Source organism: Echiichthys vipera, assembly GCF_963691815.1.
Source record: "Echiichthys vipera genome assembly, chromosome: 5".
In the NCBI taxonomy this organism is placed as follows: domain Eukaryota; kingdom Metazoa; phylum Chordata; class Actinopteri; order Perciformes; family Trachinidae; genus Echiichthys; species Echiichthys vipera.
In genome coordinates this window covers 19,333,658-19,405,746 of record NC_139830.1, presented here as the reverse complement: position 1 = coordinate 19,405,746, position 72,089 = coordinate 19,333,658, and the positions used below count along the sequence as shown (strand labels likewise).

The window sequence follows — 72,089 nt, the reverse complement described above, 5'->3', positions numbered from 1 at the left end:
TTAGGCTCAGCTATAGGGTTCTGGGCTGTGCTCGGGTACATAGGTCTACTGGCTGTCTTTTGCTTTGTGTTAGCCATCCTCGCCCGCAAACTACCAGATAATTTTAATGAAGCCAAGCTTATCACCTTCAGCATGCTGATATTCTGTGCAGTCTGGATCACCTTTATCCCGGCATATGTCAGCTCTCCTGGGAAATTTACTGTGGCTGTAGAGATATTTGCCATTCTGGCCTCCAGTTTTGGACTAATATTGTGTATATTTGCTCCAAAGTGTTTCATCATATTGTTTAAGCCAGAGAAGAACACCAAGAAACATTTAATGAACAAAAATAAATCCTAAGAAATCTGAGGTTAGTAAATAGTTAAAATAAATGGTAACATACTCGTAATGCTGTTCATAGATCACAGTCCTCAGCTTGTTGATTTAGATATTTACATTCTTTACATTCAATCATTTTATAATTGTACTGTCATCTTGTGAATGTCTTATTAGTATGTTCTTTATATCTAATAAATATGTTTTTATCATGTGCTGAATATAAATATATTACATAAAATAAAGTGAATACATTAAGTCAAAAATGATAGATTTTATTTGGGGACTCAAAACACAAAACACACTGCACTGCATTGATTTAATACATTTAAAGTCACTGATGATACATAAAAAAAAAAGCCAGAGTCATATTTCTTTTGTGGACCTTTTCCTTGTATATTTTTTAAATTACAAAGCTTTTTTCTTTGGGGTGGCACTGTGGTGGGGTGGCACTGTGGTGTGGTGGTTAGTACTGTCACCTCACAGCAAGAGGGGTTCCTCTTTTGAATCTGGACTGGGGCCCTTCTGTGTGTATGTTCTCCCTGTGTCTGCGTGGGTTTTCTCCGGCTTCCTCCCAAAGACATGCACGTGTTAGGTTACTTGATGACTCTAAATTGCCCGTAGGTGTGAATTGTTGTGTGTCTCTGTTTGTCATGTGCCATGTGATAGACTGGCGTCCTGTCCAGGGTGTACCCAGCCTAACACCTGATGTCAGCTGGGTTTCGGCTTCAGCCCCCCCGGGACCCCGACAGGGACAAGCGGTTGAAGATTGATGGCTTTTTTCTTTGTCAACGTCAGAAAGGGATTTAAAAAATAAATAAATTTGTTTTTCATTTTCTAGTTATGATAACAAAAATTAAAATCTCTAGAGGACAGAAACATATGGTCCTGAGGGGTATGACTGTTGGTAATTGTATTTGCAAATTCAATTGTTTTGCTTAAAAGTGCCAAATTTTATTTTTAATCGTGCTGTTGTTGAAAGCGGAGTTAATGTCAGCTTGTTGTTGTTGCCATAGCTACGGAAAAACATTCAGGTAACATCAGTGACAGGGTGTCATCATTATATGAATAAAATACAGGACGACAACCCATAATACTTTATTGATATACCAAGAGATACTGTATAATTAACGTTATAAAGTATAAGGTATGTCTATATTACATACAAGGCCAAAGAACATTTATTTTTGCCCAGCCTTTATAAGCTATAATCTTCCAAACAACAATAAGCCATGAAATCCGGCATTTCTGAACAAAACCTATTACTAATAGCAACAGTCAGAGTCCTTATAACCCTAATGGATGTGTTATGATAAGTTGTTTTTTCAAAGTTGGACGGTTATTTCCATTAATCTACAGTACGTTACTGTATCACCAGTCGGGCGTCATTCACTGGTACGGTCCCTATCCAGACACAGCCCATCTGGTGCAGTTTCCGGTCTTTTCGTAGTGCTTTTACTGGTTGATCTGCACCAAAGGGCAAGTAGAATTAATTTACACACTTATAAGAATCTACAAGTGAAATTTTATATTTTTACATGGACATTTATATGTCTAATTAGTGAAGAAAAGTGACCTTGATGAGAGAAAGCTGTCAGAACGTTTGGGCGACGCTCGGCCTGAGCGGCTCAGGTGGTGGTTTACATTAAAAATGGAAATTAAGAAGACTTAGAAGGTTCTTAGTATATCACTAAAGTATTATGGGTTGTCATTCTGTATTTTATCCATATAATGATCACACCCTGTCACTAAAAGTTACCTGAATATTTACCGTAGCTATGGCAACAACAACAGGCTAGCATTTCAACAACAATAAGTTAGAATTCGGCTCTTTTGGAAAAAAAACAATGACAACTACTAACAGTAGGACCTTACTGTTACTTACCTTACTGTTTACTTACTAAGTAAAAGTATCAAATAAGAATTTTAAATAAGCAGCATAAGTCCCTCTCCAACACAGCACTGTCCTCATAGGTGCTCTTACTGTGTAAATGGCAACTTCCAGTCGGAGAATGACTTTCTTGAATCCCAAGACATGCACTGTTTCACATAAATGTAAATCAGAACATTTAACAAAATAATAATACAACCATACATTCACTAGACAATACAAATAAATAAAAATGCAGTGTAATTGATTTAACCATTCCCTTTAACATTCAGTGCTTTGTGGACACACGTACACTGAGGCCTTCTGAACCCAATTTTGATTTAACAGTTTGACAGACTAAGGAAGTGCTTCAAATTAAACTAGTTGATGCTTCAGTGCTGATCAGTTAGTGAGGTTGAGAAAAAAAAGAAATCATTTTCCATATCAGCCATACGCAACTTTAGAACATGCACACTAGCTTTACAATACAGTATGATGTCCAGTAGGTGGTAGCAGTAGCTATTTTCTAGAGGTCTCTAATTAAATAAATATATGTATATATATATATATATATATATATATATATATATATATATATATATATATATAAAGGAGGATTTTGTCACTTCTTGGTATTGTTTGAACTAAAAGATATTTCCAAAACTTAGGATGCACAGTCTTAAATGCAACAGTTAAAACTAAAATGTAATTTTTCAAATTCTTAAAATTCCCAGGAACTGATTTATCTTTTGGCAAGTCGGTGGAATTACAGAAGGTTGTTCCTTGCTACATTTTTTAATCATCCTCTAATTTATAGTCTGATGCTATTTCTGTTTTGGCTTTGCATTTTAACCAAAGTCTCATTAATTGTAATTGACAGTCAAACCCCCAAAATGAAACCCTACGTATTAACTTCTTTTAAATGTTTAGAACATGCTTGGGCTACAATTGTGATCATTGTTATAATAAAATATAATAAAAATGTAATATCAAATATCCATAATATAACCATGTCTACTTCATGTGCCACGTATTTTCTTCTCTCGTGTGCCAATGGTTTTCACTATGATTGGTTGAGGCAGCGATGACTCACATGACCAATGAAATGAAGCAAGCATCATAGTTTTTATATGGTTTACTTCATTATCCTTTCAGAGATTATGTCTCAGGATCATCGTCTCCAGTACACACAGTCTTTATGGGGTCATTATGGGCGCTGCATTATACCCTTGTTGGGGCTTCACCCTGGCTGCTTCATTTGGCCTTATTTGGCCTTCTTTTTCCAGTTTTCTCCGATGTGAAAGGAAGGGAACAACTAAGTTCAGAGAGAGGTGTGGTGAAAGAAGAAGAGACTATAACAGAGAGACTGAGCAATTTGGGGATAGAGGGATTGAGTGGTGTTGGTTCTAGCTTACCTGGGTGTATGAAACTGGCAGACAGTGAGCCTTTGGCCCTGCAGTCGGGAGGGGATGTTGTGATCGGGGGGCTTTTCCCATTGCATTACGTGGCTCCTAAGCCACAGCCCAGCTACCACAGCAAACCTCAGCTCATACCTTGCAGTGGGTAAGTGTGAGGATAATGTTGATATCCTACATTAAAATGTTTTTTTTTTTTTAATTCTTACACAAACTAGTGACTGAAAAACAATTCTCTATATTGCTCCTTTTCACATTTGATACATACATGCTGATCTTTATTGTGCTGTGATACTGTGTTTTCTGCGTCATGATAAATTCCATAGACTGCATTGAACTTTATTTAATTCTCTGCAGCTTTGATCATAGAGCCTTCCGCTGGATGATGACCATGGTGTTTGCAGTTGAGGAAATTAACCGTAACTCGAGCCTGTTACCAGGTGTTAAATTAGGCTACCGGATTATGGACAGCTGCGACCATGTCCACACCAGCCTGCAAGCTCTTTTGTCATTAGTCAGTCACCCCAACGCTATGACGAGTGAACAAATGGAAGAAACATACAGAAAAAAAAAACATATACCAAATGAGAGGGGTGCTAGATCGGAGGAGGTAAAGACGGAAGAAAAACAAAAAAAGAAAAGGATGTTAAGCACAGTGAAAAGGAGAGGTACTAAAATTGGTGAAGCAATGCCTCACAGTCTTGAAAATAATGTTAATTGTTTAAAGGAAAATTTAACAGGAGAGAGAATAGAAAGGAGTACACAATCTCAAATGTTGCCATTATGTCTGTCTGATTCTCCTGTGCCCGCTGTGATTGGCCTTGCATCCTCTTCCCCTACAAGAGCTGTAGCTCACACTCTTGGCCCTTTCCACCTCCCACTGGTAAGAAATGAATGAAAAGGCACAATCATGCACTTACTGTACTATATGTTCAGATAGGCTATTATTCTTGTACAACACTTGTTTTTTTGTTTTTTACATTTTTGATACATTTTTGCGTTCGTCTTCTGTCTAATCTCAATGGTTAACTTTATCTCCCTTTAGGTGAGCTATTTTGCCACTTGTACCTGTCTTACTGACAAGAATATCTACCCATCATTTTTGCGGACTGTGCCGAGTGATCTCTTTCAAGTGAGAGGTCTTGTTCAACTGGTCACCTTTTTAGGCTGGCTCTGGGTGGGCACAATAGGGACAATGGTGAATTAATGTATTTTTTTTACCTCACCATTAGTCAGTTAAACACAATAACAACAACAAAATGATTTGGAAAACCTTTCTTTGTATATTTCAGGATGACTACAGTCACTATGGAATCCAAGCATTTTCTGATCAGTTTAGACAACAAGGTGGGTGTCTGGCATTTCATCTGACTATCCCAAAATCACCCACAGCAGCTGAGATACAAGAAATGGCAGACAGGCTGCAGGGTTCAACCGCAAAGGTAGTGGTGGTCTTTGCCACGGAGGGACAGCTGCTGGATCTGCTCTTAGAAGTAAGCACTCAATCTCAGCTAATTCAATTGTTAAAATATGATTTATTATGCAGTATTAGGAATGTCCAAAAGAATGTTGGTGCAAATGCTTATCTGATTGCTTTCTTATCAAATTTTATCAAGTATGCCTTATTTTCCAGCTAGCTCACAGAAATGTGACAGGAATCCAGTGGATAGCGAGTGAAGCCTGGGTGACAGCTAGTGTGCTGACCTCACCCCGCTTCCACCCTCTCCTTGAGGGAACGCTGGGCTTCTCCTTCCCTGGAGTTAGGATCCCTGGCTTGAAAGATTTCCTGTTGAACATTTACCCATCTTCCAAACCTGGGATGACATTTGTCAATATGTTCTGGGAAGAGCTGTTTGGCTGCAGGCTAGATTTTAGAGGAGACCGATCCAAAGAAAATGAAGCAGATACTGTGGATAACTTTGTGCGATTTAATGCTTTTGGTTATAAACCAGACTCTCAAAATAAAAGTGGGTCCTTGGTCAGGCCTATTCCAGGAAAAACAAGCACATTCAAAGGGTCAGCTGATAAAAACTATGAAAGTGCTGCACAGAAACCAGTATGCACTGGTTCAGAGGATCTGAGGTACACTGACAGCAGTTTTGCTGATGTATCTCAGGTCAGGATATCCTATAATGTGTATAAAGCTGTATACGCCATTGCTCATGCTCTGCACACTTTATTGAACTGTGATTCTGCAGGACATAAGGGAATGTGTGAGAATCATAAATCCTTTACTTCTAGGGAGGTAGGTTAAACCAATTAAATCAATTATTTACTTTAATGGCTATGTCATTATTTTAATTGTTGAGCAGTGTCATTCTTCTGGGCTGTTTTCTTCCGTTTATTTGTTTATTAAAACAGTTGCTGCATCATCTAAAGACTGTGAATTTCACCGACCAGTTCGAGGAGAAGGTATATTTTGACTCCAACGGAGAGCCAGTTCCTCTGTATGATGTCATTAACTGGCAGAAAGACAGTACTGGTGTAATTAGGTGAAATATTATACTTCTACTACCATGTGTAATGAATCATTATTGATAAGCCTTTTTATGTTTATTATGGCTTTTTTAAGCATTCAAATGAGTTATGATACAAAAGTGTTACACGTATTGTTTGGCCAGATTGTATTTTAAATCATTTTATGCTGTGTTTAGGTTTTTCAAAGTGGGAAGCTACGATGGTTCAGCTCCAATGGGACAACAGTTGCAGATAGAGCAGAGCACCATTGTGTGGACAAAAGGGCAGTCACAGGTGGCCCGCATGTCCCCCGAAATGATTTTAAATGTGTCTTGATGTAAATTACTTCAAATAATATTACATGTAAATAGTATCTGATGATTAACATTTCTGTCATTATTCCAAAAAACCCCCCCCAAACATCTAGTTTGTAATTTTACACCTTTATTTTCTCAGGTGCCTGCATCTTTGTGTAGTGATCCATGCTTCCCTGGCAGAAGGCAGGCCAGACGTCCAGGAGAGCCCCGCTGCTGCTTTGATTGTTTGCCCTGTGCCGATGGAGAGATCAGCAACCAGACTGGTAGCCTGTTTTGTGTATTCATATATGCATTCATATCTTTTCTAACCTCCTTTTGAAAAGTTAATTGGTGCACAACTGGAGAGTTGTCATGGCATGTTATATGGATGCAAACTGTTTGAGTTTGGTTTGTGTGTGTTTCCAAAGGTTCCACCGAGTGCACAAAATGTCCTGAAAACTACTGGTCAGACAAAGATAACGTGAATTGCGTGGCCGGAGTTGAAGAATATTTGTCTTTCCACGACACCATGGGCATCATCCTGGTCGCACTCACGCTGCTGGGTGTCGTCCTGACAGCTGTTGTCACTGCTGTCTTTAACCATTTCCGCTCTACACCAATCGTCAAGGCCAACAACTCAGAAATAAGTTTCTTGCTTCTCCTGTCACTGAAGCTGTGCTTCTTGTGTTCCCTGCTGTTTATTGGCTATCCATCTGTGTGGACATGTAGGCTCCGCCAGGCAGCATTCGGGATCAGCTTTGCCCTTTGTCTTTCCTGCCTCCTGGTTAAGACCATTGTGGTTCTCTTGGCTTTCCGGGCTAATGCACCTGGTTCCAGGGCTCTGAAGCTGTTTGGTTCCTCTCAACAGTGGGCTCTGATCCTCTGCACTACAGCTCCTCAGGTGGGAGGGCTATAGAACACCACTAATTTTGACCTCAAGTTATGACCTTTTCATTTTTTTGTCTGTTTTAAAAAAAATGCTAATTTTTCCATCTTGCCCTCAGGTTTTTCTCTGTGCTGCTTGGCTTTTGGCTGCACCTCCCTTCCCTTTCAAGAACCCAAACTACCAAGCCTCAACTGGAAAAGTAAGAACCACAGTTTACCATATTTTCTTTTTTCAATACCACCATTAAGTTCAATTCAATTCAATTCTATTTATTTATAGAGCCAAATCATAACAAAAGTTATCTCAGGACACTTTACAGAGTAGTCAGTAAGTCAGTAATGTTCAAATCCTACACATAGGGGCTTTAATGCTCGTCATTTAGATGAGAAGAAAAAAAAAACAAGGAGAAATATATAAAATTAGTTTTACAGTATGTATTTTGAGATCTGTATTAATGTATTTGGACATATTTAGATTGTTGTGGAGTGTAAGGAGCCATGGCCCCCTGGATTTTATCTGGTCCTGGGTTACATTGGTCTACTGGCCTTTGTCTGCCTCCTCCTGGCGTTCCTTGGACGCAAACTACCTGATACCTTCAACGAGGCAAAGCTCATCACCTTCAGCATGCTGATTTTCTGGGCAGTGTGGATCTCTTTTATCCCAGCATATGTCAGCTCTCCTGGGAAGTTCACTGTGGCTGTGGAGGTATTTGCTATATTAGCCTCCAGTTTTGGACTGTTACTTTGTATTTTTGTGCCCAAATGTTACATTATATTATTACGGCCTCAGAGAAACATAAAGAAAGGCATGACTGGAAAGAAATCTTAAATAAACTTAACATTTATGTTGTAGGTGCTCTTTTTAAGTGGCCATCAAGCAAACTGAAGCACATACTTTTAAATTTGAAATGATAAAATGTAATGTTCATGGTAAAAAAATAAATAAATATTGACAGGCCTGTGATAGTCTGGCATCATGTCCAGGGTGTACCCCACCTCACTTCTGATGTCCGCCGGGATCAGACCCAGCCCCCCGCGACTGGGATAAGCATTTGCAGATGGTTGCAGATGATGAATGTATGGATAAAAATATTGAATTTGAAACTAAATAAAACGCCACATGATACTTGTCTCTCTGTTTTGATTTTAATAATATGCTTCACTGCCAATTAATAGGACCAATTAAGATTTGAAACCCTGAGCAGGAGCATAAAGGCTCCCCTTAGTGACCTCAATCAAATCTCTGTATCTTACCTGCCTCAGAGTCACCTGTTGAGCATGTAAGCCTATTTTTTTTCTTATTGGTGCAGATACTGCACTTCAACCCTGGAAGCTTAGTGATTTGAAACAGTACCATAAGTAAGTGAAGAAGCACACAGTTTAGTTAAGTAATGTAATTCCTTGATTGGTGCCACCAAAACACTTAATATCAAATTTTTTCCCAAAAGCCTTCAGCCTTGAGCATGATTTTGTCTCTTTATTATCATCATTTAAGTGTAGCAGTGCAAAAACATGATGTATGCAAATGACATTAAGCCTTTGCATTACAGACAATGGTTCTTCACTACAATTAGTAGTTTTTTTTGCCAATGTAAAAGAGATTAATAGACATCTCTTATTTCTTTGTGTGTAAAAAAGACACCATTTCTTTGCTAACGTAAGAGTGTATAGAAAAGAGACATGCAGTCCAAGTCTACAGTTTGGACTGTTAATGTGGGTTCTGATCAAAGATGATACAAAATAATGGTGTGTGTGAAATTATGTAATAAATGAGGTATCAAAGTGTTAAATGCAAAAGCTCCATGACAGTCTGTATGTGTGGTTCAGAAACAATAAAGCACAAAAGTACAGACTAATTAGGAGCATGGCAGGAGCAGGGGGTTAGTTAGCCTTTGTTAACAGTTTCATGTGTTTGGAATCCCCCCCTAGGGAATTATTCAATCACTCAAAAACTCACACAAGTTCAAAATCTTCAAAAAGTACTCCATGGATCCTGATGCTACACACCACTAGTGAGCACCGCACACCATTCAAATGGCACCCTGATTGCTCTTCAGTAAGAGATCAGTGACAGGACACCACCACCAGAGGATCAGCCTGCCACTCGCTGTCCAGTGAGAGAGAAAAAAAAAGATAACAAGGTCAAACACTTTGGGGGGCACACAACAAATGGACCGGTGTCTAATTAATGCAGAGGCCGAGAAGCACACCACTGTTTTGCTACCAGGCCAGGTAAATGTCACCAAAATGATAGAATTACACACACACACACACACACACACACACACACACACACACACACACACACACACACACACACACACACACACACACACACACACACACACTTTGTGTTACAGTGTTTACAAAGTAAAGATATATTTTGCTGATTCAAATCCCGGACTCCTCGACACACTGCCAACTGTCTGGCATAGATCACTGAGGCGGTGGCCAAATTCAGAGACATATTTGATCATCAAATCTGCTATAGTGGCTTGTGGTGTTTATTGTGTTATTTTTTTTTTTCTACGGGCCAATGCTTGTGTACCTGTGTCATGCTACATGATCCTCCCTCTCTATGCATTCCATCCCCATGTTCTATAAGCGTTAGTTAGTTAGTTTATTTACTTATCTATGGAAATATGTTTCTCTGAAATATTTGTCTGACCATGTTACAATACATTATCACGTAGTATTTTGCAAACAAGTGTAATCTACATACACTTATTATTTATTTTCTTGTCTAGTGTGTGCAATTCTAAACCAATTTACCTCGGATCAGTCAAAATCTAAAGCTTTATCAAGAATGTATTTTCGCAAAACTCAGCCTCACAAACAAGAATAAACACCACTTAATATCTTTATTTCTTGAAAATATACATTAAAGTGATATGCTCCTTGTAGTTACACTTATTTAGTTCATTGTACACTGTACTATAGTTGAAATACAGCAATATCAGTTCCATACAGCAATCCAGTTAATGCTAAAGTGAAATAAATCATACTATTTTTGAATGATATTGAACATTGAATACAAATCTAAAATATTTTCAAAAGGTCAACTTAGTGGAGGTTACCTCTTTTCCTTTCCCATTAGGTGCTGTTTTGTATTCTTTTCTGGCTTCAGTAAAATAATGTAACACTTTGGAGCAAACAGGCATAACAACAAACCAGAGCTGGAAGCCAGAATGGCAAATGATTCCACTGCATCTGCATAATTTCCAGGAGAGCTGATATAAGCAGGGATGAATGCTAGCCACACAGCACAGAAGATCAGCATGCTAAAAGTGATGAACTTTGCCTCATTAAAGTTGCCTGGCAACTTACGGGCCAGAAAAGCCAGTACAAAGCACATACAGGCCTGTAGACCAATATATCCCAGAACGCACCAGAATGCGAGGCTAGAGCCCACGCTGCACTCCAGTATGATCTTTGAACGTTCATATTGTGTGTTCCGGGATGGAAAAGGGGGAGCATCAATGAGCCAGGCAGCACAGATAACCACCTGAATGAGAGTGCAACTGAAGATAATGGCCCTCTGCTGCTTGGGACCCAGCCACTTCATGATGTTGCCCCCTGGCCTGGTGGCAGTGAAGGCAGCCAACACCACCAGGGTTTTACCCAGGATGCAGGAGATGCAAAGTGAAAATGTAATGCTAAAGGCAGTGTGACGCAGCATGCAGGACCAAGCTGTTGGCTCTCCAATAAACACCAGGGAACACAAGAAACACAGGGTCAGAGCAAAAAGAATGAAGAAGCTTAGTTCAGAGTTATTCACACGAACAATGGCTGTGTTTCTATGGTAGAAAAAGACTGTAAAGACAACTATAGTGAGGCAGGCACCCACCACAGAAATCACTGTCAGGGCTATACCCAAGTTATCATAGGCCAAGAACTTCACCTGCTTGGGGATGCAGGCTGTTCTGTCTTTGTTTGACCAGAAGTCCTCCGGACAGAACATGCACTCTATTGAATCTAAAGGGAAAAGAGTAAAAAAAAAAAAAAAAAAAAAATCTTAATATTTACTAAGATTTGAATTATGTTGTTTTATGGCTTGGTTTTAAACTCACTTGTCTGATTGTTAATTTTGCCACTGTCACATGGTACACAGTCAAAGCAGCAGACAGGCTCCCCACGACGGACAGCCTTCCGGTATCCTGGAAGACAGCTGGCACTGCATACAGACACTGGCACCTAGGGAGCAGATAATGATTTTCAGCTCTGTAGTGAAAAAAAAACCAGATTAGTCCATTTTTTTGAAAATATAATGAGAAGTGGTTATGCCCTTTATTAAGCAAAAACACTATTGGCTGGTTTCAGCTCTTGAGGTGTGAGGATGTGCTGCTTTATGCTGTTGAGCATCACTGTTAATTGAATATCTTTCCTTTTGTACTGATGGGTGGACAAAACATGCAATTTGCAGAAATCACATAAGACAACTGTGGTGAAATGTTTCTGTTTTCTGGCATTTTATAAACAAAAACAACACTGAGTGTGAATCTTCACTGTAATTTGCACAATGAGGACTGGGTTATTGTCCGGAAGCTATTATAGAATATGTAGTTATATTCAATATATTTTACAATAGCTCCATGGTAAAAATGTATTTAATATCATAAAGTGGAAACAATATCCTTTGACTGCAGAATCTTTTCCTGTGGTTAAAAAAAAATAGTCTAAGATTCAGTTTCAGGATTTAATTTGGTTTAAGAGACAAATGTTGTTTAATTTTCATGCAAACAAATGGAACATTATTAATTTATTTTTTATTTTAGAAGAATTCCTCTATGAGGAATATAACGGGAAGCATGACACCAAACACGTCATGCTGCATGTATTTGAATGGCTGCTGTGTACTTCATAAGTGTAAAATCAACTCACATCTGCTCCAGCACATCCTACCCCCCTGACTTACCTCCACCTCAACCTACAGAACTTCAACAGTTGGCATCTGATGAAGGTAAAAACACAGTGTGAGCAGCTTGCCTCACTCTGATGCCCTGCCCACATTATCCCGTCCTCCTTGATCACTAGCTCCTCTCCGGCAGGCTTGGTTCCGTCAAACAACCCTATGTTGACAAATTCAATATTCCCATCTGTGCCTCTCTGCCAGTTGAGGATATCATAATAAGGTATGGAGTCGCCCTTCATGTCAAAGTTCACCTCCTCCCCGGCAATGTGAAATGTCACTTCCTGGAGGTAGTCCTGGAGCTTGAAAACCAATAGATCATGTTAAATACTTTCATGTAAAAACATTTTATAATTACAGTGAAACTAAGACAACTGAAAAATACCTGCCAGGGGTGTATGTTGTTGCTTTGAGCACATGAGTTGTTTTGGAAAGGACCACTGTCTGGTTGACAGAGAAGAAGGTTGTGCAGGGAATGAGCAATTGCATATACAGCCTTGTAGACATTATAGGCGACTCTAGGGCTGGATGTATTCATGTAAGCTGAATGCTGCTCCAACAGGGACTCCTGTCCAGAGCAGGGAGGAAACTGTGACCCAGGCGATGGAGAAGGATTACAACCATACAGGGCCTCCCACAGCTCCTTAACCAGAATATTATTGGGATACGTTTGAGGGTTGACTGTCTGCAGGTAGTCACTGAGTCTGGGGATATGTCCTTTTCTGATGCCAAAACCAATGGCGCCCCCTAGGTAGGGGTAATACTCACTCCCTGTAAAGACAGATGCTGTGACCCAGGCCTCACTTGCCACCCACTGGATTCCAGTGATGTTTTGTGTCATATAGTCCCTCAAGAAAGGTGTCATCTCCCCCTCGGCTGAAAACACTACCACCACTTTTGCCAAAGAGCTACGCATCACCTTTACAAGAGATAAAGGAGGAAATATTTTTACAAGGAAGAGAGAAGGCAAAAAAAGAAGTGACATTGAGTAAGACTCACAAACTACATAATGTGAAATAATTGCATTTTTAAGGTCACTATATGTAGGATTTAAAGATTATGAAATGTGGTGACATCTAGTGGAAATATCAAATAAGGCTCTTTAGCAAACAGCAGTGCATGTCAACTCCCCCTTCCCCTGCCCTCCAAGAATGCAACCTGCAGGACACTGGGATTAATAACCTGAAGGCAACACATTGACTGCAACAAATTTTACTAGGCTTGTCTAATTTTCATGACAAAATGCAGAAAAAGATTCCTTACAGGGGCTGGCACTGATGTGTAATCAGTATCTACTATAAAGGGGTCGTTAGGTGATTAAAAACTCTCTAATGCTGAATAGATTTTGTGTCTACCTTCATGATCTCCAGAGCCCTCTGGCGATTGTAGAGCAGAGGGATCATTTCTCTGTACGCTACACACACTTTGGTACCCTGCAATTCTCTCAGTAAACCTTGCACAGCAAAGCGCCCATATGCATGGTCCCCTCGCACCAGCCCAACATAAGTCCAGTTGTAGCGAACCAGCAACTGAGCAATGGCCTTCACCTGAGTTCAACAGAGAACAGTGCCAACTCACTTTATCACAAAACACAGACATTAAAAGAGTTAACCGACAAAATTATTAATGATGTATAATTGAATTATTATGTGCTTTAAAATTATTTGATTTTGTATTGCACTGCCACACAGCACATACATACTGTATATATGACATTTCAAAAAATGTATTTCTACACTGAAACATTATTAATCCCTTTGTAATATGAGGCCAAACTCTCACCTGATAATCATCATTAGGGATAACTCTGAAGAAAGTGGGATATTTTTTTCTGTCACTGAGACATGCGCATGATGAAAAGTAGCTGATCTTTGTAAAGAAAAGGGAAAAGTACAATAAAATAGATTAAAGGATAAAACGTTGATGTTTTTGGGGGTATTACAGAGAGAAAGTGTTATCATTACCATTGGGATTCTGAACGGCTGCAGGATTCTTGACACTACAATAGACTGAGCAGAACCAGATTCCCCAATCACAGCGAGGAGTGGAGAGGCACCGCTGCACATGGGAGAGTCATCCTCGCTCAGCCCGTTCAACACAGCTAGAGCAGCCCTCTGGCCCGTCAGTGGATATGCACATGAATCAAATATTTTGTACCCGAGGGTGTTATTGGGCAATAGCTCTGCACTGTGGTTTATCTCCTCCACTGCCAACCTCATAGTCTGAGCCCAGCGGAAGGCCCTGGGATCAAAGCTATAGTCCAGCAGACACAGATGCACAAGCCACACACATTGAACACAGCAAGTGTGGAGAAAGGGTAACATTAAAGACGGAGAAGATGATTAATCTAAAGTTTTTTCTTTCTTTTTTTCTATTATGTTAAGATATGTCTTTGGTGATGCTTTATGTTAAAGGTCTGTACTTACTTTGAATAGTTTCTTCATAATTTCTATGATGTTATCTTGAAAGACCCATATCATTTGGAAACTAGAGACATTGTTTAATTGGTATACTTTTAAGTTGTTCATTAAAAAATTTGCTTGTATAAAAGAGAGAAATTTCCCATTTTACACATATAATTACTAGCAAATTACATCTTTCTTAGGAAACGTCTTTATTATTAAGGAATTACACACCCATGAAATGAAGCATATGACTTTGTTTATCTATCGCTGTATCTCTCTGAAACCTAAATCCTAAAATCAAACTCCAAGTGCAATTTAATTCAAGAAACCACTGTATATATTTGTTTTCTTACATGTCAGGCTAAATTAGCACTGTATACTCAAATCTGGTAAATTCAAGTATATGCTGCATACTCTGTTCATTAAAACAAGACTTGTTGTACAAACAAACATACAAAATCAGACATCATCTAACTGGAAACAGTTAAGTTAAATATGCCACACTATAATTTCCATATCTGTCAAGCTCACCCATTGCACTTCACTTGTGGTGGTCTGTAAGTGCAGTTGAGGTCAGGCATCTCCTGGTTATAGTGAAGGGGGAAGATTCCCCCGATAACATAGTCACCCTTGGCCACAAAGTCTGGCTGGAAGCTGTTTTGAAGTGTGCACACTTTGGCTGCAGATCGGGGTGGAGGGGTGAGGCTGGAAATTGGGTTATAAGTAATAGTGAGGACACAGAGAGAGTAAAGCAAGGGAAATAATATAAGTAGAGTCATGTTGTCACGTATCCCCAAAGAAAGAGAGCAAGGAATTGGGCCCGTTTTAAACAGCATGACCTTCTCATTCTTGCATATCATTAATGACACAGTTACACTGGATTGGATATCATCAGCCCTGCCCAATTTTACAAAGTGAGCTAATTCTGATTGAATGATGAAAAATAAATGATAACATGGTAACAGGGACAATAGATATTATTGATACGTAGATTGTCCTATTAAAGAAAAACTTTCCAGTTATTTACCAATTACGGTAGCCCTAAGGGGTCATACATACATTTTATGTATGTGTTGCATGTGGCGAAAAAGAAAAGAAAAGAAAAGCCAAATAAACTCAGCCATTTACACAAAATGTATTGGATGTGCTTTATTCAACATATGTGCAATGTGGATAAAGGTAAATAAAGTGTGTGAAGTATGTTTATATTCACGCCAACCCAGGAACATAAGTTGTAATCATATCACAGCAGCTTAATGGTCCCCTCAGATTTACTTGATGTGTGCTCTCGTATGTGTGTGGAAGGGCAGTTACTCTCAAATATTCGGCAGTTTAAATATTTAAGATTTCTAAGCTGGCTTTTTCTTCTAACCTGGACCAGGCTGCAAAGCTTCTGATGTCCCTCACTCTTTTTAGGAGCAAACCTGGCTCAGCTGCTGCCCGACAACTGTATTTTCTTGGGGGAAGAGGAGAAAAACAGTCTGTGTCTTCTCTTCTTCATCACACATTTAAGTATATCAGGGCTTTATTTGTATATAGTTTTGTGCTTAGTAACAATAATTGTATTTTTGATTTATAAAACATGTCCATATATGAAATGTTAACCCATCTTTTGTTTTTAAAGTTGAGTGGTTTAGTGCAGAGAAAACTCTGCACCACTGAGTGCTTGTAATTATGGTGGTATTTGTGAAATTTGATGCTTGTTTAAAAGCCCTTTCAGTGAGAAAGTGTGCAGATGGTTGATTGTTGTTTTCTATAATACCAGGTGAGCTATTTCACTTCCTGCAGCTGTCTGCGTAACAAAAGAGAGTTCCCCAGTCCTGCACACTATGCCCAGCGAGCGAGGCTGGTTAGTTATTTTAGCTGAATTTGGTTGGAGGCATTGCCATGTAATCTGATAATGCTCACTTTTCTTTCTGCAGGGTTTTGTTCCCGTACATTGGGTTCAATACAATTTTTTCAAACATATAAACCAAATAGAAAAAAACACCAGATAGACAAAATTTGTCTATCTAAGTTTGTGTTGGTGTATTATGATACTGTCTAGTCAAGGACATATGGTGTAGCTGATCTGTGTTTCTTTAGCCAGATAAAAAAAGAAAAAAAAACATATTCATGCTCATTTATATATTCCTTTCCATTACAATATTGTAGTTAAATTTGTCTTAGTGCCCAACGAAATAATTAGTAATGTGAGCACCGCCAGGAAGCAATGTCATGAAGTGGTTAGGACCCAACCAGTAGACAGTCTTTGTGTTTTTCGGAACAGCTGTTAGGGTAGAAACACTTTCCATGAATCAACTACATTTTGTGTTGAACAAAATGAAAATCCTTTTTGTCCCGCCGCTCAGGTGATAATCTGTGTTATCTGGCTGCTCACCAGTCCACCCTAATGCCAGCAACATAGAGTACAGTAACATAATCATTGGTGGAAATGAGGTGGTCAAAGACAGAAAACTAAAGGATTTGAGCTGGCTTCTGGTTCGCTCTCACAGAGCTGGCCTCTGATTGGTTCTGACAGAGCTGGCCTCTGATTGGCTCTAACAGAGCTGGCCTCTGATTGGCTCTCACAGAGCTGGCCTTTCGCACAATTTCTTCTTTTTTAATATTATTTACTGTATCTTTATTTATTATACATTTTCAACTTTTTCATACTTATGCACATATTCAGCTTCTTTTCCTGCATTTTCCGCTTCTGGTGTGTTCTTAGATACATCGGCATCCTGGCCTATGTACATGTGCTTTGGCTTGGAAGCTACCTGATCATTTTAATGGGGAAAAAGTTCATCACCTTCAGCATGCTGACAGTGTGGATTACTTTTTTCCCCCAGTTTATATGGGCAGAGCTACAAAATATACAGTGTCTGCTCATATTTTTGCTATTTTCTCTTCTTGCTATTCATCTCTGAAGAGGTTTTCTGTATTATTAGTATTGAATATAATGGATGTCATTTCTGTCTCCAGACAAAATACAGTTTATTTTTTGTTTGATTGTAAAAATATGAATTCATAATATTAATAGAGAATGCTTCAAAACATATTAAAGTAAACAGAGTAATGGGGTCATAATGTTGGGAAAATGTTTAAATATGAAGGCCATTTTTAGGAAAAAAATAGTTTTGAAAATAAACCACAAAAAATATTCTTCAGACAAAACAATGCATTGTTCTACTGTAGAGTACTACATTGTGAATTATTAATCAGTTGTGAACAATAACAATGTATATAGTACATAATTGAATGATGTGTCAACTAAAATTACATTGATTCAATAAATATACAATACAAAATGATCATTCATCAACTACTGGTAAATGATCATAGTAATAATTAATACAAATATATAATAATAATATTTCTACTCATGGTTTTCACCTTCACCACAAAATGCCTTGTCGATCTTCAATCATACATTATGTACATTTATTAATTTGATCTTGATTTACATTTATGCTACTTCTACAGTGCATTATATACAAGGTAGAAGTGATTGTAGTAATATCTCTTTAAAAAAAAATCATATTTAAGGGTTCAAAGTTTTTCCCATGACATGTTTCTTGGTATTTCTTTCTGGCTTGATCAATATAATGTAACATTTAGGTGCAAAAATGCTAATTAATAAGCCAAATGCAGAAGATAAAATTGCAAATATTTCCACAGCTACAGTGAACTTTCCGGGAGAGCTGACGTACGCTGGGATAAAGGTGATCCAGACAGCACAGAATATCAACATGCTGAACGTGATAAATTTGGCTTCATTGAAGTTATCAGGCAACTTTCTTGCTAGAAATGCCAGGACCAAACATATTATTGCAAGGATCCCTATGTACCCCAGGACTGCATAGAAAGCAGCCTCAGATCCTGTGTTACATTCTAACACGATATTATTATTAGTGTATCTGAAAACCATGTCTGGATAAGGTGGGCTTAACTTAAGCCATAACACACATATCACAACCTGAATCAAAGTGCATGAGCTAACTATGATCCTTTGCTGTGCAGGACCAAACTTTCCTGCAAATTTGTTGCCAGGAAATGAGGCTTTAAAAGCTGTGACAACAACAATAGTTTTTCCCAAGACACAGGAAATACAAAGTGCAAATGTCACACCAAAAGCTGTGTGGCGCAGCATGCATGTCCAGACTGTGGGTCTGCCGATAAAAGTGAGAGGACAGAGAAAACACAAAAAAAGAGAAAACAACAGGAAACAGCTCAGCTCAGAGTTGCTGGCCTTTATCACAGGAGTCTCTCTGTAATGGAAAAAGACCATCATTGTGGCCAGTGACAGGGAGGCCCCTAGCAGAGATACAACTGTGATAGCTATTCCCATCGGCTCATGATATGTCAGGAACTCAGTTGTTTTAGGAGTGCATTCATCTTTTTCCTCATTGGACCAGAATTCCCGGGGACAAGGTGTGCAGTCAGCTGCACCTGTTGAACACGATCAGAATTAATCAGTTCTGCGTCTGAGCGTTAAATTTGCAGAAATTCAATGAATGTTAAAGCAAGAGGTTTCACTGTAGTAGAGTATAGAGTATAATACTGACATATGTATTTTTTAACAACGTTTGGTATGGCATACATGATTTTGATACCTGTTGAGTTGGCTATCGTTCCATCAGCACATGGGATACAGTCAAAACAGCAGGTAGGTTTTCCCTTTATTTGAGCTTTCCTGGTTCCTACTGGACAAACATTAGAGCACACTGACGTCGGAACCTGACAAAACAAAATAAAACAATATGACAATAGTGCAGCCGTATTCAATCGAACTTATTTTCCAGAACACATGCTTCAAAATATATGAGAAATTACCATTTTCCCTGTCCTCCACACAATTTCATCCTCCTGGATGCTGAGCTCATAATCACCATTGGCAGAAGAGGCAAAATGACCCAGTGTGACATGTTGCACCTGTCCGTCTATCAATTGCCAGTTAATCATATCATAAGAAGCTGGGGGGTCACCATTGACATCAAAAAACACATTATCCCCAAACTGATTCCTAAAATTCACCCTTTGTAGGTGATCAGTGACCTGAGAAAAGGAACAGATAATTAATTAGACATTTCTATGTGTTTATATTGACATGAGTACTTTCATAAAAATACATCATCACTGATTTGCAGGAGGTATTCTATATTTTACTTGCATTAATTCTCACCTCTTTGGGCAGAATTTTTGATGTATTCAAACATGGCCTCATTGTTTTTTCCCCAACTGGTTTGCAGAATACCAGCTGATGTAGGGCATGTGCAATGGCATAAACTGCTTTATACACATTATAGGACACTCTGAGCTGTGTGACATTGAAGAACACATCCTGGGAATTCATTAATGTCTCAGAGCCTGTGCATATTTCATTCGTTGCCTTAGTACGTGAGTGATCCCCCGGTAAAACAGGTCGACAGCCGACCATAATTTCCCAGAAATCCCTCAGAAAGGCTGCCGTTGGATCAGTATAAGGGCTAATGCTCGTGAGAAATTGTTTTAGATTTGGAATAGCCATCTTCTGCACTACAAATCCCAGGGCTCCACCAAAAGCTTGGTAGATTTCAGGCGTGGAAGGTCGAGCTGCTGTTATCCAGGCCTCACTAGCAATCCACTGAATTCCTGTAATGTTCTGTTTCACAACCTCTTTCATCAAAGGGTAAAAGTCACCCTCTGGAACAAAAGCAAGAATGACTTTGACAGATGACTGCTTGATCATTTCCACAACATCCAGAATCTTATCCATGGTGTACGTACGTAGAATTGTCCCAACAAATGCAATGCAAACCCCTAGCTTTTTAACCTCCTCAGTGAAAGCCATGACCCCACTTCGCCCGTAGTCATTGTCTGACTGTATTGCCCCAATCCACTGCCAGCCAAAACGTTTGACCAGAGTTGCTAAAGCTTTTGCCTGGAAGTAGTCACTGGGGATTGTCCGAAAAAATGTGGGATATTTAGCTCTGTCACTCAGGCAGGCACATGTTGAGAAGTAACTTACCTATAAAAAGAACACCAAAAGTGTCAAAAAACGAGCACTACAGAAGCATCAACTATCTCAAAACAATAATGAACTAAAACATATCATTTAATCTCTTACTATTGGCACTTGAAATGGTCCGAGAGTTCCAGCCACAGCTAAAGTCTGAGATGATCCTGACTCTGCTATGAGGGCTGATATAGCTGGAGGACAAGGGGAATTCAGTTCTATCTCCTCTGGTCCACTAGCCAGCGTCAGTGCAGCACGTAAAACATTTGTAGCAGATGCACAAGAGTTAAGGATCCTATAACCGAGAGATATGTTCGGCAGGAGACCGGTATCTTTGTTGATTTCTTCAATTGCAAATATCATCACTTGGGTCCATCGGAAAGCTCGCAGGTCAAATCTAAAAGGGTTTAGGTGCTTGAAATAGGTTATCAAATTACAGAGCTGCTGCTATAAATGTAAAAGAAAAAGTACAGGAGCATATATTAAGTAAATCAGACTTTAAAACTTACCCTGCACACCTTGATCCAGGTGGCTCACTCTCAAACGTAGAAGTGCTGCTTATCTCTTTGTTAAAAACTGGGAAAATACCCCCGATCATTATGTCTCCCTGCTTTAACAAGCTTGGCATGCCAAACCTACTAAACAGTTCACAGCCATTAACTCTGTTCAGGTTAAAAACATACAGAGATAAGATAACAACTCTCTGCAGTGCATGCATGTTTGCTTTGCATCTTTGATAGAGATAGACACAGCTCTTATAACAACTGCGTCAGAAGCAGGTAGACCTGCTCTCTTCATAATAAGGTTGATTTATTTCCCACAGGGCACAGCATTCTTAGACTGGTATGATTTGTACAAAAGGGAAAGTTGACGGATATGTTAAGGATTCATCCATATGTATATAGTATAAAATCAGACCACCACACAATTTACGTTTTAGTGCTCACTGACACTACTACATTACACACTTGTTAAATGGCTGCAATCTACTAGCATTGAGCTTCATAATGAGGAAAATGATTTGGAGGATGTTAAATCAATGTAGGACACGGCCAAGAAGGCTTTGTGGAGCTCTGCATCACAATTAGGTAAATATTGCAGGATTAGTTGGTTTTAAATTTATCAGGGACATTTTGTTGCCAGACTGCCACTATGTACAGTTGTGTATGTGTGATAATTTGGGGCAAACATATGCACACATACAAATCATTACTTTTTATAAAGCTTACTCAAAGAGGACTTTTAAATCACCTTTTTATGATTTAAAATGAATACTTTCATTTTAATATAGACTTAATTATTTAAAAATGACGTAAGGAAGATTCACAAAGAATGAATCAAAAATAAATGCATAATAACAGCCAGAGTTTTCTTCAGCTAATAAAATGGTGCTTCATGACAGAAACCCATATGTAAACCATTTCAAAACCTTCTGCTTGTATTTATCTTCCATTCAACTCATGAACTTATGACCAGTGATGTCATTGTGACATTAGAGCTTGACTACTGACCAGACCAGATTATGTGCAAATCTAAGCCTATATGATATCATTAAAAAACAATAGTTTTGTGTGTATCTTTCAGTGCTTTTTGTTGTCATTTGTTCAAAGCCTACCCACAGGTCAAAAGGAATCTTAAGTATTCATCTGCAGACAGGCCGAGGTAGTGAACATTTGGTTTATTCAGACAAAGGCCACATACACTGTAAGGATACTTATTAAATGTGGTAACTCTCGCTAGCCCATTTGTTCTTTTTGTGCGTTTTGTTTAATGTGATGTGTGTGTGTGTGTGTGTGTGTGTGTGTGTGTGTGTGTGTGTGTGTGTGTGTGTGTGTGTTTGTTTGTTTTGCTTCATGTACTTATATTGTATGTGAAATCATTTGAAAAAGCCACAATGACAGTAGCATATTAAATCTGTTTTAAAGGTGACAAACTTGACCTTCATGACTAATAAACATATGAAGACATGCATACACTGTAAGTACGATTAATTTTGTAGGGGTTGTCGTATGTATTTTATTATTACCTAAGACTGTATCACATTCATGCTGGACACCAAATTTGTATAAGATTCATAATGTTGTCCAACCAAAATGTTTCAAATTGCAATTGTTTAATTAAGTAACTTCACTGGGACACACTAAGAAATATTGTAAAAGTTCACAGGAATTAAATGTTATCTCAAAATAAAATAAAAAACAAATACTCTCATCATAGTGTCCAAGGCAGTTATTAATCAACTCTGTAGTGTAGCCAATCAGGGAATCAGTTCAGAAGATAGGTGCAAATAAAAGGATTGCGCAAAGACATTGTATTTTGTTGATTAATTAATAGGCCAAATGCCAGTAGCTCCAAAAATGATGCCGATTGTCTAGCTGGTGTGATATGTGCAAGGTATGATAGCAGGAACATATACGGAATTTACCTCTCAGAAGTCAAACACATTAGTACTGTATCTAATTCCCATTTTCCCTTTTATAAACTCCCAGTATGCTTCAGCTGCCTGTATGTGTATGCAACAATTATGACAAAACAATGCTTTACAGATTACTAAACTATTTTAGGAGGAAATTTAGAGAAACGGTTCCATCCTTTTGATATTCATAATGCAATTACTACAGTGACATCTACTGGCAACATTTCATACTGCATTTATGAAAGAATTGGTGCTAGTGTAAAGGTAACTACACATGTTAATGTGTAATGTAATGCTAATTAACAAAATGCAATGCCTTTGCCCAATCCTTATTTTATTTGCACCTATCTTCTATACTGGTCCACTGATTGGCTACAGTACAGAGTTTATTAATAACTGCCTTGCTGATGGACACTTTGATAAGAGTTGTTGGAGTTTTTCATGTTGAGATTTGTTTTGTGCCCCCAATCCTGTGAACTTCTACAATATTTCTTAATGTGTCCTACTGAAGTCACTCCACTAAACAATTGCAATATGAAACATTTTAGTTGAACATCATTTTGAATGTTATACTAATTTTGTGTCCAGCATGAATGTAATGCAGTCGCAAACTACATTTCATATGAATACACTATTTATGATCAAATACAAATTAAAAAAAAGAACTGAGTCAGCGTATTCTATTAATTCAACATATCACAACAAGTAAAAAGCTCATGAATTACAATTCAACAATTGCATTTCTATAATATCTGACTATACAATAAAATGTATTTGTTGATACACTAACAGGAAACTTCTGAATTACAGGTTAAAGAGTTCTTTGTGGTATTTTCCCCATCAAATGTTTTTTTGAGTTTTGTTCTGGCCTAAAGATAATAATATAACATTTCGGGAAAAAAATGCATATCAACAAACCAAAACTAGAAGCGAGGATGGCAAATATTTCCACAGCTACAGTGAACTTCCCAGGAGAGCTGACATATGCTGGGATAAATGTGATCCACACGGCACAGAATATCAGCATGCTGAAAGTGATCAGTTTGGCTTCATTAAAGCTGTCCGGCAGCTTTCTAGCAAGAAAAGCAAGTATGAAACATAAGAGAGCAAGAAGTCCGATATAACCCAACACAGCCCAGAATCCAACAGATGAACCCAGGGCACACTCCAAGATGATCTTTTCTTTATAGTACTTCATGTTCCTATTTGGGAATGGAGGGTTGATGGTCAGCCAAAGGATACAAATCACAACTTGAATGAGGGTGGTAGTAAGAACACTGAGCCTCTGCTGTGTAGGACCAAACCATTTTATCACATTCCTGCCTGGAATTGTGGCCCTGAAGGCCATTAACACCACTATAGTCTTCCCCAGAACACAAGAGATACAGAGGACAAAGGTGATGCCGAATGCTGTGTGTCGCAGCATGCAGGACCACTCAGAGGGCCGACCGATGAAGGTCAGAGAACACAGGAAACAAAGTTTCAATGAGAGTAGCAACAGGAAGCTCAGCTCAGAGTTGTTGGCTTTTACAATAGGGGTCTCCTTATGAGTCAAATAAATGATTGATGTCAGAAGAGATAAAAATATACCGACACAGCCAAACCCAGCTAAAAGTGCTCCCATGATCTCTTTATAAGAAAGGTATTCAGTTGGTTTTGACAGGCACTTGTCTTTCTTTTCATTTGGCCAAAGTTCAGGGGGACACACCAAACAGTCTGGAGAATCTGTAAAATTAAATAAATAATACAGAAATACAATCAATTGTTTAATCTTTCATTTGTCCTTACTCAAATACATATGAATTAATTGCATTTTGAAATCCTTACTCACTCGTCTGATTACTTATTGTTCCCTCTGGGCACTCAAAGCAGTCAAAACAGCACACAGGCTTGAACTTATTCATGGCTTTACGAGTCCCTGGTTGGCATGGTTCTCTGCACACAGACCTTGGCACCTGATCAGGCAAAACATACCATGCAATAATGCAACTAAATGTTTTGTATGCCACAGATATTGTAAAGTCTATAAAGTTCCTATGAAGTCAAAGAACCAAAATTAAATTAAATTATGTTTTTTTCTTTATTGTGTGAAAACTACCTCTCCAACTTACATGTTGCATATGTGTGGGGACTGATCCCCACAGGGGGAGGTGACATGGCTACTTTTTACAACATGTGACCTGTAGTGGCAGAAAGAGTATCCACATCAGCTGTCCCTGTACATATGAGATATGCAGGGTGGAAATGTAGTTTTTTCACTCAGAGAACCCAGGTTACACATGCAACATTCACTTTACCTCATTACTGTTTCCTCCCCAAACTATTTCGGTGTCATCTTTTATATTGAATTTTTTTCCATCCGGAAAAGACGTATCATAATAACCGATATTCACAATCTCAACAGAGCCATCTTCTTTCATCTGCCAGTTAACTAAGTCATACTGGGCAACTGAGTCTCCATTTTCATCAAAGAGAACCTTGGCCCCACTCTGTGTCGTGAAGTTTACATGCTTAATGTATTCCAAAACCTATAGAGGGATGGTGTAACATTTTAGCAAACATAAAACTTGCCAGCAAAAGACAAAGTAGCAAGACATTTAATATTCAAATGGTACCCTAAATTAATACCTAACACTTTATCGTGTGCATTAACCACAATAATAGATAAGTACACTATGCCTAAATAAAGTTAGCAGGACTTACTAGCTTTGGTTGAACTTCATTCTTGTTCACACAAGGTTTTCCCGTGGTGGGATTGGAGCCATTTTTACACTGCAGTAGTGCATGAATGGCATATGCCACCACATAAACTGCTTTGTACACATTATTTTCAGCCCTGAAAAGTGTCACGTCTGTGTAGTCACTGGAGACCGTCCTGAGATCCTCTGTGCCAGTGCACAAAGCAGTGGTATTTGATGGAGAGAAGCTACATTCAAAGAACTTCTCCCAGTAAGCTTTAATTATAACACTCTGTGGTTCATCCAAAGGTTTCAAGCTGAGCAGAAATTCACCAAGACCAGGTATGGATGCCTGAGGGAGGGCAAAGCCCATGGCCCCCTGTAAAATGTTCTTTCTCTTGACAGAAGCCAGGTCTGCTTGTGTGATCCAAGCCTCACCGCCAAGCCACTGCTTTCCAGTTATGTTATAATTCTCAATTTTTGACATGAACAATTTCGTATAGGAAAAGGACATAAACAACAAAACCACCTTTGATGATGATTCCTTTAGTGCCTCTACAATAGCATCAAACTGGACTTCATATACCTTAGAGTAAGGTAATGTGTATTCAACACATATACCCTCTTTCTTTGCTTCCTTAGTGAATTCAGCTGTGCCTTTTTGTGAGTACAAACCTACAGAGTAAATAATCCCCACCCAGCGCCAGTCAAAATATTTCATAAGCTGCACCAGACCGCTGATTTGGAAGCGGTCACTTGGAACAGTTCTGAAGAAAGTGGGGTACAGTCGTTTGTCACTCAAACAAGCACAGGTTGAAAGATGGCTTACCTTAAAAAAAACCCACAAACAAACATGTTAAATACAATATATCTATATATCTTTAAAAAATGAATGTTTGTAGTTGTTTTTTCTCACCTGTGGAATGGATAGTGGGCTTAGAATGGTGTTTATGTATTTACTCACTCCAGAGGATGAATGGCCTAAGAGAGCTTGGATCCGTCCACTGCAGCTCTTTGAATCCTCTCCGTTTACAGCTTCTAAAGCTGCTCGAATCAGGTTTTCAGTCCCACAGCCGTTGTACAGCCTGTAGCCCAGTCTCACTCCAGGAAGAATTTTTTTATCTCTGTTGATCTCATTCACAGTAAAAATCACTGTCTGGACAAATTTTAATTCCCTGTCATTCCACCTGCAAAGACAGTACAGTACAGTACAACAACTCTTTACAGCAGATCATCTTGCAACCATCACATCCACATATAAAATATGAATTTTTCTACATTCTTTAGTTTTTATACATTTCACCATATTAGCACTTACTTTGTGCAGTAGTAATGTGGACGTGCCTGGTAGCCATTATCAAATAGTTTTCGTGTACTCGTCATAGAGAAAACTCCTCCTATAATAAGATCACCTTCTTTGGAAAATTCCATGTACCCCTTCTGCCCGATCATTTTGCATGTTTGGTTTTCTGAACTTGCACTTGCCAGCAGAGTGAATAAGATAATAATAATCCAACCCATCATGAGCCACCCTCCCCTCCACTGATGCAATTCTGACCTGGGAGCTGACCTTTATCACTTCATGAAAAACACCAGCAGCCAATGCAAGCACACTCTCAATTCTCGAAAGACTCTTTTTGTTGTCTTCACACGTCACTGCACTTCTAAGAAACACATTTTGCTGATTGACATGTAAAAGACAGAAGGCATAATTTACCTGTCTCTATTAAATATCAATCAATTATTGACATCCTGAAAAACAGATAATCATTTTATGTGGTAATTATTCATAAAAAGGTGCTTAGTTCACATTTGAAGTGAGGTAAAATAATTCCATTCAAGCATTATTAGATGATGAAACAATGGACCAGACGTGATTTGTATACATATTTTTCCGAAGCATTTAAAAGCCTACCTCTCATTCAGCTATTTAGCCTATCTCTCATTTACCTACCACACACACACACACACACACACACACACACACACACACACACACACACACACACACACACACACACACACACACACACACACACACACACACACACACTCTAACTGCAGCATGCTACCATACAAGGTATGATCCATACCTTGTATGATCCAATTTTCATAAATTAATTAATTAATTTGCAAAACCAGATGAAAGCCATTCTAAAAAACATACCAAAGCAAAACAAACAAACCTGATTTATTTTGTGACAGACTTTTTGTATATAATGAAGCTAATAATCAATGACTTCCCATGAACAACAGATTATAAAATTAACTAAAGTCAAGATATGACAGTCTTGTAATAAACCTGCTCACATTTTTGCAGATTGTATACAGATTGTTTACATGTTCATTATTTCATTATTTTTTTCTTGTAGTTGACAGCATAGCGCTTGGAGGTCAGCCCAAAGAGTTCAATTTTGGTCTCATCTGAACATTAAACCTTTTGCCACATGGCATCATAATCTTCAATATGAGACTCGGCGTGACATTTTTTTAGAAGAGGCATCTCTCTTGCCACCCTGCAATACATGTCGAACCTGTGATCTGTCACATGCAAAGACCGACCAACATCTGCCATTAAGACTTGTGACTCCTTCAAGGTCACCATGGGCCTCTTGGTAGCTTCCCTGATCAATCTTTTCATGGCTCAGTCCTCCAGTTTGGAGGGGCGGCCTGATCTAAGCACGGTCTGGGTGGATCCATATGCCTTCACTTCTGGACAATACTCTGAACAGTATTCAGAGGGATAGTTAAAGCCTTTTAAATGTTTTTATATCCTTCTCCTAACTTGTGCCTATCCACAACGGAGCTCTTTTGAAAGCATCTTTCCAACCACGGTGAATTATTTGTGTTACCATGCACTACTAGGAGTGGAATCCTCAAGTAACAGCTGATTTTATTCTAAAGGAATCAAAGCCCCCACAGTTGATGTCAGGTGGAGGCTAATTAACTTGGTGTGTATTTTGGAAGGTGATTGGTTATACCTGAGAGAGTTTATAATGGTTCTTCTAAAAGGGACTCATCACTTTTTCAACCCTGCTCTTCTAGTTTTTCATTTTTTATTAATTTTCAGAAATTTGAAAAAAAAAAAGAATCCAGTAGAATGTTGCAAGGTAAAATGTGTAAATCATGCTGGGAAACTATATAGTGTATATATTTTTTATGTATTATCATTTCAGACAGTAAAACAAAATAAAGTGACCATTTCAAAAGGCTATCATGACTTTCTGTAAACACTGTATAAGTTTGGGAAGCAAGTGAGAAGAAAGTCTGATCTCAATAATTTTCTCTCCTGTGTTTATGACATAAGAACAGGTGGCTGGCAGGACATTCTTGCTAAACAAAAAAATATATATCTATTTTTTAAAGTTATTATTATCTCTTTTCCATCACTGAAAACAGGTGAAAAACTGTTTTTTAGGGGGGTTCAAGTTTGCTGTTGTAATACTTTGGCAGCAAAAGGCTGAAGTGCACCACCACCCTACATTCTAAATGGCACTTAAAGCAAGGTAAAAAGGTAAGCTTTCATTTTTCCCATGCAACTCTAAACACAGAATTCATATTGTCCGTTAGCAAGTTGCAAATCATTACTGTCATGTCTTTCTTTCGGCTAGAAATGCATTTTAATCTGCACTAGGACATGGAGGTAATGGTGCCCTTTTGTACCAAAACATTTTTTCCACCTGTTTCACTGATGAAAAAATAAATAATGATGAATAAAAATGTTTTTAAAGTCATTAGTGGGATATAATAATTTAATTAGATACATTTTCAGGAAAAGTTACACATTTCCCAACATTTATACTTGTTTATTTAGTACACATCATTTGACTGTGTTTTAATGTATTCACCCACATGCTTTACTGTAAAGTTTTACATCATTATGCCATGACAAGCGATTAATATAAACACATGAGACATCGCCATTACAATTTTTTTTAATAAACTTATAAAGAGCATTGTACTAAAATTATCCTTACAGTTAGAAATTGTGTAAAATGTGTAGTAGAACTAATAAAAATGGTGCCACAGAGAATTATGACAATCAACTGTCATGGACTTCAATCACTGTTGAGGATTAGTTATTCTGTGTAATGTTAAAGGTAAGGTAAAATAAAAAAAAATACATAAATAAATAATGACAAAAATTAAATATTCCCCAAGAACACCATCATGTTAATGGGACTAGTACAATTAATTTGTACATGGCATTTTTATTTTTTATCTGTTTACCCTTCATTATAGGTTAAACTTTAGATTTCAGATGTTTACATCATATTCTGGTTACAATAGTATGGTCAGTGTAATGATACATACATTTTAAATTAACCTGTTGATGTTAATAACCAATATATATTTTGTTGGTACCCTTAAATACTGTAGACAGGTTACCAGCAGCACATGTAAGAGGATATTCAGAAAACTCAGTGTAGTCAGGATGGATTGTAGCAAACTGTAAAGTGAGACAAACTCAAATGACAAAGTAGCCAGCAGCTCTATCTGCCCTATCATAGCCCAGGATCTTAGTGTTGATCCCACCCTACCCTCATAGAATAACCAGTGTTTTATGCTCTTATTTGGACAACTGAAAGTCAACCAGATAAACAGCATGGTAATAGGCAGAGTCCGAAATTGCTGCTGCGTGGGACGAAACAATTTCACGACAGTATGAGCAGCCCTGCAGGTAATTAACACATGGACAGTTCTCCCCAGAACACACGAGAGGCAGACGCCAAAAGAGATCCTTACAGCAACCCGGTACCATTCAGAGGGCCGATGGATGGTAACTGAGGGGGGAAAATGTTGCATGGTCATCGTGAAAAGCATCACCATTGTGAAGTTACTGTCATGGGCATGGCTGACACTGTCTGGTGATATTTTTTTTCCTGTCATGTAGATTCCAAGCAGTATCACAGATGCCAGACAATATTTTGTAACCCATTTGTTGGCGGCTGAAGGCGACAGACTCTCCACCCTGCCAGTGTAAACAGTAAATTTGTTGTTATCTGAGGAAAAAAAAGTGTTAGATTATTTAACTGCTTAAACAGATACAATCACACTTTTATTGACTTTGCTTTTTATATATATATATTACCTTCTTGAGTCAAAAATGTTTTTCTTGGACAGTGTGGTGCAGAGAACTTTGATGGCATCTGTTGACAAGATATGAAAGTAAGTTACATGCAAATATGATTAGGCCATACGACAATATATTATCTTTTACTTTTTACTGTTCCACTTTTACTGCGGCAACTTCTCCATGGTCATATTGGATTTATAGTGAAACGGTATTTGTATCAATGCATATAAATTCACGGAATTAGCTACAAAAAAACAACAAAAAACACAAAAGACAGATATCTATATTTGCATCCATGGGCGTTTTTTTTAAATTTGAATTTTCTGTATCACAATATATGTCTATATCACAATACAATCATATACACAATAAAATGTGAATATAGAATAGAATAGAATATTTTATCCAAAATGTCCTCATGTATGTGCAAACCTTAAAATACAGTACTTCTATGCACACACATGGCAATGTCTTTTCACATCCTTCTCATATCAGCAGATTTCTCAAAATACCTATACCTAAAAATAAAATGTATTTATCAGGTTAATTATAACTAATAAACAGTTGGTACGATTGAAACAAGTCTGTGTTTAAAGTGTACTGTGTTATATTTAGATTTGTTACAGATTGCCCAGCAGAAAAGAGTACTAATGATGCTGTGAAACACACCATTCTAGAGAGACTGAGGTAGAAAAAGGCACTGCACAGAAATACTGTATGTGTATGCAAACCTGCACACAGCACATCCTGACGTGTGCCTTCTTTGAGGACATGAGGGTCACTTGGCTCTCAGACAAGATGAAGATACAGAATTCTGGAAATGTAGATCCAAGTTCTCTGTATAAAAAGCCTTGCAGGGTTGTGGCCTTACAGAAGCAGATACAACCCAATGTTTTCCAGTTGTCCACTAGAACAAGGGTAATGATGTGGGTGCAGTGAGCCATATATCTCACATGAACAGATGAAGGACAGATACTTGTGTAATTCAAATGTACGCTGTGATAATCAGTCTTTATCTGTATAAAGGAACATCACAGACAAACACATAAGATCATTAATTCATTTCAGAATATATTGGGGTGAGCAGAAATACATTTACACACAGAAAGAAAGAAAGAAAGTAGAAAGGCAATATATGTGGCATGGACTGTCCTAAATTTAACATCAGATTTAATTTCACATGCAATATGATGGATATGATTCATGTAATTGTGGTGCTCACCTCTGTTGCTGGTAGCAGGTAGCTGGTCTTACACAAGAAACACACCAACAACTGATAAAATACGCATTTGCAGATGTGCCTGTTTTGCTTCGCACTTTGCAACAGGTTCACACAGCTATTAAAAATCATACAGCTCAAAGTCACACCAGCAAAGACGGTAGAGTCTTTTTGGATCCTGTCCTGTCTGAAAATCCTTTCTGAGGCGACACTCATTTCAGGAGATCTAACCAGATGAGGAAAAAAAACATACATCATTTTATGATCACATTATGTAGCAAAGCATCACTTATCCATAACACTCATATATTATTAATCACCCAACAGCTCACCATTTGTAGCAAAACTTAAGGAACACATTTAAAAATCAAATACATTGTTAAAAAACCTCTTCAACTCTAACCCCAACATGAAAAGCATAATGACCCAACTATGAGACTGCTACTTTGTAGATAATTACAGTAAATTACTTCAAATTGAATTGACTCATAAAAGCTCCCCCATAGGTTGTCTAATTGGCTTTTGAGGGGTCTCTCATTATGGTGGTAATACATAATTAACATAATTCAGGCCGGTTCCCTGCTGAGGAAATCCCTCAATTACAAGCCAGTTGCTGATTAATCTATGGGAAACCAAACATGGGGTACAGCCAAGTCCTTGGCGAAACAAAAAGCAGGTTAAGGAGCAAAATACAAGTGGAGGAAATGGAGAAAACAGAAAAAAAATGCAATTTAGCATCAATTGACTCACCTGTCACATGTCAGTGTCAGTTTAATTTTGCCATGAATAACAACATTTTTATATGATGCACTTGAGCTGCAGCCCCTTGTCTCTTCATCACGCCCATACTGACTTAGCTCAGTACACTGGTCCAGTCTAGGCCACGTGCCAGATGTCACTATCCAAGTGAACAGTGTTAAGAAGACAAATGCAACTGTTGTCATCTCAGAGCTTCGCCTTTGGCACAGTCAGTATTCTTGCAACAATGTGTTTTATAGCTTCCTGCTACTCAAATGTAGGAGGCAACTTCGTGGTCAATTCTCACAGGTACATGCAAATAGCTTTTCTTTTGCATAAGACCTGAAGGATGTCAGGCATGACGATAAATGTGACAAGAATACACATGGGCGCTGTTTCCATAACAATCAATACATGTTACAGGTTTGGGGTGCTTACTGTTGCATGTGTATGACTGTGTGTAAGTGTGCAAAAAGAGAATGCATTTCAAATAAATTATGTATTTAACTGCCATGTAGCCATTAAGTATTTATAATGCATTAATTACCAAGCAACTGAAGTTAATTGGTTAACTATCTGGTAGTGGTGGCATATTTGAAAAGGACAAACTTAAAAAATGACCTGTAACAGTGCAGGCTGTCCTCATTCACTGTTCATACATAAAAGTATGAAACATGATGCACTATAATTGGTATGTATTCCGCATATTTATTACTGTCAACATTAAATCCAAAGAAAAGGAGGAATTTAGGTAACATCATATTAGAGAACTAAAATCTTCATGGAGGTTGGTTGAGGTGATTCCAAAACATAGGACTTATTACCCGGGGGATAGTAGTTCATGTCCTGGCAGTGTTCGTGTACTTAACCAAACCACAATCTTTTCTCTAATCATCTAGTAGTTTTAGATCCTAAACGTAACCATCACCTTTTGTTGCCTAAACGTAACCATCACTGTAGCCTCTTCCTTTGACGGTGGGCTCGGTGGCACTGCTAGGCCCTGGCTTTGCCTCTGACAGTTTTTGCCAAGGCCGTCCCTTTTGGCCTGGAACTGTTGCACCACCTCCCTCCTTCAGTTTCCTATGCCACAGAATGCAGTGGAAACACAGCCTCATTGCCCTTGCTGCTGAGAGTCCTAAACCAGGCCAATGTCAGGTCCCTCATGGTGCCAACTGCTGCTTTGCTTTAAAAAAAAAACAAAAACAAAAAAAAACCTCTACTCGAATGTACTTGTACGAAAAAAAAAAAACAGAATAAAAAAAACCTGTCTCTGGCTGGATCCTACCGACAATGCCAGAAATTGTAACTGGGCCAGAAGAGGGCCTCAGCTATGTGTGTAGCATCTTATTCTTAGCTTGTCAATGTAATAATGCATTTTGTGTTACACATTGGTCCACCAGAAAGTAACGCACCTTTGAGAACACGATCAGATGTCAAAATGTGCAGGCCTGTCCGAATTATTACATGTTTAGTTTCATGTTTGTGAAGAAAGAAAATATGAATTGCAAAGTGTCCATAACCCTGATGGAAAAGTGTATCTTTATATCACTTAATCCCACTTCATCAATGCAACAACAAATTATCTTGTCTATCTATTGTCTTTGATAGATGGCAGCAGAAATGATCATGTAAGTCAGTTAAAGGATAAAAAATGCTAGGCCTTTTTGTAGCTAATCTATAAAAATGAATTTAAAATTTCTTTGATAACGAATTATTGTGTGAAATATTCATGCAAAATCTTTTATTTTGGAATTGACTTTGCTGACATTATTTTGCAGTTTTTTACTTGAAACATTATTTAATTCATAATTTGAACTGAACACACTTATAGAGAGGAAACTGTTCATGGTTTAATGATCATACTATACATGTGATATCACATTTACTGTACATCTGCACTGGTGTAAAATAGAAATAAGAAATATATGTAAATGACCAGGGGACACTCAATTATGCAGTGCAAATTAATTTATGTTAGTTTATTGTATTGTTTAATTCAGTATTACTCGCATCTTTATTACTAAGACACTAGTATTTAAGAAAGAAAGACAGGATCATTCACATAATATTAACTAGAAACTGAGTTATTAATGATCAATACAAAATAAGGAAAAATTAAAAAGCAAGGAATTACAGCAATCTAAAATTAATATTGACTAACATTTGTTTTGTTCATTACATGCTTTTTGGTATTTTGTTCTGGCCTCAGTAAAATAAGATAACATTTGGGGATAAAAATGCTGAAAAGAAGTCCATAACTTGAAGCCAGAATAGCAAATATCTCCACAGCCACAGTGAACTTCCCAGGAGAGCTGGCATAAGCTGGGATAAACGTAATCCACACTGCACAGAATATCAGCATGCTGAAGGTGATACATTTAGCTTCATTAAAATTATCAGGCAGCTTTCGAGCCAAAAAAGCGAGTACAAAACACAACACAGCTAGAAGTCCTATGTATCCTAACACAGCCCAGAACCCTACAGGTGATCCCAGGGCACACTCTAAGATGATTCTGTCATTATAGAGCAACACATTCTTGAAAGGAAAAGGAGGGTTGATTGTCAGCCAAAGTATGCAAATAAGAATCTGTATAAGAGTGAAACCCAGAACACTGAGTCTCTGCTGTGCAGGCCCAAACCATTTCATCACATTACTTCCTGGAAGTGTGGCCCTAAATGCCATTAACACTACTATAGTCTTCCCCAGAACACAAGAGATACAGAGAACAAAGGTGATGCCGAATGCTGTGTGTCGCAGCATGCAGGACCACTCAGAGGGCCGACCGATGAAGGTCAGAGAACACAGGAAACACAGGGTCAAGGAGAAGAGCAGCAGGAAGCTCAGCTCAGAGTTGTTGGCCCTGACAATAGGAGTTTCCCAGAAGTGAAAGAACACTAATGCTATCATAATTGTCAAAATGACACCCAACAAACAAAAGAATGATAAAATGATCCCCATGATCTCTGCGAAAGACAAGAATTCAATTTCTTTCAAGATGCATGTGTCTCCTCTGATATTCGGCCAATAATCAATGGGGCATTTGAAGCAATCCGCTGAGTCTGTTTTTGAAATAGACAAAACATTGATTAGGTCACATGCTATTAATGGATAGGAAAAAACACATTCCAGATACCAAATATTTTGAATGTAATGTATATGTAAACAATTCTAAATCAAACCTGTAATGTTGCTAATTTCTCCTTCTGCACACAGTATACAGTCAAAACAGCAAACAGGTTTTCTTTTCTGCTGGACTTTGCGTTTTCCTGGGGGGCAGCTTTCACTGCACACTGACACAGGCACCTGGTGCATGAATATGTGGAGGAATTGGATGTGACCTGCAGTGTGTTCACTGATTTATTTCATTTGAAATTAATTTAGAAAAATGTAATCATGTCATAACCCAGACGCCTGTCTTTTGTTCTAGTGGATTATGAAATATTATTCAGTATGGCAGTGTGACTAACAACCCAGAAATGTGAAAACAAAGCAATATGAATATGTACCGTATCACTTCCTCCTGTCCACACTATCTGCACGCTGTTCATTAAAAATTGATGCTCGCGGGGCAGAGTGGCATCAAAAACTCCAACTGTGCGGGCATGCATGGTCCCTGAGGTCACATGTTGTAAATTTATGAGCTCATATTTTGCAGGTGAATCTCCATTCTGGTCAAAAGTCACTCTTTCCCCCTGACTTGTTGTAAAGTTGATATTCTGTAAGGAGTGTAGCACCTGTAAAGAAGAGGAGGGATTTAATTGAACACTGCTGGCTTTTTCTCAATTTTTTTTCTCAATAAATAACTTTGTGTTTTTATATGTATCGTTTTTGAGGTTGAAATAAAGTTGAGTTTGAAAATAAGTGGCTGAAAAAGTGGGGTAAAAAGTATAGAAGGGGCCATTGCCCCGCCACTTTATGCCCCGGTCCACTTAACATGGCAGCTGTTGTGATGCCATCACAAGATGGTCTTTAGTTTCAAATGACATCTGATTTTTGTGGGATATAAACAATTAAATGATTTCCAAAGCTCAATAACCTTCTGTTTTTTCCCTCACCTGCCATGGTTGAATGTGTTTGGTATCAGCACAGCTCCCGTTGTCGAAGGGGCCTCTACCCCCCTCACATGTGACAAGGCTGTGGAGAGCATGAGCCACGGCGTAAACTGACTTGTATACATTATTGGTGAATCTCAGGTCAGAAACATCTGTAAAATATGATTTTACATTCTGTAAACTCTCAAACCCACTGCATGGCTTTCTTTGTGTGTTTGCAGTGTCATTCAGAGCACAGTCAAACATGTCTTCCCAGAAATCTCTGACAAACTGACTGTCAGGAAACTGTGAGGGGTGGAACTGCCTCAGGTACTCTTCCAGCCCTGGGATCTGAGCTCGGCTGACGGTGAAGCCCAGTGAGCCCACCAGGATGCTGTGTCCCTCACTGTCAGTCAGAGAGTGATCTGTGATCCAGGCGTCACTGCCAACCCACTGCAGTCCTGTAATGTTCTGTTTGTACAACTCAGTCGCCAGCACATTCATTTCTCTGTGCGACATGAAGGCAATGATGACTTTAGAGGTGGAGTACTTCACAGTTTCAACTACTTTTGTCAACTCGTGAAGAGGACCTGTTTGCTCAAATGCCAGGTAATATTCTATGCACACTCCCTCTTCTTTTGCAGCTTGTATAAATGTTGTGATCCCGTTGATACCATAGTCGTTTTTGTTACTAATTGCCCCCACCCAGGTCCAGCCAAAATGCTTCACCAGCTTTGCCAAGGCCCTGCTTTGGTGGCGGTCACTGGGAATAGTTCTGAAGAAGGATGGAAACTCCTCCCTGTTGCTGAGACATTCACAGGTTGCAAAGTGGCTGATCTGTGCAAAAGAGAAAAAACAGAAATGTGTTCTTTACACAATAATTACTTAGAAAAGTTTGTCTCAATCACACTTGCTCATTGTTTTTTAAACAGTCTTCACCTTCTCTAAGCTGAAAGTGCAATTATAGCAACTGTTTCATGCGACATCACAACACTATGGCATGTCTGTAAAAGTAGAAACTCACCTAAAATATGCCATCCATGCTTTTAAACCAGTTTCTGTGTCAGTAAAAGTGCAAAGTTGTTTTTTTTATCATGTGAGTCGTACTGCGCAAAGTGCTTAGATATGTTTTCACCATGACAGTCAACACTCGAAATATTTCTTCTATACAAATAGTTTTAGTCTATCTTTTGTTGACACTGATGAGTAACTGCAGACTACTTACTTGAACTATACAAGAATGTTTGTCAAGCAGAATGCTTTTGTGTATCACACTGAGATTTTTAGATTCTGTGTTAAAAAATAAGTTGAGTGGGAAAAGTCAAGTGTACAACACCGTAGGTTACAGAAAAAAAACGGATGCAGATTTGTACGTATACAGTGAATATATGTGTCTATCAAGTTGTTACATATACTGTAAATACGAAATTCAACTTTGTCCTTTTTTTTAAAGTCATGTACACTGAATAGGATATCGACCACAATAACATTGATGCCAAAAAAACCCAAACCTGTGTTATAAACAACAAATGAATTGTTCAGAGTATTGAAGTTATTGTTTGAAAAAATAATATCATTCAAAGTTTAGCCAAAGAGAATGAGAAAAAAAAACGGCATTAGACAAGTTTGTCAAGAAGCTCTTTGAAATCCAGAATTAGACATATCCAAAATCTCTATAACTTAAATGACAATGATTTAGAAACATGCTCTTATATGGACTCTTACATAACTGGTTATAAACACTGAATAAAAGTCAAATATTTACCACTGGTATCTGAAATCTTCCCATTATCCGGGCAAATCCTACCGTGGGTGCAGAGCCAGAGTGGCCTAGTACGGCATGTGCAGTTTCAGCCTTTGTGCAGCGTGTTTCATCAATGATCTGTCTCTGTCCATTGGCTAAATCTAGAGCTGACTTCATAATGTTTGTCATTCCACAGGAATTGTAAATCTTGTAGCCCACTGTGTAGTTAGAAAGAGTTGTAGGATTTCTATTTATTTCCTCAATTGCAAAAATCATGGTCTGGGCAAATTTGAATTCTCTTACATTGATGCTAGAAAAAGGAAAAATACATTTCTTTAAACTATGTCATATGAAGAAAATGTATTGATCAAGAAAGCACATATTGGATCAAAATCACAACACACACTCACTCCAGGCATGTTGGAGGATCGGGTAAGGTTTGAAAGGTGGGCACGCTTCCTCTGTACCCAGTGCGAAAGGTAAAAATACCACCTAAAATGAAGTCCCCAGCCTTGGTCAGCTCAGGTGGTTGTGCCTTTCCCTGCAGCCGGCAAACAGGTGTTCCTCTCCTGATCAGAAGAACCAGGAGGACCAGCTTCAGCAGTGGCATAGCTTCGCTCTGCATACTGGCCTCGTGAACTCTGCCCCTGTGTCACTCTTTATACTCTGCTTTGGCCTTTTCAATGTAGAACATGTCCATGCTCATATCCATGGACCTACTGCTATAGGGTGTAAAGCAAAGTGGGTGGGTGCCCCCAGGGAACAAGGAAAAATAATGTGGTGTACAGCAACGAAAGAGTATGCAATGAACAAAACTTTAGTATAGATAGCTATTTCATATTTTTTGGTTCAAATTATTTGTTTGAATATAAATTAGCAGAATGTGTAAATTTTGGCTTAAAGTTATAGGATGAGTCAAATACAAACTAGAACTAAGACAGGTTGTTCTCGTGCATTTTTTGTCACGTACATATAACAACAAAAAGTAACTAATTTGTATTTGTTTGCAAAACTCTCTGTATAATATTGTACCAAGATCAAGATGAAATGTTTTTCAGCATTTGGTTTTGAGCAAAGTACTCAACACCACTTCTGAGAACTTTGCCATGTTTTTATATTTCTGTTTGTCTCTGTCTGCGGCCAGATTTTGTCACTGTGATAATGTCACAACCATGCAAAACACGGTCATGAAACTTTATAGGTGTGTGTTTGAGATAAACAAGAAGGCTAAGTTTAAAGATAGGTGTGGTCCAAGCATGCCGGAATTACAGGGTAAGAAATAGGGAAGGGGTCAATCCCAAATTTACACCACTGACCCGATTTAGCATCGCGACTGGTGTGATCCCATCGCAAGATGGTCTCCAGTTCAGTTTTTGTCATCAGCACAACCTGCTGTCTGATTGCACTATGTCCGCCATCTTTTAATAACCCTCAGTTGTGTAATTGTAAGGTTAGGGATAAAGGATAAGGGTAATTTCACTCATTACGTAAAGTAAATTATTGTTCGTGATGAGGGAAAAAAATATATTTTGAATTTGAAATGAATGAAAATGAAAATAGCATTTTGTTGGTTGAATGTCCCGTGTCATACAGGCCTGACACAATGTACCTGCACAATCAGAATAAACAGGACAAACTGCATGCTGCAATGCATTTGCTGGGGCTATGACTAGTCTTCTTATACTTTCAAGCCTCCATGGCTCTTTAGCTAAAGAGTAAGTTGTCAGAAACATGATCAATAGTGACATTATACATTTATTAAATAGTACCAAAGTATTTTATAATACAGCATTTTTTTCAGTTTGCTGATAAAGCAAACACTGGCACCTCACGGCAGACATGATCTCAGAGCTTAAAAAAACAAACAAAAAAACAAACAAGGAAGATCATTCAAAACAAACCCTTACTTGATTTAAAATGCAACATTAACATGTTGTGACAAGTATGATGAATGACATGGAACCTGTTTTTTCAGCTTGAGGAAATATGTCACCTGTTGTTCCTGTTGTTGTGTGTAAGGATGAAGCAATTCACAATGTTTAATCTCCAGTGTCCTCGTTTTGGGGCCGTGCTGCAGCACTCCCACTGGAGTCAAGCCACTGGGTAATAAAGTCATGCTTACAACAGATGGGGACTCATTTATCGTCCACTGTTTTTCTTCTGTCTTGTTTTTTTTGAATGTGTACATGTACCTATTATTTTTGCTGTATTGCATCATTGTATAGTTGTACTTGAAAGTAGGACCAACAAGATGCCTTTAATTTATTAGACAAAAAAAAAAAAAAAATCTTGTTGTTGCCTAGCTTGGCCAGGTCTCCCTTGAAAAAGAGATTCTTAATCTCAATGAAACTTAACATGGTTAAATATACAGTAGGTTAAATGAAATAATAAAAAAATAAAAGATGTGTGAGGCTTGTAGCTGTCTGCATTGCTGAATACATTGTGGGGTAGCTTCGATAGAGGATTCACTGAAGCACTTGGGCATGGCGGACCCCCAAAAGCTTCAGATAAGGGGGAGACTGGATCTGCGATCTTAGAGATCTGAATGAATGTAGCGATGGAACTATTGGGAAGCCATTTCTGAATAAATGTATACAAATTTAACATACAACAAAACAGAATATAATCAAAGATGTATTCACTGAAAAAACATATTTGCATTAGAGAAGCCCGTGATATAAAAATAATAAGTACAGATTTTATTGTGGTTGTAAAAGAGGAAAGTTACATTACAAGTGATATGTTCAGTGGTTAATAACGTATATCACTAGGTGTCTTTCCCATCATGTGTTTCTTAGTGTTCTGCTCAGGCCTGAACAAAATTATATAACATTTTGGCAGAAAAATGCAGAAGAGAAGTCCATAACTGGAGGCCAGAATAGCAAATATCTCCACAGCCACAGTGAATTTCCCTGGAGAGCTAACGTAAGCTGGGATAAATGTGATCCACACTGCACAGAATATTAACATGCTGAAAGTGATCAATTTAGCCTCATTGAAATTATCAGGCAGCTTTCGAGCCAAAAAAGCGAGTACAAAACACAACACAGCTAGAAGTCCTATGTATCCCAACACAGCCCAGAACCCTACAGATGATCCCAGGGCACACTCTAAGATGATTCTGTCATTATACAGCAACACATTCTTGAAAGGAAAAGGAGGGTTGATTGTCAGCCAAAGTATGCAAATAAGAATCTGTATAAGAGTGAAACCCAGAACACTGAGTCTCTGCTGTGCAGGCCCAAACCATTTCATCACATTACTTCCTGGAAGTGTGGCCCTGAAGGCCATTAACACCACTATAGTCTTCCCCAGAACACAAGAGATACAGAGAACAAAGGTGATGCCGAATGCTGTGTGTCTCAGCATGCAGGACCACTCAGAGGGCCGACCGATGAAGGTCAGAGAACACAGGAAACACAGGGTCAAGGAGAAGAGCAGCAGGAAGCTCAGCTCAGAGTTGTTGGCCCGTACTAGGGGTGTTTCTTTGTGGACGTATAAGATTAGCATCATGATTGTAGTTAGAAAAACTCCCAGCAGGGAAAATACAGCTAACAATGTTCCCAATATTTCATCATATGCTAAAAATTCGATTGCTTTGGGGATGCAGTCATCCTTCTGCTTGTTGGACCAGTACTCTGGTGGGCATTTCATACAGTGTATTGAATCTGCAAAATGGAAAAAAAAAATAAACAAACAAATGTGGAGTTATATTCATGTTGTGGTTTCAGGAAGCTACTTATTTCTGAAAATTCATTTCTGATTTTCAGATTTTTTTTTTCATGTCATTATGTGTAATACATTTTACTGCATTTGAAACAGCAAATGTAATAGTGATACATTGTTTAATTACCTGTTATATTACTTATCTCGCCTGCTGGACAGAATATGCATTTATAACAGCAGGCTGGCTTTCCTTTCTGGAGAACCTTACGAGTTCCTGGAAGACAGCTCTCACTGCAAACTGACACGGGTACCTCCTACACACACACACACACACACACAAACACACACACACACACACATTTATTTTTGCAACTCATAAAATATCTACAGCTTATTTATTGAACCTTTATTTAAACAGGCAAGTCATTGAGAAAAATACACACAAAAATATAAAACTCAATATCCATATCAAGGTTTTTAGAACACCTTTGAGTAAATATGTGAAAAGTAAACAAGCCCAAATCTAAGTCTCTACTTTACCTCGGTCAGACCATTTCCCCAGACAACTGGAATGTTGTTCATGATGAACGGACGACTCTCTGGAACAGAAGCATCATAAATGCCAACTGTTACCCCTTCCATGGTTCCTTTGTTTGTAATTTGTAAATTAACAAGGTCATATCTTGCTGGTGAGTCTCCATTACTGTCAAAATAAACGTGTTGCCCGTCTTCAGTGGTGAAATTAACAGTGTTCAGATATTGCAAGACCTAGTAAAGAAATGATACAGAAATTAAATGAAAGGTTTCCTGCTGTTATCACTCTGTCACACTTTACTGATGGTTCCTCACCTGCCATGGTTGAATGTGTTTAATATCAGCACAGCTCCCATTTGAAAATGGCCCTTTACCCTCCTCACATTTAATCAGGTTGTCAAGCGCATGAGCAACAGTGTAAACTGACTTGTATACATTACTGGTGAATCTCAGCTCAGACACATCAGTGAACTGTGATTCGACATTCTGTAAACTCTCAAACCCACTGCATGGCTTTCTTTGTGTGTTTGCAGTGTCATTCAGAGCACAGTCAAACATGTCTTCCCAGAAATCTCTGACAAACTGACTTTCAGGAAACTGTGAGGGGTGGAGCTGCTTCAGGTACTCTTCCAGCCCTGGGATTTGAGCTCGGCTGACAGTGAAGCCCAGTGAGCCCACCAGGATGCTGTGTCCCTCACTGTCAGTCAGAGAGTGATCTGTGATCCAGGCATCACTGCCAACCCACTGCAGTCCTGTAATGTTCTGTTTGTACAACTCTCTTGCCAGAACCTTAACTTCTCTGTGAGACATAAAAGCCACAATCACTTTTGAAGTGGCATGCTTAATTATCTCTATTATTCTCTGCAGGGTATGAGTTGGATCTGATGATGAAAATACTTCAGAATACTCAACACACACGCCATGTTCTTGTGCAGCTTGAATAAATGTAGCTATGCCATTGAGGCCATATTCGTTATTCACAGCTAGAGCCCCAATCCAGCTCCAACCAAAGTACTTGACCAGCTTTGCCAGTGCTCTGCTCTGGTAGTAGTCACTGGGAATAGTTCTGAAAAAAGTTGGATAGTCTTTTCTGTTGCTCAAACAGGCACAGGTGGCAAAATGGCTGATCTGCAGTGAAAGATACAATCATGTTACTGGCAGTGACAAACAAACCTTTTATCAATCTTGCATAATAACCTTTTACATTTATGCTACCTTGATAATGTTGCAAATCCACAAACTGTATATATTTCCATTGGCAAATTAAAGTTTAACAACACTCCACACTAACAGTAATGACCTTTCTTCTTTGACTTACCACAGGTATATGAAATCTTCCAACAACTTGTGCAAATGCAATAGTTGGTCTTGATCCTGAATGTCCCAAGATAGCTTGCACTGTCTCAGTTTTAGTGCAGTTGCCATCACTGACTTCTCTCTTCAGTCCGCTCACCAGGGCCAGTGCAGCTCTCAATATGTCCATAGTTCCACAGTTATTATAGATCTTGTAGCCAAGTTTGACATTAGGGAGCAAGTCAGGATTTTTGTTTATCTCATTTATAGCAAATATCATTGCTTGAGCAAATTTGAATTCCCTAAAATTGAAGCTAAAGGGGGATTAAAGATAGAATTAAACAACATATCATTATGTTAATGTCCCACATACAATACAAAATACACATAAACCAATTCAAATAGGCATAGCAATGCATACTTTTTGCATTTCCGTACTTCTGGAATTGTCTGAAATGTGTTAATAACATAATCCTGGCCTGTGCGAAATGAAAAAATGCCTCCAATAAAAAGGTCGCCATCTTGGGCCACTTCAGGTGGTTGTGCTGAGCCTTGCAGCCGGCACACAGGGTCTCCTTTCCCCATTAGCAGAACCAAGAGGAGAAGCCTCAACAATGGCATTGCTCTGCTCTTAAGGTCAGGCCAATCAGCTCTACAGCTCATGGCAGGGCTTTATATGCCTTTAACAACAGGAGGGAAGTTGTCATGGTTGAACTCATGCCCCAAGAGACCAGAGGAAACCAAACAAGTTAAGCTTATCCAAAATATGTTTTTGTCTGTAGAAGTGAATATTTTATTTGTTTGATTATAGTTTTATAGCACTGTATCATTACAAGTTGTGAAATGAGTAAGGAATTCAGTTTTTTTTTTGGCTTATGCATTTATTTCTACTTCAGTGAATTCACATTTCTATATCATATATATGATGGTATATTACATTGTATGAAAACCTGTCATCTCAATAGGTTATGTCACAAATGATATGATATACAGTGGGAAAATTACTACAATAGTACAATGCAGGTCAAATTAAGATAGATGTCTACTTGACAGTCTGGTTAACGGATTATAATGTCATATTATTATAGAACTTGAATGCCTTTGCCACTATATTATTTAAAGTTTTCAAAATGATATTGCAGCCCCCTGTCGCATCATATTCTTTTTTGTATTCTTCTCGGGTTTCAGTAAAATAAGATAACATTTTGGAATGAAAATACAAATGAGCAGTCCAAAACTGGAGGCCAGAATAGCAAATATTTCCACAGCAACACTGAACTTCCCAGGTGAGCTGACATATGCTGGGATGAAAGTGATCCAGACTGCACAGAATATCAGCATGCTAAAGGTAATAAATTTTGCTTCATTGAAATTATCAGGCAGTTTCCGGGCCAGAAAAGCAAGAATGAAACATAACATGGCCAGAAGTCCTATGTACCCAAGTACAGCCCAAAAGCCTACAGATGAGCCCAAAGCGCACTCTAAGATGATTTTGTCCTTGAGTTCCTCAAAATTCTTAAATGGAAAAGGAGGAGAAATTGTTAACCAAAGGATACATATGATAACTTGTATAAGAGTGAAACCAAGAACACTGAGTCTCTGCTGTGCAGGCCCAAACCATTTTATCACATTACTTCCTGGAACTGTGGCCCTAAATGCCATTAACACCACTATAGTCTTCCCCAGAACACAAGAGATACAGAGGACAAAGGTGATGCCGAATGCTGTGTGTCTCAGCATGCAGGACCACTCGGAAGGCTGGCCGATGAAGGTCAGAGAACACAGAAAACACAGGGTCAAGGAGAAGAGCAGCAGGAAGCTCAGCTCAGAGTTGTTGGCCCTGACAATGGGAGTTTTCCTGTGTCTGAAGAAAATAAATCCCACAACAGCGGTGATGCATGTTCCAAATAAGGATGCTGCGGTAAGCAGTGCTCCCATAATCTCTTCATGTGATAGAAACTCTGCCTCTTTTCTTACACAGGCATCTCTTCTGTCATTTGACCAAAACTCAGGGTGGCATGGCACACAGTTGATAGAATCTGAAATATAATAGTAAGGCATGTTAGATCAGTACATTTGTCTATTGTTTTATCACTATCTTAAATCCTTTTCTATGCATACAAGGCAGACAATATGATTCTCAGAAAAAAAATCCTCATGGCAGTTGCACATTTGGTAATGGTAAATGGACTTGTACTTATATAGCGCCTTTCTAGTCATCTGACTACTCAAGGCGCTTCACAGTGTCTGTCACATTCACCCATTCACACAGACATTCACACTGATGGCAGTGGACATCTACATACCATCTAATCTGATCTAACCATTCACACCACATTTACACCACGTTTACACACCCATGCGCAGCACGGGGAGCAATTCGGGGTTCAGTGTCTTGCCCAAGAATACTTCGACATGTGGACCAGGGGGAGATGGGGATCGAACCACCAATCTCTCAAACAGAGGACGACCCACTCTGCCACCAAGCCACAGCCGCCCCATTTGTTTCATACTTTGATTTTACTGTTTAAGTGCAAGATACAATTTAAAGATATAATATTATTTATTTTTAGATTGTTTAATAAACAAGATTTTTATATATTGTTGCAAATTTTAATGTTTTAATGCTTTTGCAAACACATTTATTGCAGTTTCATAGAGAGATAGATAGAAAACCTCAGTAGATAAGATCAAATCTATCCGAATGCTTATACACCACTAGGAAATTTTGAATAATAATATACTGTAGACCTTTTTGTAATTTAAATGAGCTGAAACTTTCTACCAATATGCCATTATTTCACCTGTAATGTTGCTTATTTCTCCCTCTCCACATCTTAAGCAATCATAGCAGCATACAGGCTTTCCTTTCTGGAGAACCTTGCGAGTTCCTGGACGACACTTCTCGCTGCAAACTGACAAAGGCACCTGTGGAAAAAAATGTATGGGCATTCACAAGATGTTGTCTTTGCAAACCTGTATCATTCATTTTGATTCATCAAAATTAGAGTTATATGTTCTGTATGTTATGTATTATGTTTAACTTCCATTATAGGTGTAGCCCTCTAAGCTGTGCAGGTTCAATCCTCAGGCATATGCAGTAGTGAAGATTTCTTTCTTGCTCTTGTGCCCTGCAATGGCCCCACTTACATCCTACTATACAGTATAAGAGCTATACTTGACCCAGTTCTTTTTTCAACAATCAGCATTTTCTTTAACTAATGTTGGTGGAGCAGGGGTCCCGGTTCTTTGGGGGCTAGTGTTCTAGTTTGGAAACGCTTCCCCCCCCTAAGCTATGTTAATGGGTGAGGCTAATGTACCAGACAGTCAGAGAGGATTTGGACATATCATACAGATAGAAATGGATGCACAGGCACAGAGAAGCCCAGGATGCCGCTGCACAAATCTCAGGCACTGACATCCCTCTGAGGAGGGCCATAAATGAGGATGGAGCCTTCTTAAAGTGCGCTTAGATGCCCTGTGGAAGCTCCACTCCTGCTGCACTGTAGGCTAGAGTGATGGCATTAAACAGCCAGTGAGACAAATGTTGTTGTGAAAGAGTTGCACATTGTGAGTGCATTCTATAATGAACAAACAGCTGCTGGGCCTGCATGACGTTCACTGTGCACAGAACATACTAAGGGCGCACTCACACTGTCCATCCGTACCGTGCCCAAACACGCTTCACGGTTAAAGTCTAGTTCGTTTGACCAGTGTGAGTGCAACCGTACCACGCCTAGGCGCAGCAAGCTTGCCTGCCATGGCCCGTTTGGGGGAGGTGGGCTTTTGTAAAGCACATGTACAAGCACGAGCGTACGCACATGTACGAGCATGAACACGGGGCCTACGGCGGTTCTGACGTCATTTTATGTGAAAGGTTCACGTTGGTGTGATGCGGAGGTGGAGTGTTTTACTGCAGATTTGATCAGAACATTACCATGTTTTCAGGGAAGTTAACTTCAGAAGATGAAGACAAGAAGAAGAAGAAGATGAAACAACTTTTCCACTAAGAAAGGCCTTCAGTACTGTTCTCTTCTTTGAATCCCTATATACTCTCCAGTTCCTATATACAGTAACTCATGTTATTGCAGCATCTATGCTGACCTGCTTAGAAGCTGCCATTGTTTTATTGAATGAACAGTCACCTCTCCATGTTGTCTTAAACCGCTAGTAGCTCCTCCCAGGAAATGCATTATTTGAATCCTGACAAGATGGATATTCGTGTGATATGTGACCTTCAATGATCTTTTGATATTGCAAGAATTCAGCTGCCGTGCAAGGAAGAACCCTTAAAGGGAAATAATTCTCGACTGAAAAGAATTTGTTATGACTTTTAGAATGAATGAGGGATTCAGCTGGGGTAAAAGGGGGTAAAACCATTCATTCTCCTCTCCGGGAGAGATGCCCTACTGTTTCCACCATGCAAGCAAACAGGGGTGGGGGTCTGGCAAACTGAAGTGTATAGCCTTTTGTGATTAGTTTTGGCATCCTCGTCTCCATGGATAATAAGCTTAACCATACTTAGCAGTGTTCAGAAAGCAAGCGTGCAAGTGTCTTTGCACCCTGCACCAGACTTAAATGTGGTCTGTGCAGGGTACAAAGAAATATTGACAACTGCTCATGCTCTAGCGATAAACCCAAAAGTGTAGCTAGTGTAGAGTACGAAGCCTATACAAAATAGAAACAAACTTATGATACAATAACAATAACTAAATATGTATACAATTATAACAATAGATGTAGACTGTATTTAATAATTACGGCGAACACAGGGTAGCTTACCTGTTGTGAGTTCCCTGCCCAAATTAAAGACTTATTGTGCAGAGTCAGCTGTTTGTCTGCAGGTAAAGATGCATCATGAAGACCAACGGTGACAAAGTCCACAATGCCATTTTCTGTTGGCTGCCAATTTATAATTTCATACTTTGCGGCTGGGTCTCCATTCTCATTGAAATAAACTTCCTCTCCTTCCTTTGTTTTGAAATTAATATCTTTTATATGCTGTAAAATCTAAGAAGATACACATCAATGTAGTTTATTATCCAACAAACAGTTTGTAGGCCTATTGGTTGAACAGCACGATAGATTTATTGCAACATTTATTTAAAAAGTGAATCAAACATTTTTACTTGTTTGTGTGACTCACTGTAAAAAAAAATAGAATTTGTGTTTTTCAACTCACTGTGAATGGATCTAGCTGCACCTTGTTTCTACATGTTTTGTTACAGTTGAGAATACTATGAAGTGCGTGGGCCACAGCATACGTTCCTTTATAAACATTGTTAAAGATAGGCATGAGCGACATGTCATTGAAGCTGTTTTGCATCTCAGTCAGGTCTTCGTGTCCAGTACATTCTCTCCGATTCCCTGCTGAAGAATTTGACTCTTTGAATTTACAGCTAAATAATGTCTCCCAAAACTCTGTAAACATTTCATTACTTGATGAATTGAGTGGCCTCACATCCAACATGAACTCTCTCAAGCCACTGACATTTGCTTTGGGGATGGAAAGGCCTATGGCACCATCCAGAATGTGTTGCCTATCCATGGCTGCAGTTTGGGAATCAAAGATCCAGCCCTCACTGCCTACCCACTGGTATCCAGTCAAGTTGTGGTGAGACAATTCATGTAGTACCACATCCATATCCATGTGGGAGAGAAAAGCGACAATCACCTTGGATGTCGAAGCCTTGATAACGTCAATTATCTTTTGTATTTTGCCTGGTGGATCTGTTCTAAAGAAAGATACAGAGAACTCCAGACAGATACCCAGTTTCTGGGCGGTTTCTGTGAATATCGCCATGCCATTATTGCCATAATCATCATTAGTTCTAATAGCCCCAACCCACATCCAACCAAAGTGCTTGACCAACTGGGCCAGGGCTCTGCTCTGGTAGTAGTCACTGGGTATTGTCCTGAGGAAGGATGGGTACTTGGTTTTATCACTGAGACAATCACAAGTTGCAAAGTGGCTGATCTAAAAGGAAAACAAAAAGGTATATCCCAAGATGAAGAAATGAAATATAAAACATGTATACAGCCAACTGCAATTACTTTTTAATCCCCTTTGCTATGACCAGCTAGAAAAAAAAATCAAGAATAATGATACAGTTTTTTTTACCAATCCAACCCACCATTGGAATATGAAAGGGTCCAATAACAGTAGCTATAGCCATGCAAGGAGAAGAAGAGGTCTCCCCAATAATGGCCTGCACTTGGGCAGGTCTTGTACATGGTGCCTCAAAGGGTGCAGATGCCACTTCGTTTCCATTAGCCAAAGCCAGTGCAACCCTTACACCTCTGGAAATGGAGCCACAGGCATTGTAGATCTTATAGCCGAGAGAGATACCAGGCAGTAACTCTGTACTATTATTAATCTCCTCTATGGCAAAGAGCATCGCCTGGGCATACTGGAACCCTCTGAAATTTAAACTTCATGCAGACAGTTATAAAAATGTGAAAATTGATCATGAAATAGAATTAACAACATAGTAAATTGAAATGTTTGATATAACTAATACATACAACAGGGATTGTTTTCCTTATTTAAATACTCAGTTTGATATTTTCTATCTAAATAGATTGATCCAGTATAATTTACCTGGTGCATTGCAGTGGTAGTGGTTTGTGCATGTATGTATCCTGTCTGTCTTTCCAGCTGCTATGGAAAGAAAATATTGCTCCCAACAAAATGTCCCCATCCTTAGATAGCTGGGGATTCTCAGGATCCCCTCTCTGCCTACAGACCAGCTCCTCAGCCTGTGAGAAAGACGCCACCAGCAAGAGCTGTAAGAGTGCCCATCCTTGCTCTGGCCAGCTTTGTGTGGATGGCATACTGTCTGCAAGAGCAAAACCACTGGGTGGCATCACATGTGCCACAATGTAAATTCAAAGCCTGCACTGATATTTATACATTTTAGAGGGGTCAAAAAGAAATTATAGAACAGTGATTTTTTTTATGTCCATGGATTTGCAAGGTGGGGCTAGAAGAAGGACGTCCCCAAACAGCAAAAGGGTTTTGGGCCATAGCAAAGAAGTTAGGTATGAAAGCTTCCTCCAGCAAATGTCATGGGATCTATTGATCCTTGTGTGCTCTCTATTACAATTCTCTGACACCTGTTTGCCTTCCTTGCTCAATTTTTTGCTATCCAAACACTTTTCCAAAAAATCTAATCTTGAACCTTCTCTTGATCTTTATGCATGGTGAAATAGGAGTGTTCTCTTTTGAAACTGTTGACCGTAACAAACTTAGTCAGTGAGTGGATATCTTTGGGTCAGCCCTGCAGCACTTCTCCTTTCATCTCTCTGATAAGAGTTTCTCAGTTGCTGTTGGCCACTGCACCTCCTCATCTGATCCAATATAATCTGTGTTGTGGTGTTCCCCAAGAATTGTTCCAACACTGTTTGCCTTTTATATTCTTCCCCTTAGACAGATAATAATACATTTTCAACATATCACCCATTACTGCTTGGCAGATTATATTCATATATATGTTTCATTTAAACAATTGCCCCAGCATTGCCATTCTTAGTCCACCCAACAGATGCACTCAGACTCTCCCACCTTTGCAGCCACCTGACTTTAATTTATATTTACTCACCGGCCTCCACTTTCCCTCATTAGCCCTGTATATCATCTGGCCAGTGCCTTGCTTTCCAGCCATCTGTTCTTGAACCCGTATCTGTATCTGTCGGCCCAATTTGGTCGGCTGTCCATCTGAAGGCACCTGCTACTTTTCAGTTCCTAGGTGGTCCTGCTGATCTGTACTTTCCAGGCCACTTGTGTCTTTAATGATTCCCTCTGTAATGTACTTTGTATGCCCTAATCCAAATATAATTTCATTAAAAAAAAAAAAATCTAATTATCTGAGGTTTGCCACAAACATTCCATGCACCCATTGACAAGTGCAGTAGAACCGTATACGGTATCCCTGGTTGGGAATCACTCTTTCAGACAAAAACATACTTCCAATATTGAGGAAACAGTTTGGTGAAGGCCCTTCTCTCTTTTAACATGATTTTGTCCTGCATAAAGCAAGGTGAATGAAAATGGGAAGTTGTATGGAAGAATCACACAGGCCTGCACAAAGACCTAGTCTGAAGCCCATCAAAAAACTTCAGGTCCAACTGAAAAAGAGATTGTGAGCCAGGCCATATTGCCCAATGATCTGATACACTTGTGGCTGAATGGAAGGAAACCCCTGCAGCCAAGTTTAGAAATGATGTGGACAGTCTTCACAGTAGAATATATGGGCAATATGTTCAGGGGCCATAAAGAGATGCATTGTTTGGGTAACTACTCATTAACTAGCCATTTTACCGACCCTCATGATAAATTGTGATTTTTAATTATAAGCATTCATTAGTAATAACTACCCCTTTTTTTACACCTTGTGCCTCAAACTGAGACACAAAATAAAATTTATTTTATTTCAGAATGAAAGCTAAATGATGTAGATCCAGAAAAGATACCTTAATATGGAATAGTCACATATTTTGATTTGCGTAAAATGTTTCATCAGATACATTGTTGTATGTCTATTGACATCAAATTAATGTTTTCTTCAAAACCAAAACAAAAACATGAATTTAAATTGCATGTTTTTATTTATTTTATTTATTATTGAATTTAGTTGAGTTTAAAAAGGAATCTGCTCAAGGCCACAATCTCGATAAAGGCGTCAGGTTCTCCAATAGAGATCATAAGGGGATCATGATGCAACATCCCTTATAGGAAGTTTCCAATGTTAGCTTAGAGGACAGGTGTGGAGGGAGACTGGAGACACTGTGAACTCTAAAGGGAGTTTGTTAGTTTGTTAGAGTGCAAGTAAGTGGGAAGAGCCTGAGGTGTTAGTCTTGGTCAGGCCTGAGGCACCTGAACTTCGCCACATGTGCTCCTACTAAATCAGCTCCCACAAGACATACCCTCTGGAGAGGTCTAAAGTGTTTCATAAACTAACAGGCATCTCTATGAACACATAAACAACAATTTCTTTTTAATTAAAGAGGGCCTAAGAGGCGTCTCAGCTGAATCTTAAACCTCCCTGTGACAGAAAAATAACAATAACACCAAATTAAATGTTGTATGGCCCAATGCCTTGCTAAATCAGGTGTGTCAAACTGCTTAGTTTGATCAGTTGTCAAAATTGTAACTTTAAATCCCTCTTCCAAATGACATGACATATAGGGTAAAAAAAGATAGAAATTGAATGTAAGTGGGCCAACACCATTTAACAGTTATTTACGGATGAGGATGTTCATATACAGTATATATATATATATATATATATAAATATGTATGAACATGTGTGAGTATGAACAGAATGGAAGAAAAACGAAGGAAAAAACAGAACACATCCATAGGATGTTTCTGATGTTTAAGATTATATTAAACCTCAAATGTCCATTTAATGGCTTAAAAGTGCATTGACTAAGGTGTTGCAGGTAACGGATGTTATGGAGCACAACTCATAAACCTATTTAATATGATGTAAAGAATAGATTGCCTAAAACAGCATTATTTTTCAGGACAGGAACTCTTCTTCTTTGTATTATTTATTTTTTAAATAAGAGCACTTGTTATGCAGATTTCACACATTTCAGAGTGTTATATTACAATATAAAGTGGGTCACTGTTAAGCTGTTGTTCATATTTTCTACACTGTTGGATAGTTCATTCTATAACAATGCATTGTATTACCGTGACACAATAATGACACAATACGTCCATGGCCAGAACCAATCAAGACTGTCCTATCTGACTTTTCTCTCATTGGCTACTAAGAGGCCAGTGAGCCCTCTCATCAACTAGGATTATAAAATGTCACATTTAAGGCCACTTTGACCCTGACCTAGCTAGGTAGGTAGCTCTGCCCTATCAGCATCTGTGATTAGAAAATGTCACAAGTGATATCAGGGCTGATTTTCGTGGGGCTTCTGTTGGCATTTGGAGCAGTGGAGGAGGAAGCTCCTTTCTGTCAGATCCTGGGGAGTCCGGAGTTCCCTCTGCTGTCTAAAGAGGGAGATGTCATAATCGGGGGAGCCTTTTCCATCCACAGTAAAGTTACACAACCTCATCTTTCCTCTTCAGAAAAACCAACACGTCTCACATGTTCCAGGTAATTTTCCGCTTTGTACGAAAATGCTTTCTTATCAGTTCTGTCACCGTAGATACAAGTTTGTATTGTGCTTGTTGTCAGTGTCAACCTCAGGGAGTTTCGATTTGCCCAGACCATGATCTTTTCAATTGAGGAAATAAACAAAATGGAATTTCTTCTTCCCAATATATCAATTGGATACCGTATTTATGACAACTGTGGCTCAACATTAATCTCAATGCACACTGTGATGGCCCTTATGAACGGTGATGAGTGGACTGTGGGAAAGAGTTGTTCCGGTCAAACAGCTGTTCATGCTATTATTGGGGAGTCTGAATCCTCTTCAACAATTGTGCTGTCACGCACTACTGGACCATTCAAAATACCAGTGGTATGAGTCAAGTCTATCTGTATCAATGTCTTTATTAAATGCAAACTATACTTATTATTTCTCTCTCTTTGTGTACTCTCAGATAAGTCATTCAGCTACTTGTGAGTGTTTGAGCAACAGGGAAGAGTATCCCTCTTTCTTTCGAACCATTGCCAGTGACCGCTACCAAAGCCGTGCCCTCGCCCAACTGGTTAAGCACTTTGGCTGGACCTGGGTAGGGACAATCAACAGCGACAGCGACTATGGCAACAACGGCATGGCCATCTTCCTTGCTGCAGCCCAGGAGGAAGGAGTGTGTGTTGAGTATACTGAGAAATTCCACAGGGCAGAACCAGAAAAAGTCATGAAAGTGGTGGAAGTGATCCGAAAGAGCACTGCTCGGGTCATTGTGGGTTTCTTGGCCCACATAGAGATGAACAACCTTCTAGAACAGTTGAGTCTGCATAATGTCACAGGCCTGCAGTTTATTGGTGTGGAGGCCTGGATCACTGCTGACAGCCTTGTGACTCCCAACAGCTTCAGTGTGCTAGGAGGTTCACTAGGTTTTGCTGTGCAAAAGGCCAATATCAGTGGCCTGGATGATTTTTTAATTAAAAACTTCTGGGAGACAGAGTTTAAGTGCAATGAGATAAACAGCGACATGACAGCACCTTGCAAAGAAAACCAGGATGTACTTGAGTTTAAAGATTATGATGATGATGTGGCAGAGCTGAGATATACTAGTAACATTTACAAAGCCATCTATGCTGTGGCCCATTCTCTGCATAACATCCTAAATTGCTCCAATAGCCAGGGGTGTGATGACACTGTAAAGGTTACTCCCTGGCAGGTACAAAGGACAGATTACTAAACTCTTTGTTACTTAGCTGTTGATTTATATATACTGACATATCATCTTACCCTTTTTAGGTTGTGGAGTCTTTAAAGCAGGTGAATTTTACCATTAAGAATGGGGAGCAGGTGTGGTTTGACAGCACTGGAGCAGCTGTTGCTCGGTATGAGGTGGTGAACTGGCAGCGTGGATCAGATGATTTGGTCCAATTTAAACCTGTGGGCTATTATGATGCCTCTCTACCTCCTGGAAAGCAGTTTGTCCTCAACACTGAAACCATTATGTGGTCTGGAGGGAAGACAGAGGCAAATATTATAATTGACAAAAATCTACATTTATATAATGCAAGCATTGTAGTTTGACAATAATCCCCCTTAAAGGATTGTTTCAATAACTTTACATGTTTTTTTGTTTTGTTTTTATTCAAAGGTGCCTGTGTCAGTGTGCAGTGAGAGCTGTCATCCAGGAACTTATAAAGTCCTTCAGAAAGGAAGGCCAGTGTGCTGTTATGACTGTATACCATGTGCAGAGGGAGAAATCAGCAACAGCACAGGTATATGCACCACAGACCAGAGATATGGCAGTTTGCATACATTGTTTGCTTTCCACACTTCCTGTATCATGTTTAAGTTGGCTATGGTACAGTCTCTAATTTACATTTTTAGGTTGTAACTGACATATTTCTATTACAGACTCTAATGACTGCAAAAAGTGTCCTGAAGAGTATTGGTCCAATCAAAACAGAGATGCATGTGTACTGAAAAATGTCGAGTTCCTCTACTTCACTGAGGTTATGGGTATAATACTTGTATGTTTCACTTTGTTTGGTGTGCTGCTTACTTTAATTGTGGCCACTCTATTCTTGATCAATAAGGACTCTCCCTTGGTGAAGGCCAACAACTCTGAGCTGAGCTCCCTGCTGCTCTTCTCCTTGACCCTGTGTTTCCTGTGTTCTCTGACCTTCATCGGTCGGCCCTCTGAGTGGTCCTGCATGCTGCGACACACAGCATTCGGCATCACCTTTGTTCTCTGTATCTCTTGTGTTCTGGGGAAGACTATAGTGGTGTTAATGGCCTTCAGGGCCACACTTCCAGGAAGTAATGTGATGAAATGGTTTGGGCCTGCACAGCAGAGACTCAGTGTTCTGGGTTTCACTCTTATACAGATTCTTATTTGCATACTTTGGCTGACAATCAACCCTCCTTTTCCTTTCAAGAATGTGTTGCTCTATAATGACAGAATCATCTTAGAGTGTGCCCTGGGATCACCTGTAGGGTTCTGGGCTGTGTTAGGATACATAGGACTTCTAGCTGTGTTGTGTTTTGTACTAGCTTTTTTGGCTCGAAAGCTGCCTGATAATTTTAATGAAGCTAAATGTATCACCTTCAGCATGCTAATATTCTGTGCAGTGTGGATCACATTTATCCCAGCTTATGTCAGTTCTCCTGGGAAGTTCACTGTGGCTGTGGAGATATTTGCTATTTTAGCATCCAGTTATGGGCTACTTATATGTATATTTGCACCAAAATGTTTTATTATTGTACTCAAACCAGAATTGAACACAAGGAAACATCTGATGGGGAAAAGGGGTTCAGGTTAAATATAAATTAAATTATAGTTGTCGTCTTTTTTTTGTTATTTCACAGCTTGTGGCTTGGATTTAATTTGAAGTGAACTGAGCATACTATTTATTTAAACATAAATATTGTTTAGCTTTCCTTTGACTGTATTAAAATCTACAAAAACAGAAATAGCTACAAAGCAATAATTATACATTGTTGACTGGCAGTTAAACATTTACATTTTTATTTGAGATCTTTCTATTATGTGGTGAATCCTACCAAGCTGGTGCTACAGACAATTATAAAATCTGTACATAAAAAAGAAAAAAGTTGTAATCATATGAATTAAAATGTTTTTATAATATGTGACTTTGTCTCTTAATATTAATTTGTATAACTGGGGGACGTAAGTGCAACAAACAGTGACGTTTTCATTACAGTCAAATACCCGGTATAGGGCAGGTCTCCCTCGCCGAAATGGCCCCAATCTGAATGAGAGAAGAAGAAGAAGAATTCCTTTATTAGTCCCGCAATGGGGAAATTCAATTTTCACTCTATTTTTTTCATTTTTACACACACAGGCCCGAAATACACACATATACAGAAAGGACCTATGTAAATGCAACTAATGGAGAGATGTTAGAGCAAGGTGGCTGCCAGTGACCGGCGCCCCGAGCAGTTGGGGGTTTGGTGCCTTGCTCAACAGCACCTCAGCAGTGCCCAGGAGATGAACTGGCACCTCTCCAGCCACCAGTCCACGCTCCATTCATGGTCCACACAGGGACTCGAACCAGCGACCCTCCGGTTTCCAGCCAAGTCACCTGTGGACTGAGCTACTGCTACCTGTGAACACACATCTTTGCATGCGCTTGTTAAAATGAGTGCCACAGCGGCCAGAGTTGGATCCTGACCTGTGGCCCTTTGCTGCATGTCGCCCCCTCTCTCTCTCTCTCTCCCATTCACACACACACGCACGCAAGCATGCACGCACACACACAGAAGTATCATCATACTAGCTATTTCTGAATAGAAATACGCTATAACTTCCTCACCGGTGCCAGCCTGTCTGACACTAACACAATTTTTGACAACTATCGGAAATTTTAAGGAGTGTTTTCTTTCATGAAATTTGTAAGAGTTGATTTCGTGAACCAAACAAGCCACCTTAAATGTCAAAATGATGAAAAACTATTTGTTTTCATGGTCTTTTTTACTGCATACGTTTTAATAATGGTCGGATCTTGAAGTGCTGCTAAAACTGTTTGAATATCAACTAGACTATAAAAACGGCAATTATTACTATTACTTACTGTCCGGTTTTTCTCACGTGGAGAAAGATGTGCCACAGCACTTTCCGCGATGATCAAAACCCATTAAGAGTGACACCTCCGGTGTCTTGTAAACCGATCAGGGGTATATTTTTTTAATGGAGACATACCAAGTGAGAGGACATTTGAGAGGGTGTGCCCTGAATCCTTTCCAGCGGACACATTTTACCTAGAACACGTCTAATGAGTGGATTTTGGAGCCATGTAGTGTGCCAGCTATTTATTTCTTTATATCATGATTTGCTCACTTTGGCTCAGCACATGCACTCTTTTGTTTGGCCTTTTCCCACACAGACTGTTCTGTCTTTAGTACCCCCAAATATAAAATGCTGAAATAACAAAGATTCTAATCTAAATTTATCCTGTTCAATGTGAACCAGGTTGTATTTTTCAGGAATGTTTACACTCAGCTAGTTAAATCTGGTCAGTGCATACAGTAGCTCCACCATGCTCAAGAGCACATCAGTGGTCTGTGGATAGAAACACTAACCAAAAGTCACAAGCAAGCACAAGATATATCATAAAATATATATAATATAGAGCCAATACTGAGGATATTTTCAGGGTTTCATTCCAACAAAGCTAGAATTAGGCCTACAATGGCCTCTAGTACACATCAGAAAAAAATATACTAGCATATTAACATATATGCAAATCACCATTAAATCTGAGCATGCAGCATTAAGAATAACAATTTGTATTTTGGCACTGGAAACTGGCATTGTGCTTAATCGTGAGGTTTAGAAACATCCAATATACACATCATATTTAGGAATACTGGGATGGCATATTATGTTTTTTTTCTGTATTGAATTTTAACATGATTACACAATGTTTCATACTTAATTAACACACCATATGATAATACATATGCCCACAACCACACTCCCAACACGACCTGAACAGAATAAGCAGTTAGGAATAATGGGCTGATTTTTCAGTTTTTCCTTTCTTGTAATGTTAAAAAAAAATGTCTAACACGTTTATATACAAACTTCTTGATATACTCAGTTTGCAACTAAAGAATGTTTAAATACTGTGTTCCCCCTCATCCCATTCTTCTACAATTTGACTTACAACTTAGATTAGTGATGACCAAAAGGTCTTAAAGAGAGAATATACCATCTCAATTGAAGAACAGCAAAGCGATCTGACATCATTCTACAGTGATTCGATAAGAGGACCTTGGGCGTCATCATCTGCAGAAGTATAAAGCTGTCCCATTAAAGTAGACAAATGATCTGGTCAGCGTGTGTCTTTTGTACCAGATGTGTGACTGTGTCATGTTACTGTTTCTGCTTTTTGTGGGAGCTTTTGGAGCAGAGGAAGACACTGCACTCTGTGAGATACTGGGGAGCCCAGTGTTTCCTCTGCTCTCAAAGGGAGGAGATATCACTATTGGAGGAGCTTTCTCCATCCACAGCCAAATATCAAAGCCTCCACTCTCCTTCACAGATGCTCCAGAACCTCTCATATGCTCTAGGTACAGTTTTTTTTTTTTTTTTTTTTGCTTCTTAACAGAAGAAATGTCAATTAATGTCAGAAAGTGTCTTAGTTAAAACTGTTCTTACTCTTTTCAGGATAAATTTTAGAGAATTTCGTTTTGCCCAAACAATGATTTTTGCCATCCAGGAGATCAACAATAGCAGCACTCTGCTGCCTAATATCTCAATTGGTTATAAGATATTTGACAGCTGTGGTTCAACACTGGCTTCAACGCGTGCAGTGATGGGTCTAATGAATGGGCAGGAAAGGGCTTTAGGTAAAACCTGCTCCAGCCAGTCATCTGTTCATGCCATCATCGGAGCCTCTGAATCCTCCTCAACCATTGTGATGCTACAAATGGCAGGGATTTTCCAAATACCGGTGGTAAATTATTCTGTGCATTGTTTGATTCACTATGTTTATTTTTAGGAGGTCAGGATTACGGTTGCGGGGTTTGTACAGATGCAGCAGATTGAGTCAAAAGTCAGATGCCTAAATTGTGTCTCTTAATAATCATACTCAAAGGTTATATATTATTTTTTGTTTCTCTCCTTTTCTTTTCTAATAGATCAGCCACTTTGCCACTTGTGCTTGTCTGAGTAACACAAAGGAGTACCCCTCCTTCTTCAGAACCATCCCTAGTGACTACTATCAGAGCAGAGCCTTGGCAAAACTGGTGAAGCACTTTGGCTGGACATGGGTTGGGGCAGTTAGAAGTGACAACGATTATGGTAACAATGGCATGGCAACATTTATCACAACCGCAAGCCAGGAGGGGGTCTGTGTTGAGTACTCAGAGGCCATCTCAAGGACTGACCCCAGTGAGAAGATTGCCAGGGTGGTCAGAGTGATCCAGAGGGGCAGTGCAATGGTTTTAGTTGCCTTCCTCGCTCAGGGTGAAATGGACATTCTACTTGAGGAAGCGCTGAGGCAGAACTTGACTGGGCTGCAGTGGGTGGGCAGTGAGTCCTGGATAACAGCGGGTCATCTGGCCATTAAGAGGTACTCAGGAATTCTGGCAGGGTCTCTGGGCTTCAACATCAGGAAAACAAAGATCACAGGCCTGCAAGAGTTTCTTTTTCAGGTTAACCCAAGTCAAGACCCTCATAATAATCTACTGAGAGAGTTTTGGGAAGCCACATTTGGTTGCAGTTTCCATTCTGGTCTGCATGGTCAAACCCAGTGCTCTGGCTCTGAAAGACTACAGGACATGGATTATCCTTTCACTGATGTGTCAGAGCTAAGGATATCTAACAATGTGTATAAGGCTGTGTACGCTGTGGCTCATGCTGTGCATAACATGTTAAAATGTGGACAGAGAGGCGAGGCGGTGACCCAGCGGTGTATGTGGGAAGATGATTTAGAGTCGAAACAGGTGGGAGGTCACTTTTATGCATTATGAGATTAATTTGAAATGATAAACAACTCTAACTTCACACCACTGTTCTTTTTTGGTAGGTTATAAAACACCTCCAAGATGTGAATTTCACTCTTCAGTCAGGAGAGAGAGTGTATTTTGATGAAAACGGAGACCCTGCAGCGACTTATGAGTTGGTTAACTGGCAGAGAAAGCAAGCAGGAGATACTGTGTTTGTAACTGTTGGGAGCTACGATGCCTCACTACCAAATGGAAAGGAGTTTACCATGAATGGAATAAACACAACATGGGCTTCCAAATCCCCAAAGGTATTATATGTATGCAATACTTATTGTGGAGGTTGATTTCCAAAGTAGGCTTAATAGTTGTTCCATGAGCCATTTAATGAATTAAAAATAGGTAAATTCACAAATATATGAATATACTGTATACATTTTGCAGACTGACATGCCAAAGAATTTTACTTCTGATAGATAGTATAAGGATGTATAATAATCTGGTAGATTGATGTGTACGATCGAGGTATAAAGCTTAAACTAGAGTTTTAAGAGACCCTAAAAAAAGACTATGAGGAACTGATTAGTTGTGTTTGTGTTGTGTTGTTACAGAGGCCACAGTCTGTCTGCAGTGAGAGTTGTCTGCCAGGTTTCCGGCAAGCTGTAATTAAAAGCAAACCCATCTGCTGTTTCTCCTGCATCCCCTGTGCTGCTGGAGAGATCAGCAACTCCAGCAGTGAGTAGAATTTAGTATGTACAACTATTTGCACAAAATCCGCTTTCCTGTATCTCACCTATAAGTCTCTAAATACAGCCAGTGTTTATTTTAAAAGGAGCTCTGCTCTCCTACGTTACAGCTTACAGCATGAACACATTTCCGTGTTAATGTTTTCCATTTAGATTCTGCAGAGTGTTCACCGTGTCCGCTGGAGTACTGGTCGAATGAAGATCACAGCCAGTGTGTTCCAAAGGTGATCGAGTTCCTATCTTATGGAGAAACCATGGGAGCCCTCCTCACTGCTTTCTCGTTGTTGGGGGCAAGTTTAACGCTGGTCGTGACATGTGTCTTTTTTCGGTTTCGTCACACACCTCTTGTCAAAGCCAGTAACTCTGAGCTAAGCTTCCTGCTGCTCTTCTCCTTGACTTTGTGTTTCCTGTGTGCTCTGACCTTCATAGGCCGGCCCTCTGAGTGGTCCTGTAGGCTGCGCCACACAGCTTTTGGCATCACCTTTGCCTTGTGCATGTCTTGTATCCTGGGTAAAACCATAGCAGTGGTCATCGCCTTTAAAGCTAAAAAGCCAGCAAACACTGTTCCTCAGTGTTCTTCTCTGCTTCAGAGAACAAGTGTTCTCAGCTGTACTTTACTGCAGGTGTTAGTTTGTGTTCTGTGGTTAACCCTTGACCCACCATTCCCCTACAAAAATACAGCTCATGCAACTGAAAGGATTATTCTAGAGTGTGATTTAGGTTCATCTATAGGGTTCTGGGCTGTGTTAGGATACATAGGACTTCTAGCTGTGTTGTGTTTTATACTCGCTTTTTTGGCTAGAAAGCTGCCTGATAATTTTAATGAAGCTAAGTTCATTACCTTCAGCATTCTGATATTCTGTGCAGTGTGGGTCACTTTTATCCCAGCGTATGTCAGCTCTCCTGGGAAATTCACTGTGGCTGTGGAGATATTTGCTATTCTGGCCTCTAGCTTTGGGTTGCTCTTCTGTATATTTGCTCCCAAATGTTATATTTTATTGTTAAAACCAGAGAAAAATACTAAAAAACACATGATGGGGAGAAACTAATCAAAAGCACTACAAACAATTACATAGAATAGTAACATTAAAATGTCTGAATTGCTCTTTTAAAAATAAAATATAATAAACAATGTTAGTTCATTGCCATAACTGAAGCTAAATTCTAAACTAAATGTTCCAATCCAGCCTGGTCTCACCAAAAGGCGTGTGAATGACACGTTATTTCTCTTAAGCCATCTCGCGTATAATTACAACGCATGTCATGTTTTTTGCGTGTCATTTCACGCCATGTAGTCTCAATTGACCTGTATAGTGCAGAGATGGCGTTGTCATTTCATGCACAAATGTCATTGAGGGAGAACCCACGTTTATTATTTCTCCGCTACTTTCCGGAGAAATACGAAGTGGTGGAGCTTTCTGTCAGAGGGTTGTTTTTAAATCAATATTTCATGTGAAGGATGGCTGAAATAACGGGCGTGAAATGCCCTAACCCTAACCCTAACCCTTACCCTAACCCTAACCCTAACCCTAACCCCTAACTCTGACCCTAACCCTAACCCTAACCCTGGGGAACTACGGGCGTTAAATGACACGCGAAAAGCTTAATATGCGTAGACATGCACGCGAAAAGTCATGCAAGTCATGAAAAGTGGCGTGCTATTTATACGCCCTCCCATGAGACCACGTTGTCCAATCCGTACTGATTTCATCTGTACTGAAATAAATGCCTGAAAAGGTAAAAATAAAATGAATGTATTGCATTAGATTTATAAAGCAGTGCGTTTAAGAGGTAAGGACTCTTTGAGATGTGGTTCATCCGTGGCTATTTTCTGCAGAACGATTTCTGTATGATGTGCTTCATGAAGTTCACCCTAGCTTTGCTTCCTTGGAGGAATGGGATTGTTTTGCCTATAATAGGAATAAAAACTGAAAGATACACATACACAACAATAAGCTCAGACTTTCCCAGGGACGCGGGTTTCTGAAATTATTATTGTATGGAAGTGGTTATGCTAAAAAAACAAAGATGATATACCAACGCAGAAGGTCTTCTAATAGGCCCATTCATCTGTCAGTCACACCACAAGTGCTGTCATTGGTGGACAGAAACACCTACAGTAGGCCCCGTGTGGCTTTGTGATAGATACCAGAAAAATCCTATAAAATGCTCAGAGTTGGGAAGTTTTATCTTTGGGCCTTGGGTGTTAAAAATTGAGGTGGGCAACTATGCTGTTGATAGCAGATCTGCTACTTCTTTCACTTCTGGCTGTTAGAGGAGGGAAGCCTATGTGTCAAACATATGGAACAAAAGAGCAGTCTCAGTTTTCTAAGGAGGGAGACATCAATATTGGAGGCATTTTCTCCTTTCATCAGAACCCTGTCAGTGTCAATCCAGCTCTCCAAATCAACCCAGGAACAATCCAGTGTGAAGGGTAAGAGAGGGATGAAAAAAATATTTGTAAATTATATTACATGTGTTGTTTATTCATGTTTTAAATATACTTTTAAATATACTCCTTTTATTTCAGACTGGATCCAGGAGAGCTTCAGTATGCATACACTATGATTTTTGCGATAGAGGAGATCAACAACAGCTCAGAGCTGCTGCCAGGAGTGACACTAGGGTACAGGATCTTTGACTCCTGCCCCAGTATCCCTCTGTCCATCAGGGCATCGCTAAACCTGATGAATAGGTATGAGAATGGTGAAGGCAGCTGTAGCAAACTCTCAAATGTGCATGCTGTCATAGGGGAAACCACATCCACCTCTACAATAGGCATTGCACGCACCATGGGACCTTTCCATATACCTGTGGTGAGTATTTGGGGCATGCACACTTTCTGCACACATGAACTGTCAAGCCAATTTGTGTTGTTGAATGAGAAGTGATATAATGTGTGAGAACATTTTATTACATGTGTGATTCATATTAAACATTGAAGGCATCTCGAAATAAGCTATTTCTCTGTTTTACTTGTGTTTCAGATCAGTCATTCAGCCACTTGTGCATGTCTCAGCAACAGAAGAGACTATCCATCTTTCTTCAGAACCATACCTAGTGACATTTACCAGAGCAAAGCTCTTGCAAAGCTTGTGAAACACTTTGGCTGGACATGGGTAGGGGCTATCAGAACTAATAGTGACTATGGAAATGGTGGTATGGCTACTTTCCTTGATGCAGCAGAAAGAGAAGGTGTGTGTGTTGAGTACTCAGTGGCTATTTATAGAACTGATCCCAGGAAGTGGTTCTTAGAGGTGGTGGACATTATAAAGAAATCCACCTCTAAGGTAATAGTGGCATTTGCCGATGGCACAGACCTTGATATACTTATTAAGGAGCTTCACGCTCAGAATGTGACAGGCCTGCAGTGGGTGGGCAGCGAGGGCTGGATCACGTATCGCTATATTGCTTCACCTGTAAATTACGCTGTGGTGCAGGGGGCAGTGGGCTTTGCAGCACTAAATGCTCACATCCCTGGACTGCAGGAATTCCTTGCTAACAGCAGGCCCTCTGCCACACCAGGAGACCAGGGACTGGTAGAGCTGTGGGAGACGGTGTTCGGCTGCACCCTGAGTCCCCAAGCAGACGCTCAAGCTCAGGGTCCAGTCACAGCCTGCACCAGGAAGGAATCTCTGTGGGACACTAACACACGCTTCACAGATGTTTCAGATGCCAGTTTGCTGAATAATGTTTACAAGGCCACATACGCTGTTGCTCACGCGTTGCACATGTTGTTTACCTGCAAAGACGGACAGGGGCCTTTTGAGAACAACACTTGTGCTGATAGGGAAAATGTCCAACCATGGCAGGTAATCATGAAAAAAATCTGTGCCTAAATCAAAACTTCTGAAAATGTAATTGATTATTTTGATAAGAGCATATTTGTTTCCTTGCAGGTGCTACATTACCTAAAGCGGGTCAATTTCACCACTAAGATCGGTGAAGATGTATTCTTTGATGTACTGGGTGACCCTGTGGCACGTTACGCACTGGTCAACTGGCAGATGGATGGAACAGGTTACATAACCTTTGAAACCATTGGTTTCTATGATGCCTCCCAGCCTGAGGGCCAGCAGTTTGAGATGAAAGCAGGTGTGCAAGCCATCTGGGCAGGTGACAATATTAAAGTAAGTAAAGGTAGACAGTCTGTCCTAATTTTTTTAATTTTATTTTGTACTTAACATTCTTCTTTTTTTTACTGTGAACAATCTGCAATCTCTTGGCACTTTTGATCACTAAGTAAATATTTCCAAAAGCATTTGATAAACTGTTTTATTTTAATATTCACTGTGATGCAGGTGCCAAGGTCTGTTTGCAGTGAGAGCTGTTTGCCAGGGACCCGCCGGGCTATTGTCAAGGGCAAGCCTATCTGCTGTTTTGATTGCATCACCTGTGCTGACGGAGAGTTCAGCAACAGTACAAGTGAGACAGCAGGATTCCTAGCCTTTATTCTAGCATTCATCGTGTTTCTTTTGGGAAAAATCACTCCCAGCACTTTACTGATCTACCTGAAGATGTGTGTGCTGTACAGGCTAAACATATTTATGCTTTCAGATGCAGTGAAATGTGACAAATGCCTTCCAGATTACAAGTCCAACGAGGAGAGGGATAACTGTGACTTGAAAGCTATTGAGTTCCTCACCTTCAAGGAATTGATGGGTATACTGTTGGTCACCTTTTCTGTCTTCGGTGCCTGCCTGGCTACGACTGTAGCTTTGATATTTTTCTACTACAGGCAAACTCCTATTGTCAGGGCCAACAACTCTGAGCTGAGCTTCCTGCTGCTCTTCTCCTTGACCCTGTGTTTCCTGTGTTCTCTGACCTTCATCGGTCGGCCCTCTGAGTGGTCCTGCATGCTGCGACACACAGCATTCGGCATCACCTTTGTCCTCTGTATCTCTTGTGTTCTGGGGAAGACTATAGTGGTGTTAATGGCCTTTAAAGCGACACTTCCAGGCAGGAATGTGATAAAATGGTTTGGGCCTGTACAGCAGAGACTCAGTGTTCTGACTTTCACTCTCATACAGGTTATAATTTGCATACTTTGGCTGACAATCAAACCTCCTTTTCCTTTCAAAAATATGAACCTCTATAAAGAGAAGATTATACTAGAGTGTGCCCTGGGATCATCTGTAGGGTTCTGGGCTGTGTTGGGATACATCGGACTTCTAGCTGTGTTGTGTTTTGTACTCGCTTTTTTGGCTCGAAAACTGCCAGATAACTTCAATGAAGCTAAGTTCATAACCTTCAGCATGCTGATATTCTGTGCAGTCTGGATCACATTTATCCCAGCTTATGCCAGCTCTCCTGGGAAATTCACTGTGGCTGTGGAGATATTTGCTATTCTGGCTTCAAGTTATGGAATGCTGTTTTGTATTTTTTTGCCCAAGTGCTACATAATTATATTAAAGCCTGAGAACAATACAAGGAAACATTTGATGGGTAAAGTTACCCCAAGAACCCTCTGATTTATTTGTGAAATCACAGCAGTGGGTGAAAACTTTCTTTTTTGCTAATTAGTTTATACATTATGCAAATTTTGAAGTTTCAGCTCACACTGCCAGGCTGATTCACTAGCTTAAATAATAATAATAAAAAAATAATGTTCGGCAGCCAAAATATACGAATGATGGTTGCATATCAACAAGTCAAACTTGAGATACTTGAAAATGAATTTGGGACACTTACTAGCTCACTAGGTTGAGCAGATGCCCCATATTCAGAATCTAAGTCCTCACCACAGTGGCCAAGGTTTGACTCTGACCTTTGCCCTTTACTGCTTGTTGCCCCCACTCTCTCTCCCCCATTTCCTATCAACCTCCAGCTGTCCTGACAAATAAAGGCATAAAAGCAGATACAATAGTATTTAATCTGAATTAATAAAACAAAACATGTACTATATTTTCTCATGTAATGAGCTAAAAAATATTTTGCAGCCATTTCAACTGTTTATATTTGTATCAGTGTATATGTTTTCCCAGGCCAAGCTTGAACCTCTACATTCACCATTGTACTCGCTTTTTTGGCTCGAAAGCTGCCTGATAATTTTAATGAAGCTAAGTTCATTACCTTCAGCATTCTGATATTCTGAGCAGTCTGGATCACACTTATTCCAGCTTATGTCAGCTCTCCTGGGAAGTTTAAAGTGGCTGTTTCAGAAAATGCTATATTTAAATGCATTTTTGCATCTAAACAATGTATCAACAAAACAGAAATGAAATAAAAAAAATTTGCATGAAATGTGCACTTTTTATGTTGTGTTTCAAAGCCATGGAAACATATTTGTTACACATTTCAGTAAAAAAAATATTTTTTGCACAGTGGGGTATTGTAGTTGAGCACACTATTATGGCAGGCCCTGATGCACGCTATTGTTATGAAGCAAAAACACACACCATTGGGACATTATGTACTGTATATATAGACACATATTTGACCATCCATGTGTTGGATTTTACAGTCCGATGACTATACTGTAGGCCTATGGTGACCAACATAAACATAAATACAGAATTACCCAGCATTCATTGCAAATCTGTATATGACAAAAAACAACAACAAAGAAAATAAGGAATCATTCATTTAATTAGTTTATTTGTTATAGTTTATGTATAATAAATAAACATAAAATTATGTTTTTTATTTCTACTGACCATGACAAATAATGAAAACCATGACAGATATGGGTTTGCCTTTTTGAGGCACCATTTTTAATTTGACTTTAGTTCTTTTCTGAACACAGATGAAGTTCCTAGGTGACAATATGAATCACTCGAAAGATCCCATTTACCATTTAGTACATTGTTGAAGGGCCTGCTTTCTCTACGCTCCCTCACCCTGCGAGCAACTGCACTGTCTGCGCTGTCTCTACTTACTCGCCTGGTTGTGCTGAGTACATAAGAGGCTTAATGATTTCAGAATCTCAATGTAGGCATATTAAATGTATAAGTTAATGTGTCTGTTACTCTGTTACTACTCTGTCACTGTCATTTATATAGAAGGTGAGTATAAGGCAACAGAGGAAATACATATACACATATTAATAGTGTACATATTAAAGAAGAAGAAGAAGATATATTTTGATACATTATCACAATTACAATAGGCCTATATTAAAAGTCCAGCAGGTGGCACTGAAGAACAGCCATGCTAACATGCTAAATGTAACAGCAGCGTGTGGGTACAGAGGTTGTTTGCACTAAGTTTAAGCATGCCAACATTAGCATGTTAGCAGAAGCTCAAAAGTACATAAGTAATGAAGTACTCCTGAGGCTCATATAAAACAGGGAAAGCTTAAACTTTCAACAGACAATTGACATTTAATAATGCTTTTGAAAACATAGACACAAACAGTGATACATCTGAAATGTGGGGGGATCTATTTTTTTCAAATATGTCTACCAGTCAGTGAGGTATACATTCATTGTGTAAATAATAGAAGCTGGAAATGGGAAAAATATGATGATCATCATCCAAAGTTTTAAATAATTCTGGCACGTTTAGAGTTACTTTAACAATTTTGATAACTAATTAAAACAAACAATTAAACACACAAGATTTATCAAGGCACTGGGCCATGTAAGATTTAATTTGGTGTTATTGTTTTTTTCCAGACAAAAGAGTGTTTAATAATCATCTCATACGCCTCTTAGGCACTCTTTAATTAAAAATGAACTGTTGTTTGTGGGTTCGTGCAGATGCCTGTTAGTTTATGAAACACTTTAGACCTCTCCAGGGGATATTTCTTGGGGGAGCTGATTTAGTAGAAGCACATGTGGTGAAGTTCAGGTGCCTCAGGCCTGACCAAGACGAACACCTCAGGCTCTTCCCACTCACAAGCACACTAACAAACATCCTCTATATTGTCTCCAGCCTGCCTCCATACTTTTCCTTTCAGCTTACACTGAAAACTTTGTCAGGACTGTTGCATCATGATCCAATTAAGATCTCTACTGGAGAACTTGAGGCTTTTGTTAAGACTGTTCCCTGGAGCATTTGCCTTTTGAATATGTAGATAATGTAATAAAATAATTTAAGTTTCTATGCTTTTTAAAATGTGGGAATGGGAATCAACTCTCAATGTGATGTCAGGTCAATTCCCAAACTTGATAACTATGTATGTATATATATATATATATATATATATATAGTCCTTTATATACACACTGCCCATCTGTATATCACCGAATACATACATGTGTTTGAGGAATATCTACAGGGATTAAAAAATGTGTGTTTCATTATATTGTCACAAAGGCCATGAACTGCTTAAATCATAGTATCGACTGCACAGGACATACCTGATTCAGCTGTATACCTTACCACCACATTTTGATTGAGAGTAACTAACGAATAAATGGTTGAAAAGTCATAAGGGTCAATATGAGTGTAAGCTGGACTGAACCTACTAAAAAAAAATAAGGAAGAAAACATAACGATTGACCTTGTGAACACATTTCTTTTCTTTTGCCACAGTGTGATTATTCATGAAAGTATACACACAGACAAACACCGTCACACATTACATTTGCTTTGTACACTGAGCATAGCCATAGCATGGCCAATGTTGCCATCTCCTGGTTACATTGTGCAACTGCTGAAAGCCTCAATCCTGTTAGAGATGATGATGATGATGATGCTGATGATGATGATGATGATGATGATGATGATGACAATGCCAGATATTTTCGTGGACCAGGTACTCTGTGCTGACACTTTCTCCAGCAAAAGGTCCTGGCCCTCAACCCACTGACTCCTAATTCTTCTGTCGCTGACAAGCCCTCAGCATGTTTGTGTATGATGTATAATAAGAATATTTCATGGGGGATTCCAGGCACAACTGACCTCACCGAAGAAATTCTACTGCTGGCGAAACAACTGGTCAAACTGGTCCCTGAAGGGTAGGTCGTCATTTGATTTAAGAGCACTTTTTCCTCCAGGTCTTTAAGTTTCGATGCCCTTCTCCAAACAACTTCTGAACCTCCTCTCCCAATCCTTCAAATACCCAAACTACCCTCACTATACACTACTATGCACTCTATTTACTTGCATTTTCCCTCAAATGGCCAAGTGTTGTTATCACCATATTTATGCTATTAACAAAAACTTTCTGTAATGTCGCCAACCCATTTAAAAACGGAAGATAAGCTGGTTTGGCTCCAGATAACTTTAAAAAAGGAATACTGTGGACCAAGGCGACACGCTGGGTGGTGGTTAGCACTGTCGCTACACAGTGAGAGGGTTCGTGGTTCAAATCCCGGCTGGGGCCCTTCTGTGTGGAGTTTGCATGTTCTCCCTGTGTCTCCGTGGGTTCTCTCCGGGTTCTCCGGCTTCCTCCCACAGTCTAAACACATGTATGTGTTAGGGTTATTGATGACTCTAAATTTGCCCATCGCTATGTGCCCTGCAATAGACTGGCGTACTGTCCAGGGTGTACCCTGCCTCGCGCCCGATGTTAGCTGGGATCGGCTCCAGCGACCCTGATAGGGACAAGCGGTTGAAGATGAATTAATGAATACTGTGAACCAGGTCGATAGCAGAATTAGTGCAACAAAGTCGCATTTATTAACCAATAGTTTACTAAAACTAGAGGCAATAATGAAACCCCAGAATATCATTAACACTAAATAAAACAAAGGCAAAAGAACACCAAACAAATGAAAACTGCAGCCTCACAGGAAGCTGCCAACCCCCCTCACTCCAGTGAATTGTATTTTACCTGCCAAGCTAATGAGTGACTTGGGTGAGTTAAACTGAGCAAGCATCCAAATCACAGAATAACAAATATACTCTTATTACAAGATCTTTTAGTTACTGCTGACATCACAATCCATCTGTGTGCACCCATCCATACCAAAGAGCACCCCAAATATTATAAGAATGTCATTTACTTCAGAACTATCTTACCTGCCTACATCTTAACAGCTCCCAACCCTTCCTGCTGAGAGGACATAATTAAGAATACCTGTTTCAACCTTCCTTGATTGAGCTGCTAAGCAGCTGATCCTGTGAACCCAAAACACACACTAACTAAACTAATTAATTATGTATTCAACATGAACTCAAATATTAGCCTGCAATAAATAATCAAACAGAAACAACATTGTTAATGTTGGGGAACAGGGCCTAGTGAAAATGGAGAAAGGTAGTCTTTTCACATTTTCATTATTAATGACTTAGATTTATGTCTGTTTACATGTTGTTGTTCATGCATCATGTATGTGTACATATGTATGTATGGCCTATAGTGCATCATTAATGTGCTGAGCCAAAGAGGCTAAGCTGGCGTGGGCCTTGCTTGGGCTTTGCTCCTGCCCACACTGCTTAGAGTAAAGTCGCACTATA

General features: G+C 39.2%; 8 protein-coding genes across 8 annotated transcripts in view; 4 read left to right on the top strand and 4 right to left on the bottom strand.

Moving 5' to 3' along the window:
* The window catches only part of LOC310947446 (uncharacterized protein), a gene marked incomplete at both ends in the record, with an annotated part of 12,623 nt that extends 4,556 nt beyond the window's left edge, over positions 1–8,067 (top strand). The window contains 12 exons of the mRNA XM_083914234.1: positions 1–328; positions 3,472–3,748; positions 3,958–4,139; positions 4,341–4,483; positions 4,893–5,093; positions 5,234–5,845; positions 5,962–6,092; positions 6,255–6,351; positions 6,514–6,637; positions 6,782–7,254; positions 7,358–7,438; positions 7,714–8,067. The exon at positions 1–328 is cut by the window's left edge and continues 566 nt beyond it. Coding sequence (XP_083770360.1) covers positions 1–328; positions 3,472–3,748; positions 3,958–4,139; positions 4,341–4,483; positions 4,893–5,093; positions 5,234–5,845; positions 5,962–6,092; positions 6,255–6,351; positions 6,514–6,637; positions 6,782–7,254; positions 7,358–7,438; positions 7,714–8,067 — 3,003 coding nt within the window. The remainder of the gene's footprint in view (positions 329–3,471; positions 3,749–3,957; positions 4,140–4,340; positions 4,484–4,892; positions 5,094–5,233; positions 5,846–5,961; positions 6,093–6,254; positions 6,352–6,513; positions 6,638–6,781; positions 7,255–7,357; positions 7,439–7,713) is intronic.
* Positions 8,068–10,311: 2,244 nt separating this feature from the next.
* olfcv3 (olfactory receptor C family, v3) lies at positions 10,312–16,492 on the bottom strand (the record flags this gene model as incomplete). The annotated part of the gene is made up of 9 exons (XM_083914233.1): positions 10,312–11,213; positions 11,309–11,432; positions 12,225–12,449; positions 12,533–13,066; positions 13,503–13,694; positions 13,930–14,016; positions 14,112–14,400; positions 15,084–15,257; positions 16,461–16,492. 9 exons carry the CDS (start codon positions 16,490–16,492, stop codon positions 10,312–10,314), a joined length of 2,559 nt encoding a protein of 852 aa, XP_083770359.1.
* A 1,583-nt stretch (positions 16,493–18,075) lies between these two features.
* On the bottom strand, positions 18,076–21,247 carry LOC310947444 (extracellular calcium-sensing receptor-like; the record flags this gene model as incomplete). The annotated part of the gene is made up of 6 exons (XM_083914232.1): positions 18,076–18,983; positions 19,148–19,271; positions 19,368–19,589; positions 19,717–20,541; positions 20,641–20,926; positions 21,039–21,247. 6 exons carry the CDS (start codon positions 21,245–21,247, stop codon positions 18,076–18,078), a joined length of 2,574 nt encoding a protein of 857 aa, XP_083770358.1.
* A 2,509-nt stretch (positions 21,248–23,756) lies between these two features.
* On the bottom strand, positions 23,757–27,144 carry LOC310947520 (extracellular calcium-sensing receptor-like; the record flags this gene model as incomplete). The annotated part of the gene is made up of 6 exons (XM_083914347.1): positions 23,757–24,670; positions 24,777–24,900; positions 25,243–25,473; positions 25,649–26,452; positions 26,540–26,810; positions 26,942–27,144. 6 exons carry the CDS (start codon positions 27,142–27,144, stop codon positions 23,757–23,759), a joined length of 2,547 nt encoding a protein of 848 aa, XP_083770473.1.
* Positions 27,145–34,803: 7,659 nt separating this feature from the next.
* On the bottom strand, positions 34,804–50,760 carry LOC310947443 (uncharacterized protein; the record flags this gene model as incomplete). The annotated part of the gene is made up of 19 exons (XM_083914231.1): positions 34,804–35,717; positions 35,838–35,961; positions 36,165–36,392; positions 36,714–37,526; positions 38,455–38,743; positions 38,844–39,002; positions 40,266–40,284; positions 41,193–42,101; positions 42,287–42,413; positions 42,640–42,867; positions 42,949–43,761; positions 43,952–44,240; positions 44,348–44,556; positions 45,067–45,965; positions 46,731–46,854; positions 48,709–48,936; positions 49,109–49,903; positions 50,061–50,358; positions 50,528–50,760. 19 exons carry the CDS (start codon positions 50,758–50,760, stop codon positions 34,804–34,806), a joined length of 7,698 nt encoding a protein of 2,565 aa, XP_083770357.1.
* Positions 50,761–53,823: 3,063 nt separating this feature from the next.
* On the top strand, positions 53,824–56,846 carry LOC310947442 (extracellular calcium-sensing receptor-like; the record flags this gene model as incomplete). The annotated part of the gene is made up of 6 exons (XM_083914230.1): positions 53,824–54,044; positions 54,126–54,414; positions 54,497–55,243; positions 55,324–55,551; positions 55,676–55,799; positions 55,939–56,846. 6 exons carry the CDS (start codon positions 53,824–53,826, stop codon positions 56,844–56,846), a joined length of 2,517 nt encoding a protein of 838 aa, XP_083770356.1.
* Positions 56,847–59,419: 2,573 nt separating this feature from the next.
* On the top strand, positions 59,420–62,791 carry LOC310947441 (extracellular calcium-sensing receptor-like; the record flags this gene model as incomplete). The annotated part of the gene is made up of 6 exons (XM_083914229.1): positions 59,420–59,619; positions 59,717–60,005; positions 60,190–60,996; positions 61,080–61,307; positions 61,608–61,731; positions 61,896–62,791. The coding sequence occupies 6 exons, from the start codon at positions 59,420–59,422 to the stop codon at positions 62,789–62,791; spliced, it is 2,544 nt and encodes an 847-aa protein (XP_083770355.1).
* A 1,224-nt stretch (positions 62,792–64,015) lies between these two features.
* Positions 64,016–67,213, top strand: LOC310947522 (extracellular calcium-sensing receptor-like; the record flags this gene model as incomplete). The annotated part of the gene is made up of 6 exons (XM_083914349.1): positions 64,016–64,176; positions 64,273–64,558; positions 64,730–65,554; positions 65,642–65,872; positions 66,044–66,167; positions 66,300–67,213. Exons 1-6 carry the CDS (start codon positions 64,031–64,033, stop codon positions 67,211–67,213), a joined length of 2,526 nt encoding a protein of 841 aa, XP_083770475.1. The 5' UTR covers positions 64,016–64,030.
* Between the last annotated feature and the right edge of the window lie 4,876 nt (positions 67,214–72,089).